The following is a 72,089-nucleotide window of genomic DNA, read 5'->3' on the forward strand; positions in this document are numbered from 1 at the left end:
AGTAGTGTGATACACAAAAAATTGACACAGCAGTTTTGCCGAAATTCTATAAACGTGCAAAAGCAGAATTTCATGAACATTGCCTTGTCTTGTTACTTTACTGTTAGCTTTCTAAGGATGCCTTATGCCGTTATTCATGTGCTATCATTGTGTACATGTTTTTATCAAAATGAAGCACACCTTTGTTGACGCCTCAATTTTTTTAATTTCTTTTTAGTCATGAGTGGTCATGGACATAACATCATATGTTGCCATCGTGTCATAACTATGTTACACTGCTGCTGTGAGGCTGCGGTTGCTGTGTCGCCGTTGCTATGCTCTTGGCACAAACCCACATACATCGCAGGATCTTGCTCAGGGTTTACCGTTCGGAATAGTGCTTTCACACTAATAATTAACTAATACTATGTGGAGTGCTTAGTTATGTTTACAGTCTTTCCGTTTCAAAATTTTGCGCCTGGAAAGTCGGAGAAGAAAGCAAAACTTGCTGCCATTTTGTAGCTTCTACAGGAAAGAAGGAATGTGCACCAAGGGTTTTTAAACGTTACCTGCACTGCCACCATTCCGGCTCGTATGAAGAGCTTCCTATAGAACAGCGCCAAAGGCAGGAAAAGGGGCAAGGAAGCTGCAAAATCTGCAAACACTGCTTTGCTACTCTAGAGGTCATGGAGAGAGACGGCAAGGTATATGTAGTGTTTCAAAAGAAACACTGCGGACACTTCAATGAGGCCTGCCACCAAAGGCTGTCCCAGGATGATGCCAGAGTGCTTGCAGGTTAGCCACTCCTCTTGTACAAAGCATTTGTGCATACTGTGTTGACTGTACTGGAATGTGAAAACGTTTAGAAGCTACACTCTACCAACCCTTCATAAATGGGAGACGAAAGTGCAATAGAAATGTATTTTAGGGGGAAGATATTGTTCATTGAACTCGAGTGATCATTTCAATAATTTTTATTCTCTTGCGATGCATCTATGGCACAAAAGAGGTGGGACGACACGAAAATGCCTATTGTAAAGTGGGAGAAGGCATGTCCCACAAAACGAGGGGGCGGAAGAAGTTATAGTAGGGCACAGCTTAAAGGGACACTGAGGTGAAATTGAAGTTGGCTTGTATCGACAGAATACCAGCTCCTGATTACAAAAACGCCACTCATACTGACAACAAAGCTCTTGTAACGTAGAAAAGAGCAAGAAACAAAATACAGGTATCGCCGCCACAGGCCAAACTCGCAAGTACAAGCGTCATGACGTCATAGGACAAAACAGTGTTGCTAGAACCAATGGTTCTAGCAACGCTAGGACACGAGAAGCACAAATCACTGAGGCGCAGCCAATGCATGAGCAAATCTCCTTGACGTCGCCAGATGGCACCACGTGCCCGGCAGCTACGCGCGCGCCTGAAGCATCGGGACCAATCAGCGCCTGCTTACCGGCGTTAGGCGGGCTCCCGGTATTCCGCTAGCGGTAACAAGGTACACGGTATGCTAAAGGTGTCTATTTGCGAGAACTTCGTTGACGACTTCGAGAACGAGATCCATCGTAACGCTGGCAAAACGCCGGTGCAAACGTAAGCGAAGCGACTGTAGCGACGGCCGCAATAGCCGATAGATGCCTTCAACGCGCGGCCGGCGGTAGCTTTCTTTTCGGCTGCTGCTAGGCCGCACTGCTAGCCACCAGAAATCACGGAGTCTGCGTCACGTCATGTTCACGTCACTTAGTCCTCTGTCGTCATAGGAGAATCCCAAGTTTGAATCAGAGCAGCGGGAAAAACTTTTTCAACTTCGAATCGAAATTTCTTAGAAATAAATGCATTTTTCGCTGCCGGCCAAGTGGCAACAAAGCCATTACATGCCGAACTATCGGATTTTGCTATAAAAAAATATTAATAGTGCTCTCGCCACTGTCAGCTTAAGGACCAAGCGGCCAATGCCCCTCAAAGGAAGCCTGCCATCCAATGGCGTCGACCAATTCTCATGATGTGGCAGATGAAAGGGATTAACTGATGAAAATCAGCTGACACCATTGACTGGAGGGTCTTCTTTGAGGGCCATCTGGCACTTCGTTCTTGAGTTGTATCTGACTGTAGTGCAATTCACTTGAGCTTCCTGTGTCGCATGGAAGGGTGAGAAACAATTGATCCACGGCACATTGCAGGCACAGCACAGTCTGTACGAACTTCATGTCGTTTAGTTTAGAGATGCTTTGTGGAAGGGGTCCAGTCTTTCGAACTGAACATAATTAGGAATGCCATCTAGCACTGAACTGCTCCAATGTCTGTTCTTATGTTTTTCTGCTGGTTTCATTGACTATCCTAGGTCCGTCACTCAATCGGCTGACGTTGAACTTCATCCGTAAGAAGTCGGCTTGAGCTCCATGAAGTGTGTCTTGAATGACAATCGCACTCGATACTAGCCTCTTTTTTGGGCTGCCTGTCAAAAGCGTAGGCATTTTGTTGCTGATAAAAGCAACGCCACCAGTCTAATGGTTGTATAAGGTGCATGTTTTTTCTCATAAGACAGGTTCGTCTGCAGTGAACGTTCATTAATTCGAATTATTTGGGTGTTTTGGCACTTCATCAGTAATGCTCGCAGGAACGGCTATGGTTTGAGTGTTCAGCTATGAGCCGGAGTACTCGGGTTAGAACCCGGCTGCAGCAGCAGAGTTTCGATGGAGGCAAAATGTAAGAGGTGCCCACGTGCTGTGCAGTGTCAGTGCCTAAAGATCCCCAGGTGGTCGAAATTATTCCGGAGCCCTCCACTACAGCACCTCTTTCTCTCTTGCTTCTTTCCTTCATGACATGGTTGAGGTGTCCGTGGAGAAAGCGAGGCAGTTACTGCACCATTTTCTTTCCTCAAAAACCTCTAATATAAAACACAAGCCAGCACAAGAGTTGAAATCACAAAAAAACGAACAAGCAGCACTTACATTTCAGTTTATGTATGACTGGCATGCCCTCCAATTGTCTCTGACTTAGCAGCAGTCATTCAGGTGTTGAAAATGAAACAGCTTGAGAAAAATATTCACTTAGAAATTATTCACCTGGCGTAAGTGAATTCTACATTGTGACTCGTGCACACTATTGTCTTGTGCACAAGTCCAAACAAACAAAGATTGCGTTCAAAAATTTGGTGTCTCTACTCCTTTTAAGGTTGCTGTCAGGCGCATCGGTGCATTTTTTGAATATGCAGAATGAAAGGGGACAGGATGAGAAGCACATGTTGTTATTCTTTTCTTGTCCACATTTTCAGTGCTGTCATATTCTATAACACGCTGCATATAACTTCCCTGTTTTGCATTGCAGTATGCAAGTTTAAACACTCAAGGTCATAAAAATAAAGTCCATCTGGCTTTGAAACAACCATTTTGTCGTGTGCTTTGAAGTGCCACAAAAGTGAAATGAAAGTAGATATGAAAGTAGATGAATTGTGTGTCACCTGTGAAAAGGAACAAAGTTGAAGACGAAGGAATCCGACCAGAAGTATTTGTCACCTTATTACATGGCTGTAGGCAGATGAACCAGAGATGTTAACAGTTTTTTTCTGCACAATTTTCAGGCTGGTTAGCAGAAGGAGTGCCAGCAAAAACCATTGTGCACAACATCCGAGCAGGTACAAGTGGATCAAGCCCACGGATGCAACTTGTGACCACTAAGGACATCCGTAACATTGCAGATAAGTTTAGGATTGGCAAAACAGAGCAGAGAGATCCAGACGATTTTAAGAGTGTTGAATTATGGGTCGAAGAAATGAGGGCAGAAAATGAGTCGCCACTGTTGTATTAAAGGAAGAAGGGTGACCCCAACAGTCATGATGGTGACTTTGAGCTAGCATTAATACGTTCCCACAGCGAGAGCTCCTTTATAATTTGGGGGCAGCGAAACTGTGCATTGACTCCACCCATGGCACAAAAAAGTACTAATTCCAACTGACAACCCTGCTCACAATTTCTTAAGATGGCTCTGGTATCCCGCGTGCCTACTTGATTTCAAAAAGGGTGAACATAGGCACCGTGGTGCGGTTTTTCGAGGCAATCAAAGAAAAAACACAATAGAGTGTCAGGCATTTATGTCTGATGATGCCCCTGTTTATGGCAATGCATGGGAGCAGGTGATGGGTCCCTTGAAGAGTCAACTGCTTTGCAGCTGGCATGTGCTACACAACTGGAGCACGCGCCTGAATAGTCACAAACAAGGACTGCAGGAGTACAATAAGGGACATGCTGCACACCCTGATGAAGTGGACAGATGAGGCTGAGTCTCAACAGTTGTTCCCTGCACTTCTTGGTATCCACTCCAAAGAGCAGCAGCTTAATCTTAATCGCCTTTCTCCAAAGGAGCACGAAGAGCTGGATGGCTTCGTCAGAAATTTTGAGAAAACATACGCAAAGAGGGCATGTCAGTGGGCTTACTGCTATCGGCAGTACATTGGATTAACAACAAATAATCAATTGGAGTCAATGCACAAGGCACTGAAGTACTCTCACTTTGGTGGCAAGGTAAATGGGTGATTGGATACATTGATCAAAGTACTCTTCAATTTCACATCCGAAAAGCTTTACAGCAGGTGTGAAAGGAGGAGCAGACCACTGCAAATCTGCCCTATTTAGGAAGCATAAAGTGAGGATTGAGTTTTCTTAGTCCAGTACTGAGAGAGTGGGAGATGGCCAGTGGTATGTAAAGCCACAAAGTTTGGTGAACTTCAAGCACACATAGCAAAGGACTAGCAAATCGTGCAGTGGCTGCGAGCTTCATGGTAAGCAGTGCGAGGCTTGCCACAACATGTACACATGCACGTGTTGACCATGCAACGCATGTGCACATGTGCAAGCACATGCATGCTGTTGCTATAATGGAGCTACACTCGTGCCAGATGCAGAGCAGCCAGGCCAGCTGCTCCAACTGTCCTTCCAAAGATGGCAGCCAAGACTATGCTATAATTGATGATGAAGGCTTCTTAATAGGCCAGTGCTCAACATATTATGCAGAGCATTCAGCAAGGCTCCCCACCAAAAATATCAGCAGAAAGAACTGAAATGCTGAAAGTGAAAGCTGGGTCTACTTTCCAAATGCTGATTAACCAGTAGATTAACCCGAGAACCATGGTGCCCTGAATTATAGTGAGCCTACCTTATTGTTCAAGTAGTGGCAACATCAGTGATCCTGAGTACAACTCCAATTAATGCTATGGGCTTGCAGGCTGCTGTCTTGAGCCATGGTAACATCTGGGTTGAGGTTGAGGAAAGCCAGCACCTCCACTAACCATTCTAATCCTAGGCATTGTTGATACATTTCAGGAATACATATTCCTTGTCAAGCTTGCATAGTAGGAAGCTTGCTGTATCTTTGTGCGCAGAGCAGAATTGGGTGCAGAACTTCATGTAAAGAACTAAACTTTTACACTGCACTAGCTTTGCAAATTTTAGGCTGAACCACACTGGTCACAGGGACAGGTGCTCGCTTGTCCTTGACTAGAGAAAATACAGCTTTTTTACAAGTTTTGTGTGCTTGCCTTGCTTGTGTACCGGTTTGTTTTTTTGCAGATCAGGGAAAATAATGAATGCAGAGAGTAGCATCTGACTGTGCTGGCGTTTGTAGGCCCTGTCAGCTGAAGATGGCAGATTTCAGGTGAGGGATTAGGATTATGCTATGAGCTAGTTGGCGGGCTATTTTGACAAAGTGCTTTAGCATAGCAAGCTCAAGACACAGCAGGGAAGAGGAGTGCCATTTGCTAATTTGCTTGAAGCCTGCATGGTCATGAGAAAGTAAAGGCGCCAAAAAACACACACACACACACAAGACAAGAGAACGGGACAGAGCGCCACTCACAACTGGCTTATTTTGCAGAACCCAGATACATATATACACTTAGCCAGCGCCTGCGCAAGGCTCAAAAAACTTTTTTTCCGCCTGATAGAGAGATACAGAAGTTTCGCTAACACACGCACTGCCTTTCTTGCTGATATAGAATGCTTCAATCAGTTCTCTGGCTTTGATATTGCTGCTTCTAGCAAGGATCCGCACGGATGAAAAGCATGTCTCACAAGAGCGTGGAGGGCAGGATCTGATATGTTTCGGCAAATTTGGGCCCTCTTTATTTTGTTCTATGGTTCGTTCATGTTCCCTGAACTTCTGTATCACTCTATCAGGCGGAAAAAAAGTTTTTTGAGCATTCGTTATCACACTGATGCGTAATTTTGTTCCTTGCGCAGGCACTGGCCTTGTGTACATATGTATCTGTGGTCTGCAAAATAAACTAGTTGTGAGTGGCGCTCTGTTCCGTTCTCTTGTCTTGTGTGTGTGGTCTTTGGCGCCTTTACTTTACAATGAATTACCAACTAGCCCAGCAAGAAGTTCTCTTAAGTCGAGAGAAAGGTACGCCATCATATTCCATATGCACTCCATGCTGCATTGCTCTTTGTTGCGTCGTGCTGTCCCAGTGCACCGCCCTTTAAGGACAGTTGACAATGTGTGGTCCTACAGTTCTGCAATGCATGTGAGAAGAAGTATTCTTGACAAAAGGCTAAGCCGTAGCTGTCATCTTGCACACTGAAAGCTGCAGCGCAAAACTACTATTCATCTTATTTTGCAACGAGAATACTGCTGCAACACAAAAACAGTATTGCTCATTTTTCAGAACATTGCTGGTGCAATGTGTGACACAAACTTATATTGCCATGGTAGAAACAGCCGTGAATAGCTTTCCCTCACATGATAAAGCACTTCATAAATGAACTTGCTCGGCTCTTACACAGTGTCTCCCCACCAGCCTCCCAAGCAATGAGCCTTCTGTTGTGTGATGAGAACACTGTGCTAACTTTGTTGCCTAGAAATTCTAAAATGCCCCTATTTGTCGAGAAGGCAGCTTAGATGAAACATATATTGGCCAGTTAATGTCATTTCCTTTTTACTCATTAATGAAAAATGCTTCAAAGGCCAACTGCAACGAAATTATAATTTTGTTGCAATGCCTGTTAATGTGCTGGGTGCGTCATAAAACTAATCGTAACAAAGTTTCATGCTTCTGAGAAAACTGACACTGTTGCTACAAGTGTTTAAAAAGCTGTGTAGCAGACAACGTGGCATGTCCATGTAGGCAGATACGGATACCTGAGTGCCGTACGGCCTCAAGTCTGGCCCATTGGGAATGAACAGATTAAGGACAGTGTAGAGTGAAAGGCTAGGGGCTAAAATGTGGCTTGGTAGTCATGGGTATGGTGCTGTGGCAAGGTTGTTAGGAATTTGTTTCAATCCTGCAGATGATTATTTCTGTTTCCATTCCAGGTTTTCATGCACCATATTTACTTAAATAATGGATGCATTTTCATAATAAATGCTTTCCCTACATCAGCCATCAAAATCTGGGCAAAGTTTAATTGACCACACCAAGTTTTACACCATGTAATAAATGCACCAAAATTACCATTCCAATTTTTTCCCACAAGAAACTGCATCCGTTATGCAAGTAACTGTGATATGACAGGTTACAGAATGAAGCACTGTCAGCCGTATTATGTGGCCGCAAGACTGCCTGGCGCCATGTGAACAGGAATGCTCCCAAGGCTCATCACATCACATTTACTCCAGTATCCAGATATGGCACCCATTTCATCCTGCACATCACATTCACCTCGGGCTCGTGATAGCCTGCCAGCTAGATTAGGAATGTCGCAAATAAAATGTCTACCCAACTGAAAACTGCGGTTGTATATATCGGAGATTTTTATTGACTTGTGGCAGTCTACCTGGACAGGTTATGGTAATGCAAGGCAGCCCATTATGCACAGCATATGAGTGCATAGGCGCCTCAACTTCGCATCTTTTCTAAGGGTTCATGTTTTGCGCTATTGGGTGTGACCCATTTTTCCACAATCCTTGCGCAATTAATTATAAAGTGCTCCTAATCCTTTTTTGGCTGCCAAAATGTCTTTTCCTAGGCATATTGGCAATCTGCAATTTGTATTTCTCCACGGATTTGGTACTTCTGAGAAGTTGGACGGTCATTTCATAAATGATGTATTTTTATTAAGCTAGCAGATACTATTCTTGATTTAAACATTTGCAGGCATATATACGCTGCCATATATACGCCCTACAAGCCCAGCTGTGGCTTCGGAAAGCTGCCCTTCCTTGGACTCTTGATGTTAAATACAACTTGTACTTGGCAAAGACTAATCTTACTGTGAGTGTAATGACAAAATTAAACAAATTCCATTAGACGCTGGTTTGATCCCAGCTGCCGCAGTTGTATTTCGATGGTGACATGCTACAGGCCCGGGTGCTGTGCAATGTCAGTGCATGTTAAAGACCACTGCTGGTCGAAATTACTGGATCCCTTCACTATGGCGTCCCTCATAGCCTTAGTCGCTTTAGGACGTTAAGCCTCATAAGCCAAAGTTAGCATTATGTTCCTGCTGGACCGAGCAGCCGCTGACAGGGTCAGACTGTACAAATGGGTCCCATCAATCACTACGTGACACCCTCACTCCACTCACCCAATGAAATCCATCAATCAGTGACACATCCATTCTCTCCACCCCTCGACTCTGATTTGCAACCGCTTGCCAACAGTCTCCTCCCGCCCTCTCTCCTTCCCTCTTCCCTGCAATTTCGTGAAGGTGGATTTCACTCCCTCCACTCTGTCACCTGAGGTTTCAGACGGACGGATTATTCCAACATGGGGGGTTCTGATGCTGATGCACTAAAATGATATTTTTGAAAGACAGCTAGAGTTTGTTACATGTTAAGGAGAAGAGTACTCGCAGCACCATGCAAAATGCGAGATCATTTTTTGGTGTGCACACACTGCATCACAAGGAAGTAAATTTGGCGCGTAAATTTAAATGTGCAGATTAGCGAGCAGTTAGCACCAGGTGCTGTACACAGACATGAGTATTACCAGGCCCCCTCTGTGCAGCATGTCAATGTGGCTGGTTGCAATCAGCAGTGCATGTGCACCCTCCCTATACATAGTGCAAAGACTGCTTTTGAAGCTAAGGTTGGTCACATTGCAAAGAAATAAAGGCAGCACGAACATGAGAACCGGACACACAGCACTGTCAGAAATCTCGATAGTCGGTGCTGTGTGTCTGGTTCCCGTGTCGTCCCTTTCTGCTTGGTGACCAACCTTAACTAGAACAAACAACTTGCCCAAACCCTTGCTTTTGAAGCATTGCACATTGCATGCAGTAAGTAGCACACAGTACAATGCACAGACTGAGCCATGTGTGTTATTGTATCAGCAGTAAGCCATGTGCAAAAAAAAATCGGCAGCCAATAACTACAGTCGGTAACGGAAAATTTGAGCGCAGCTCTTCACATATTTTAGTTTTGCAGTATGCTGAAGTAAAGAATTCCAGAGAGCCACCTGCACCGGCGAGAGGCAGTGATAGGTGACATTTCGCCCTGAGCACTTGGCTATCACATACTTCGCACACAAGTTCTGGTTTGGTTTATGGGGTTTAACGTCCCAAAGCGACTCAGGTTATGAGAGACACCGCAGTGAAGGGCTCCGGAAATTTCGACCACCTGGGGTTCTTTAACGTGCACTGACATCGCACAGTACACAGGCCTCTAGAATTTCTCCTCCAAAGAAATTCTAGCCGCCGCGTCCGGGATCGAACCCGCGTCTTTTGGGTCAGCAGCCGAGCACCATAACCACTGAGCCACCGCGGCGGCGCACACAAGTTCTGTCCCGCCTCATACGAACACCCAAACACTTTCTTGAATATCTTTTTCAATGAAGGCAAATACACTGGCTTACACAAACATCGAAATTACTTGCTATTACATCTTAATAAAGTGTTCAGTGTCACACTGTTACGATGCTATATATTAATTTATGCATGCCAGCACATCATCTCTGGCTGACAAAAATCTTGCTTTTTGACAGCATGTGGGCACAGAGTCATTGATTGCACAGACCAAATATGACTATTCCAACAGAACGTGAACTCAGAGGATTACCTTAGAACTCATGCGCCTTTAAAAAGATGCAGTGAACATGGAAACAATATTTTTAAGGTGCGCCGCCCGGCGTATGCACATGCGTTCAGTGCACTCTTTCTGCGCCATGAAGGACGACTGGGCCCCAAAAGCAGAAGTACACATTTCCAAAGCATTCCAGTATACTCAATTCAGATAGGTGCTACATGAGACGTAAGCAAAGTATCTAGCGTTCACACCGTGCAGCTTTATTGCTTCGCTCTGTCCCGAGCATTTTTCAGTCCACTGAGGTGGTTGCAAGCCACAGGTGGGTTAGTCTTGCGATTATTCCGCCGGCAATTGCTTCTCTCTGTGATCTAGCAGATCTACGCCACCTCGCACCCACAACAGTCGTCAACTGGTACTGTCGCCATTTGGTGTCCAGATCAGTGTCTTGAAGGATCGAAGGCGGGCTGGAAACGACATGCTGCAATGCTCTCCAACCCTTGCATCATGAGATAGTCAATGCGACGACATATCACAGCCCACACACTGCATCGTGATGATTATAACAAGAGTTATATCCACAGATATTTTCCAGAATCAGCTGGAAACACCCAGATCAGGGACGCCAGTACTTGACGGCGCGGGCTTGCGTCCTGGTCACTCACCTTTAGGGACGCATGGGAGGTTAACACGCATTCCATAGGCGGTCTACTGGTCACAAACAAAAAAGGGGCAAATTTAAAGAACTACACACGCCACAAACACGAGACACCGACGAATGCTTCACTCGCAACAACCGCCGACCGCGATTCGAACGTACGTAAACAACCGCCATGTTGTTTTTTTTTTTTGCTAACTGACTGTAGGGGGCGCTGCATGCTTACGGAGAAAAAAAAATGTGGAATGCTCACGCTTCTTGCGTGTCATTCGGGCGCAGACGATGCGCACAATTCAATTTGCACCCCTGCCACACGGGAGGAGGCTCTTCGACGTCATCGACATCATCATCGACACTGTATCATCACTGTTGATATAGAGCATGTGTACTCGAGGTACAAAGGCTCGCCCTTTCTTCGAGTATATATAGTCAGACCTGGAGAGCATCAAAGTGTAACAATGACAAGAGCTCTACATTAACACATTTTACCATTTTTAAGAGTATGATTCGGTTCTGATTAATTTAAGCCACATATGCCATTCTTTTTCACAGGCCTGTTAACTGAAATTTGTGATTACACATGTTACTATTAGTAGCTGCAGTTTTTGTGGTTCTGAAAATTGGAAAGGCAGTACTCTTACGACTTGTCGCACCCTCTGACGAACGCTACAACAACCAAGTTGTCCCGCGCGTGGCCGCCGCGATCTGCTCCGGCCGTCCCATTCGGTGGTGGTGGTGGTGAAAAACATTTATGGGAAATTAAGTTTTTTTACAGAAAGGTGATTGTTGTAGGACCCTATTGGCCTTTCCCCTTGCAATAGGTGGTATGCACTGGCGCACAGCCGCGCCGCGGCGCTGCGGTGCGCCCCCGCCTGGCGGCGGGAGGAGCGCGCGCATCGAGGCACCCTACCCCCGCCGGCCGCCATGATTGAAGTGCACGTAGCAGACGAACTCCTGCTCCCCAAGTATGTTTCCTTAGGGGGTCGCGTTCAGAACGCCGTTTGGAATCCGCGTGCATCGGAAATGCGGCCGGTAAGTCGCCGAGCGCTAGAGCCGCACGAAACTGGCACGCGCCATCAAAGGATGTATTGAAATGTTTAAGCACCGCCGGGCACAGTACAGTGTTAGTAAGAATTTTGATGAGGAGGCGCTCGTCAGCGCGATCCAGACCCTTACAAGGGGCCGGGTAGCGCCGGTGCTCCTCCTTGTAGTAATCGGTGATTTGTTTGAATGTAAAGGCCAGATTGCCTGATTGGGAGTACCCTTCCAAGGACAGGGAGATAGCCCGGGGAGAGAGTGCGCGGGCGGCCTGATCGGCCTGTTCGTTTCCCTGGAGCCCCTGGTGACCGGGGGCCCAAATCAGGTTGCGTGGAGTTGGATCTTCGCATCGACAGCTATATTCCAGTATGCGCCAGGCATGCGGGGGAGCCCAGCCCAACTCGTGGTTCCGACAGACCCCTCGTGAGTCGGTGATGATGTGATTTGACTTGGGATTCGTGAGAGCCAGAGCAATGGCAATCTCCTCCGCGTGTGTTGCGTTGTAGGCTTTGATTCGGCGCCTCGCCCAGCAGAAGAGTGTAATGCTGCTAGTTCCCTAAAACGCCGCGAGGTGGCGGTCTTAGCCTAAGCATCTAGAGTTACTGTATCGTGCGGCGCTCGCCCGGCCGGCACTGCCTGCTCTTTGAGCCGCTGCACCGGCTTTGTTGGCGCGCTTCGACGCTGAATGACTAGGAATACGCAGGCAGTTTTTTTCCGACTCTTTCCTGGAGTGACAAAGAAGTTGAGGTACATTGAAAAACAGTTGCGAATGTCTTCTCCATGCAGCTTTTGTGGTAATTTAAGAGTTGATGGGGGCAACACATGCTTTCACCGTGCGACATGTCGTCTAAATTGCTTGCCATCGCGCTGAGTTTTTCCTTCACATCCTTGAAAGCGATGCCTCGTGAGTGCCCACTCGTTCACCTACTCCACCCATCAAGTGCAAACAAAAAAGCGACCACTTTGCTTTATGTTAAGTCTATAATAACTGAGTGGCAATAATGCCATGATTTGAAACTTTTGCAATACATTGCAGAATGTCTAGGTCGGGATCATGGTCGGGAAACTTATATGGGCATTTTCTATTTCACTGCAGCGGCCGCCATCAGGATTCACAAATGCCAGCATTGCTTACATAGCAGGGTTCGTGGCGAGAGCTCTTGAAGAAGGTGCAGCTCCTGGCCTGCCCTCCACCAGTCGGATATGGGTCTAGTCAGTTGCTGGCTCATTAGCCTACAGTCAAGGGGGGGATTAACCTACCCAAAATCAGAGTTCGTCAGTGTTCTGGAGGCCACTAAGAAGGCTATTTATATTGCCCCGCCGCATATACAAATAAGCAACGTGCGGCAGCAGCTGGCTGCAGCTATTACTTTCGAGGATCCGGCAGTGCTCACTTTTTGTTTGCAAAGCAAGGGAGGACCACGCCGCAAGCACAGTATCTGTGGTGTTCGATAATTTCGTGAGGCCACTCTTATCTAACGTAGGAGCTACTGTCACAGACAGGGCAGCATATACCCCAAAAACAGCTCGCCAGAAAGCCGCTCCACAGGAAAGTGCTCCGTGTTTAGGATGAACGCTATGCGAGAAACATTATAGATCTGGTTTAATCTGTGTAAATAAAGCATTGCGTATCCTATGTATTTCCAAATAATTTTATTTGTCCTCCTTTTTGCTTGCAGCGCGCGAGAAAAAAAATGTAAATGCTCCTCGGTTCAGGCTATATGCGCCAAAAAACCTTATGCACTGCAGGCTGTTGTGCAAGGCCCTGCCCAAAATTCGACAGGGAAAAAGGAATTGAGTGATATCTACAAGCGCCGAAAGCAAACGTTTATTGGATGCATTAAAGTTCAAATCAAATACCATTGCTACACAAGAAAACCGACAGAACGCTAATCTCTATATATAATTTAAGGCTCTAAACTAACGTTTACGGGGATAGCAAAATAAAATTGACCAGGACAGAAGCTTGGGCATGTTGGTTATTCATTTGTGACGGAACAGCGCAAAACACCGGGACAAGAGACAAGCGCTGTCTATACAGCGCTTGTCTCTTGCCCCGTGTTTTGCGCTGTTTCGTCACAAATAAAATTGACCGCTGTGCTCAAATGTAAAGTAATTCATGTTTGGTGCCATATACAACTGCACAAATGAAAAACGCTCTTATGACGATCTGCTTCATCTCGGTCCTAAGTCTGCTTCCGAATTTAGGAAGAGATTATACCAGCAAGCTACCTTGTTCTTTGCCGGCGCTCCTGTGCGGTAATTTTCTAGCGCGCATCGCACACAGGCCTGCGACAACTGCGTTTTCGCCGTTTACGCACGACCGCCTCAGGGAAAGCGCGCATTAGAGTTACTGTATATGCTACCAAAGGTACCTTTGGTAGCATATACAGTAACTCTAGCGCGCATTAGAGTCACTGGAAAAACTTTCCAGTGACTCTAGCGCGCATGGGGTAAGCGCGCCACCGTGCGGCGAGAGGAGCGGTCACACCGTTCTCTCAAATTACGCTCTCTCCCCGTGCGAATGGGATGGCCGGAGCAAAAACGCGCTTCGATCGCGGAGGCCACGTCCCGCGCATGGCCTCCGAAAGGCCGATAGGTGATCTCAGAAGCCATGTCCCGCGGCGTTTCAAGATTTTTTGCGTTCGCATTGCGCTTGGTTTGCGCTTGTCTCGTTCATGTTACAATCCCTTCTCGTTAAGAGAATAGCATGGACACAGGATGCAAAAGAGGCACACAGCACGGGCTTTAGCTCTGTTGTGTGCCTGCTTTTACGTCCTGTGTCCGCTGACCTCGCCTTGCGAAAAAGGTAGTCGACCGCAGCACGTCACAGCCCTTTAAATTGACGTCATCCTATGAAAAAAAAAAATCAAGGCCGCTGCGTTTTTACATAGGTGGTGCGATCTGGGACTTCAAAGCACTAAAGAGGTCAAGAGAAAGTCATAGGCGCATAATTCTCACCGCCAAGAATATTAGACGCAGTGTCTAAAAGGTATGTTCGACGTACCAAGTTCATTGATCTCATTAGAAGTATGATGAACGTCGTCATTGGTCCATGTCTATATAATCACATCCAGCGTATGCGCATCATGTTTTTCCCCGCGAGGCGTAAGAAAGTTTTACACACGACATTGCGACTTAATTCAGAGGAGCTACATGAAGAAACGACAGATACCGCACATCCGTCTGCTCCGGCTCAGGTAGGGCAATTTTTATAGCCGCCGGTGACCGTTGCGGCAGCCAGCCATTGGAACGCTCCAATCAGGTCACGCCACTGGCCACCGTTACGAATGGTCGAGGAGCTCGGCCGTTGAAGGTTTGCAGCCTGGAAAGGGCTGCCGGCGAAGCGTCGTATGAGTCTCGAGCCGACGCTAGTCAGGAGGAGGAGGATGAAGGGTCTGCGCCGGCGAGCCAGGATATGCCCTGAAACCAGTGTTCGATTCTATTCACAATTATATAATTTCATTTGGTAGATTCCTCTGCTAGAATGTGAATTCACAACTTTTCTTTCTCCGTATTTTTTGTATTGTACAAATTCTAGCTCTGTGTCCCAAATTTTAGATTTAATTATACTCCATTCCCTGTACATGAGTGCGTTTGTATCCGCTATGCACCCTGGCCAATCCCCCGCCGTGGGTATGTGCCATTCAGCCCGAGGACATCATCATCATCATCATCATGACTCATGTTGCAAGCCGCGACATGTCGGCGAGTCCGGGCTTGCTTTGCGCAGTGACGGGCGCACGGCGCTGGTTTCCAGAGGCCAGCTGAATGCGTGCTCTTGCACTACAGCACCCCCGCCGCCAGACAATGCGCCACGAAGACGAGCTGCTTCCGTGTGGCTCGGATGCGGGGCGCGCTAGTACACCAGGCTGCTCCAAGTTCCCGTCTGGTGTTCAGCCGCAGGTGGCTCCAGGGTCCTTTCCGTGAATAGGCCCCGCTCATGAGGCCAGGATCACTGCTCTGCCGCCTTGTCACCCAGGTGTCTGGACCAGCTTCGCTCGGTCCTTCTGAAGAGCTTGCTTCTCAGCACCGGTCGCTGATCGTTCTGCATATTGCCAAGAACCGACCGACAACAGGCAACCCCCAACACAAGCAAGTGCCCTCTGTCACCCGTCAAAACACCAGACTTCAAGGTCACAAAACTCTGCTGGCTATATTTCTGACCCCCCCTTTTTTGTTCCCTCTACAACAAGACACACATGTGGGATACAAGAACGCTCAAAATCAGAACTCGAAATCAGAACTAGAACAAAAAGTGTCAAACGCGTGTAACGCACGGAATGAAATGAATGCAAATTAGGCCCCTTGAGATCCCTTGGGCAGGAAAACACTCAGCTGAGGCCGCAAATGAGGACATCAATTTTGCCCCAATCTACGGGCGAACTCGATGATTGTTCACGAAGTGACAAAACGCAATTCACGCGGAGGTCGAAGGTAGCCTTGCTTAGAACGCACATCTTAGTGCGTCTACGTCAGCGTTTAGCTCAGACCCGCTGCTGCGGAAGCTAATGTCTCTGCCTCTTTCACTGTAGCTGCGCTTTTCTCTCTCTCTCTGTACTTGTCCTTCCAGTTTCTACGGGCGGTGCAGTACGAGAACGATTTGCTTTCTCTTACTGAAGACTATCCCGTTCCTTACGCTTTGCGCGCCAGTCGCGACTTTCCAATGAGAGTGCGAAACTCCTCCGGTGGGGCCGTTCTTTCCTTTTCTTTGTTCGTGGTGGCAAGTGAGACCTTTCATGAGTCTTCAATTTCTCGCGCACCATATTGCCTTTCCGCTCGATGTGAGGTTCGCATCTATCCCGGCCCTTTGATTTTACGCCTACTGAATAGCGTTATCTTGACTCGCGGCTTTCCATCGCGATACCTGTACTTGGCCGAGCGCTTAGACTGTTTCTTCTTGCTAGTTATCTGGTTGCCTCTGTCATTGCGCTTCATGCCATACACGCGTTTTCTCTGCGCGCGCGCGCCGCTTTCTGTGGGACCGCGGTTTCTCCTGTGACTGCAGCGGAAAGTGAGAGCCTGCATGAGAGCACCTGCTTTTGCGCGTCATGCTCTCTGTGTACTGGCGGCAAGATTCACCCTCGTCCCGCTCCTTAATTTTTTGCCTCAGGGACAGCGCTCTCTTGAATCTCGGTTTCCTCCCTTGATACTCTTTCCCGCGTGAATGCTTGTACGATTTCTTTTTGCACTTTATCTTACTGCCCACAGCCATCTGCCTCGGCACACTTATGTGCTTCGCTGTTTGGTCAGATGGCGATGCATCGCACATTTCTTTTGCTCCGATTCTGACGCTAGTTTCAGAGCTGACAACGTGAGTGACTTTACTGAAGTCATTTTGACGGTGACGCTGGTGCTTCCGATGGTGGCTAGGGTCCCTAGAAATACTTGCAAGTATTTCTAGGGACCCTAATGGTGGCAACCCGTTTCCGCGCGCTTGGCCTTTCTCTCTTTTCGGCGGCACCACTCTTTCTTATGCCTGCCTTTCATCTTTCGGTGGCAACTATCTTTCTTGTGCTTGCCTTTCCCCTCCTTTCGGCGGCAGCACTGTTTCTCCTGTTTGTCTATCACCTTGTGGTGATAGCTCACTTTCCTGAACTGACTGTTACTTTCTTTCCGGTCGCAGCTTTCTATCTTGAGCTTTCCTTTCATTTTCTCCTGTGGAAGCGCATGCTGCTTCCGTTGCCTAGGTTGCTCCTCTCTGACAATCTCACTCCGATTGTCAGCCGTTTCACGTGCGCTACCTGGCTCAGGTCTGTCTTTGGCGCCCCAGTGAACCATAAATATCCATTCGACGTACCGGAAAGATCCAAACATCATGTCCTAAAAGGGACGTCCATTAGATGTGCATCATAAGGACCACCGGCACGTTTGGTCAAGCTAGACGTCTATAGGACGTCAATAATATGATTATTTTTTAAGTCTAGAGCACGTCCACGAAGCATGGACACTAGATGCCTAATATATGATCTCGTGCATGTCCACCAAGCGTGAACAATATATGTGCAAAGTATGTTAATGTCCACCAAACGCGGACATTGGACGCGCTATATATCTTCGGCGGTTTTAGTGCCACATTCGAACATGCAAGAAAAGCCTGAATCCTAAGATGTGCGCCATGGAATGAATTTATTAAAGTTTTCTTCTATCGGCGATTACTCAGAGCTTTTTAGCGATAATACAAAAGATTGATAATGCGAAACATTGCCATCGTTTGTGATGTAACCAAGACGTAGTGGCGGTTCTGTGATCTGTTGACCTTGAGCTACTTGAGCAGAGCGCGAGACGCATGCAGATTACACTCACGTACGTGCTACGCCTTCGATCTCGGCGCTCACGCACACTTTTCGTTTCCTAAACTTATCTACTCCTTAATTATCGGCTTCGGCAAAACATGCACATATTCATGTGGCTGAATATGCAGGAATGTGACGTGGCTTATAGTGCTACTGTGCTATAAAAGGGTCATCTGCCACTTCGTTATTAAGTTGTAACGAATACTGTGGTACTGGTTATTTTCTGCAAACCGGAATTTTAATTCTTGCGTATAGCCCAAACTGCTAGCGCATACGTCGATGCATTTCCTTGCAAACTGAGTCGTTCGAACTAGGAAGACTAGGCACACACAGCAAAAAAGAGTCACAGCATATTCTCATTTTCTTTATTATGACATTTTGTGGGAATCCAGGCTTTCCGCCGTCGCCTTTGCGCGGCTGCCGGCCACCCGCGTTGTTTCTCCTCTTTCCCTTGCTCCCGCCTCAGGGGGTGGAGTGGCGGCTGGGTGACTAATCACTGTCATTTAGCCACAGCTCCGCCCCGGCTCCCCAAGGGCCTTTGCCATTGGCGCCTTTTGGCGGGAATTCGGGACCCGTTTTGGGCGGCCGCGCGACCGTCCGAGCGGGGCCCAGAGAGAGAGATCCCTCCGAGACAGCGAAAGGTAGCGTACGTTACTGTTTGTCCCTGCCGGCCTTTGCCGCTCGGACCAGTGCTTACTCGAGCTCGCCCGCACGTGTCCTCTGACCTGCAGCGGCTCGAGCCTGTCCAGCGGGGTCCAGCGACCTCAGACAGGCGTACCTTGCGTTGATTGCCCACTCTCTCTCGCAACCGGCCCAACGGTCGACACGAGAGAGAGATCACAGCACTGCCGCGGGGACATTCTCCTGCAGCGGCGTGCTAGCGGCGCATATTGCTCGAGTCGCTTCGTGCGCGCAGCGGAGCCTTGCTCCTCGCGCGCCCCCGGGACGGGGTGACGATTGAGTGTGTGTGTACTGCTGAAGGACGACGTGAATAAACGTCTCCTTTGTGAACTTGGAGGCCTATTTCTTTGCGGCGAATCGCTCTCCTCCCAGCGGAGGTTGAGTGCACCGCATCGGTGTCCCAGTGTGTGTGTGGTGACGGCTGATCGGGGCCCTTGGCTCGCGCGAAGCTCGAACCCGCGGTGGGTGGTGGCCTGTGTCCACGTAGAAACCCACAATTTTTACCACCCTGTGCTAGATTTATTTGTTATAATTTTTCTCATGCATATATTCTAAATAAAAAACACTGATGCTAAGTAACTTGTCATTGTTTTTTAAAATGGTGCAGTTCTATTACAAAAGTCATTAATTTTTCCTTCCTTGCTTTAGTGCACACACTTGATTGCAAGCACCTGCTGAATTGTTGTAAGAGGGCTGTATTATGCTTCAGCAGCTCTCGATTGCTGCTCTGCAACGCTGGCTATGTAGCTTTTGTGGCCATCCAGTGGATGCGACAAATATCCAACTGCGAGGTCTAGTGCACATCCATTACTAGGGGTAACAAAGCACTTTTGGTGATCTATAGAATATCTTCAGTGTGTTCCAAGGACAAATTAGGATATCCATTAGAAGAACATTATATGATCATGGATATCCCTTGGATGCGTCAAATATCCAACCATTTGATCTAATGCACATCCTATGCTAGAGGTACCGATGCATTTCTGATGGTCTATGGAACATCTCCGGTGCATTCCGTGCTCTAATTGGGATGTCTATAAGAAGTACACAATATCCAGCACTAGGCATTCTTAGGATTTTCAAAGGACATAAGTGGTTATCTGGGGCCTTTACTAAATTCCTCAAACCTGCGCTTTTCCTCCTAAGAGTCTATGAGTGCACATTCGTTCTCATCTTTCCCGGAAGGAATGACGTCTACAGCCCGCATGTAATCTGGAAGGTTCTGTACTCCACTGTCGACCAGCGCATTAGCTTCTTCAGGCGCTGACGAACCAGTGTTTCCTCCTGACATTAGTGCTTGCACGCAGCTCTCGCCATGCCCCTGACGCGTTTCAGCCGATTGCGGATGACGGTCGGCCTAGCATAGCATAGTCCGAAGCATTTTGTCACCCTTCGTGACCTGCGACGGCACCACAACTTCGAGGAAGAAGTGGAGAATCTAGTCTTCGACTCTAATAAAAGTAAGAAACGAAGTCGATACTATTGCATGCACGCACGCAGTAATCAAAGCAACAAATGGTCAAAGCGGGATGCAGTCGCGCGCTTAGATTACCGATAAAAAAGTTGCAGTTTATTGACTTTTCGAGCGCGCATTTTAATTTTGTTAACACAAAGTGCGTTTTTTTTTTATTTACGGGCTTACACTCTCCAGGGGAAACTTGCACGTGGTTTTGTGGACAAAAACTTAGCGATGACATGCACGTTTTTTTAAAGGGACCATGAAATGATTTCAGTGGGCTTAGTCTAGTGCAACAGATATGCAGAGGTAGCCTTTGCGGGCATTCGAGTGAAATGTGAAACGTAACGTACTATAACCTTTGAAAGTCATGACTTGTCATAGTCATTTTGCAAAGTTTAGGTAGTCATAGTTTTGACTCGTAATCATCCGGAAGTGTAGCATGACTCACCACTTTATTAGTAAAGTGAGGTGTGCAGAGTTTGTACAAAGTGGCATAGTCATGCCTCGCACTCATGACTCGTCATTCTGCAACATAGCATGACTGTGCACTTTAATGCTTTGGCATTCTCGCTGGTAAGCAGTCTTATGTGCGTCTGCAGAATTTTTTTTTTTTTTTGGTGTCCTAGCTCCTCCATAAGCAAAGTGACAAGCAGCGCACTCTCTTTCATATTTAAAGTGACCACTGCAGGAAAAAAACTGGTCGTGCGGCCCGTCCTTGCAGCAGACTCGCTGCTACAGGCCTTGCTTATGCTTTGTTGCAGGCACCTGCAATGTCTCGGCAGAACTGCACTTCATATCTCCGTCGCAACTGATATGTGACGCAGGCACGCGCGGACAGGACACACAACATTGTCGCGGCATGCACTGGCTTAGCAGCGCTGAAGCCATGGCAGTCGCAACATGCAGAAGCGTGTAGGAAGAATGCCCAGCGTTGTTCTGCCTTTGGAAGTCAACAACGCTGCCCTGAATTTGTGGTCAAAGGACAGGGCCATGTAAAAGGTTGCGGTGCAGGAATGAGTTTTTGCAGAGGGTAGTAAAATTGAAATACTTCCACGTAACAGTTCGTGTAATCTTTAACCTGAACATAATAATTTTCTCCAAAAATTGTTCCCCTTGCGCTAGTAGCGGGAAAAAACAGTAAGCGAATGACTGATAAATTTTTAACAATAAAAAAGCTGGGAAATGCAGTTCTGCACTGCAGGCAAAAGGCTAAAATATTTGAAGCTAAATCTTTGATTGTCATGCGCACTTAGCAGAGGCAGAGCGCCAGTAGTAGTGCGAGAGTATTGCATGTGTGCCCACTCCATAGCACATGTATTTTTCATTAGTGTATGTAAAAAGTACAAACTTTAATTTGGCCTCGCATTTCAAAAAAATGAAAGTAGTGTGATACACAAAAAATTGACACAGCAGTTTTGCCGAAATTCTATAAACGTGCAAAAGCAGAATTTCATGAACATTGCCTTGTCTTGTTACTTTACTGTTAGCTTTCTAAGGATGCCTTATGCCGTTATTCATGTGCTATCATTGTGTACATGTTTTTATCAAAATGAAGCACACCTTTGTTGACGCCTCAATTTTTTTAACTTCTTTTTAGTCATGAGTGGTCATGGACTTATCATACGTTGGCATCGTGTCATAACTATGTTATAATGCTGCTGTGAGGCTGTGGTTGCTGTGTCGCCGTTGCTATGCTCTTGGCACGAACCCACGTACATCGCAGGATCTCGCTCGGGGTTTACCGTTCGGAATAGTGCTTTCACACTAATAATTAACTAATACTATGTGGAGTGCTTAGTTATGTTTACAGTTTTTCCGTTTCAAAATTTTGCGCCTGGAAAGACGGAGAAGAAAGCAAAACTTGCTGCCATTTTGTAGCTTCTACAGGAAAGAAGGAATGTGCACCAAGGGTTTTTAAACGTTACCTGCACTGCCACCGTTCCGGCTCGTATGAAGAGCTTCCTATAGAACAGCGCCAAAGGCAGGAAAAGGGGCAAGGAAGCTGCAAAATCTGCAAACACTGCTTTGCTACTCTAGAGGTCATGGAGAGAGACGGCAAGGTATATGTAGTGTTTCAAAAGAAACACTACGGACACTTCGATGAGGCCTGCCAGCAAAGGCTGACCCAGGATGATGCCAGAGTGCTTGCAGGTTAGCCACTCCTCTTGTACAAAGCATTTGTGCATGCTGTGTTGACTGTACTGGAATGTGATAACGTTTAGAAGCTACACTCTACCAACCCTTCATAAATGGGAGACGAAAGTGCAATAGAAATGTATTTTAGGGGGAAGATATTGTTCATTGAACTCGAGTGATCATTTCAATAATTTTTATTCTCCTGCGATGCATCTATGGCACAAAAGAGGTGGGACGACAGGAAAATGCCTATTGTAAAGTGGGAGAAGGCATGTCCCACAAAACGAGGGGGCGGAAGAAGTTATAGTAGGGCACAGCTTAAAGGGACACTGAGGTGAAATTGAAGTTGGCTTGTATCGACAGAATACCAGCTCCTGATTACAAAAACGCCACTCATACTGTCAACAAAGCTCTTGTAACGTAGAAAAGAGCAAGAAACAAAATACAGGTATCGCCGCCACAGGCCAAACTCGCAAGTACAAGCGTCATGACGTCATAGGACTAAACAGTGTTGGTTCTAGCAACGCTAGGACACGAGAAGCACAAATCACTGAGGTTCACCCAATGCATGAGCAAATCTCCTTGACGTCGCCAGATGGCGCCACGTGCCCGGCAGCTACGCGCGCGCCTGAAGCATCGGGACCAATCAGCGCCTGCTCACCGGCGTTAGGCGGGCTCCCGGTATTCCGCTAGCGGTAACAAGGTACACGGTATGCTAAAGGTGTCTATTTGCGAGAACTTCGTTGACGACTTCGAGAACGAGATCCATCGTAACGCTGGCAAAACGCCGGTGCAAACGTAAGCGAAGCGACTGTGGCGACGGCCGCAATAGCCGATAGATGCCTTCAACGTGCGGCCGGCGGTAGCTTTCTTTTCGGCTGCTGCTAGGCCGCACTGCTGGCCACCCGAAATCACGGAGTCTGCGTCACGTCATATTTCACGTCACTTAGTCCTCTGTCGTCATAGGAGAATCCCAAGTTTGAATCAGAGCGGCGGGAAAAACTTTTTCAACTTCGAATCGAAATTTCTTAGAAATAAATGCATTTTTCGCTGCCGGCCAAGTGGCAACAAAGCCATTACATGCCGAACTATCGGATTTTGCTATAAAAAAAATATTAATAGTGCTCTCGCCACTGTCAGCTTAAGGACCAAGCGGCCAATGCCCCTCAAAGGAAGCCTGCCATCCAATGGCGTCGACCAATTCTCATGATGTGGCAGATGAAAGGGGATTAACTGATGAAAATCAGCTGACACCATTGACTGGAGGGTCTTCTTTGAGGGCCATCTGCCACTTCGTTCTTGAGTTGTATCTGACTGTAGTGCAATTCACTTGAGCATACTTGGTCGCATGGAAGGGTGAGAAACAATTGATCCACGGCACATTGCAGGCACAGCACAGTCTGTACGAACTTCATGCCGTTTAGTTTAGAGATGCTTTGTGGAAGGGGTCCAGTCTTTCGAACTGAACATAATTAGGAATGCCATCTAGCACTGAACTACTCCAATGTCTGTTCTTTTGTTTTTCTGCTGGTTTCATTGACTATCCTAGGTCTGTCACTCAATCGGCTGACGTTGAACTTCATCCGTAAGAAGTCGGCTCGAGCTCCATGAAATGGGTCTTGAATGACAATCGCACTCGATGCTAGCCTCTTTTTTGGGCTGCCTGTCAAAAGCGTAGGTATTTTGTTGCTGATAAAAGCAACGCCACCAGTCTAATGGTTGTATAAGGTGCATGTTTTTTCTCATAAGACAGGTTCGTCTGCAGTGAACGTTCATTAATTCGAATTATTTGGGTGTTTTGGCACTTCATCAGTAATGCTCGCAGGAACGGCTATGGTTTGAGTGTTCAGCTATGAGCCGGAGTACTCGGGTTAGACACCGGCTGCAGCAGCCGAGTTTCGATGGAGGCAAAATGTAAGAGGTGCCCACGTGCTGTGCAGTGTCAGTGCCTAAAGATCCCCAGGTGGTCGAAATTATTCCGGAGCCCTCCACTACAGCACCTCTTTCTTTCTTGCTTCTTTCCTTCATGACATGGTTGAGGTGTCCGTGGAGAAAGCGAGGCAGTTACTGCACCATTTTCTTTCCTCAAAAACCTCTAATATAAAACACAAGCCAGCACAAGAGTTGAAATCACAAAAAAAGAACAAGCAGCACTTACATTTCAGTTTATGTATGACTGGCATGCCCTCCAATTGTCTCTGACTTAGCAGCAGTCATTCAGGTGTTGAAAATGAAACAGCTTGAGAAAAATATTCACTTAGAAATTATTCACCTGGCGTAAGTGAATTCTACATTGTGACTCGTGCACACTATTGTCTTGTGCACAAGTCCAAACAAGCAAAAATTGCGTTAAAAAATTTGGTGTCTCTACTCCGTTTAAGGTTGCTGTCAGGCGCATCGGTGCATTTTTTGAATATGCAGAATGAAAGGCGACAGGATGAGAAGCACATGTGGTTATTCTTTTCTTGTCCACATTTTCAGTGCTGTCATATTCTATAACACGCTGCATATAACTTCCCTGTTTTGCATTGCAGTATGCAAGTTTAAACACTCAAGGTGATAAAAATAAAGTCCATCTGGCTTTGAAACAACCATTTTGTCGTGTGCTTTGAAGTGCCACAAAAGTGAAATGAAAGTAGATATGAAAGTAGATGAATTGTGTGTCACCTGTGAAAAGGAACAAAGTTGAAGACGAAGGAATCCGACCAGAAGTATTTGTCACTTTATTACATGGCTGTAGGCAGATGAACCAGAGATGTTAACAGTTTTTTTCTGCACAATTTTCAGGCTGGTTAGCAGAAGGAGTGCCAGCAAAAACCATTGTGCACAACATCCGAGCAGGTACAAGTGGATCAAGCCCACAGATGCAACTTGTGACCACTAAGGACATCCGTAACATTGCAGATAAGTTTAGGATTGGCAAAACAGTGCAGAGAGATCCAGACGATTTTAAGAGTGTTGAATTATGGGTCGAAGAAATGAGGGCAGAAAATGAGTCGCCACTGTTGTATTAAAGGAAGAAGGGTGACCCCAACAGTCATGATGGTGACTTTGAGCTAGCATTAATACGTTCCCACAACGAGAGCTCCTTTATAAATTGGGGGCAGCGAAACTGTGCATTGACTCCACCCATGGCACAAAAAGTACTAATTCCAACTGACAACCCTGCTCACAATTTCTCAAGATGGCTCTGGTATCCCGCGTGCCTACTTGACTTCAAAAAGGGTGAACATAGGCACCGTGGTGCGGTTTTTCGAGGCCATCAAAGAAAAAACACAATAGAGTGTCAGGCATTTATGTCTGATGATGCCCCTGTTTATGGCAATGCATGGGAGCAGGTGATGGGTCCCTTGAAGAGTCAACTGCTTTGCAGCTGGCATGTGCTACACAACTGGAGCACGCGCCTGAATAGTCACAAACAAGGACTGCAGGAGTACAATAAGGGACATGCTGCACACCCTGATGAAGTGGACAGATGAGGCTGAGTCTCAACAGTTGTTCCCTGCACTGCTTGGTATCCACTCCAAAGAGCGGCAGCTTAATCTTAATCGCCTTTCTCCAAAGGAGCACGAAGAGCTGGATGGCTTCGTCAGAAATTTTGAGAAAACATACGCAAAGAGGGCATGTCAGTGGGCTTACTGCTATCGGCAGTACATTGGATTAACAACAAATAATCAATTGGAGTCAATGCACAAGGCACTGAAGTACTCTCACTTTGGTGGCAAGGTAAATGGGTGATTGGATACATTGATCAAAGTACTCTTCAATTTCACATCCGAAAAGCTTTACAGCAGGTGTGAAAGGAGGAGCAGACCACTGCAAATCTGCCCTATTTAGGAAGCATAAAGTGAGGATTGAGCTTTCTTAGTCCAGTACTGAGAGAGTGGGAGATGGCCAGTGGTATGTAAAGCCACAAAGTTTGGTGAACTTCAAGCACACATAGCAAAGGACTAGCAAATCGTGCAGTGGCTGCGAGCTTCATGGTAAGCAGTGCGAGGCTTGCCACAACATGTACACATGCACGTGTTGACCATGCAACGCATGTGCACATGTGCAAGCACATGCATGCTGTTGCTATAATGGAGCTACACTCGTGCCAGATGCAGAGCAGCCAGGCCAGCTGCTCCAACTGTCCTTCCAAAGATGGCAGCCAAGACTATGCTATAATTGATGATGAAGGCTTCTTAATAGGCCAGTGCTCAACATATTATGCAGAGCATTCAGCAAGGCTCCCCACCAAAAATATCAGCAGAAAGAACTGAAATGCTGAAAGTGAAAGCTGGGTCTACTTTCCAAATGCTGATTAACCAGTAGATTAACCCGAGAACCATGGTGCCCTGAATTATAGTGAGCCTACCTTATTGTGCAAGTAGTGGCAACATCAGTGATCCTGAGTACAACTCCAATTAATGCTATGGGCTTGCAGGCTGCTGTCTTGAGCCATGGTAACATTTGGGTTGAGGTTGAGGAAAGCCAGCACCTCCACTAACCATTCTAATCCTAGGCATTGTTGATACATTTCAGCAATACATATTCCTTGTCAAGCTTGCATAGTAGGAAGCTTGCTGTATCTTTGTGCGCAGAGCAGAATTGGGTGCAGAACTTCATGTAAAGAACTAAACTTTTACACTGCACTAGCTTTGCAAATTTTAGGCTGAACCACACTGGTCACAGGGACAGGTGCTCGCTTGTCCTTGACTAGAGAAAATACAGCTTTTTTACAAGTTTTGTGTGCTTGCCTTGCTTGTGTACCGGTTTGTTTTTTTGCAGATCAGGGAAAATAACGAATGCAGAGAGTAGCATCTGACTGTGCTGGCGTTTGTAGGCCCTGTCAGCTGAAGATGGCAGATTTCAGGTGAGGGATTAGGATTATGCTATGAGATAGTTGGCGGGCTATTTTGACAAAGTGCTTTAGCATAGCAAGCTCAAGACACAGCAGGGAAGAGGAGTGCCATTTGCTAATTTGCTTGAAGCCTGCATGGTCATGAGAAAGTAAAGGCGCCAAAAAACACACACACACACAAGACAAGAGAACGGGACAGAGCGCCACTCACAACTGGCTTATTTTGCAGAACCCAGATACATATATACACTTAGCCAGCGCCTGCGCAAGGCTCAAAAAACTTTTTTTCCGCCTGATAGAGAGATACAGAAGTTTCGCTAACACACGCACTGCCTTTCTTGCTGATATAGAATGCTTCAATCAGTTCTCTGGCTTTGATATTGCTGCTTCTAGCAAGGATCCGCACGGATGAAAAGCATGTCTCACAAGAGCGTGGAGGGCAGGATCTGATATGTTTCGGCAAATTTGGGCCCTCTTTATTTTGTTCTACGGTTCGTTCATGTTCCCTGAACTTCTGTATCACTCTATCAGGCGGAAAAAAAGTTTTTTGAGCATTCGTTATCACACTGATGCGTAATTTTGTTCCTTGCGCAGGCACTGGCCTTGTGTACATATGTATCTGTGGTCTGCAAAATAAACTAGTTGTGAGTGGCGCTCTGTTCCGTTCTCTTGTCTTGTGTGTGTGTGGTCTTTGGCGCCTTTACTTTACAATGAATTACCAACTAGCCCAGCAAGAAGTTCTCTTGAGTCGAGAGGAAGGTACGCCATCATATTCCATATGCACTCCATGCTGCATTCCTCTTCGTTGCGTCGTGCTGTCCCAGTGCACCGCCCTTTAAGGACAGTTGACAATGTGTGGTCCTACAGTTCTGCAATGCATGTGAGAAGAAGTATTCTTGACAAAAGGCTAAGCCGTAGCTGTCATCTTGCACACTGAAAGCTGCAGCGCAAAACTACTATTCATCTTATTTTGCAAAGAGAATACTGCTGCAACACAAAAACAGTATTGCTCATTTTTCAGAGCATTGCTGGTGCAATGTGTGACACAAACTTGTATTGCCATGGTAGAAACAGCCGTGAATAGCCTTCCCTCACATGATAAAGCACTTCATAAATGAACTTGCTCGGCTCTTACACAGTGTCTCCCCACCAGCCTTCCAAGCAATGAGCCTTCTGTTGTGTGATGAGAACACTGTGCTAACTTTGTTGCCTATAAATTCTAAAATGCCCCTATTTGTTGAGAAGGCAGCTTAGATGAAACATATATTGGCCAGTTAATGTCATTTCCTTTTTACTCATTAATGAAAAATGCTTCAAAGGCCAACTGCAACGAAATTATAATTTCGTTGCAATGCCTGTTAATGTGCTGGGTGCGTCATAAAACTAATCGTAACAAAGTTTCATGCTTCTGAGAAAACTGACACTGTTGCTACAAGTGTTTAAAAAGCTGTGTAGCAGACAACGTGGCATGTCCATGTAGGCAGATACGGATACCTGAGTGCCGTACGGCCTCAAGTCTGGCCCATTGGGAATGAACAGATTAAGGACAGTGTAGAGTGAAAGGCTAGGGGCTAAAATGTGGCTTGGAAGTCATGGGTATGGTGCTGTGGCAAGGTTGTTAGGAATTTGTTTCAATCCTGCAGATGCTTATTTCTGTTTCCATTCCAGGTTTTCATGCACCATATTTACTTAAATAATGGATGCATTTTCATAATAAATGCTTTCCCTACATCAGCCATCAAAATCTGGGGAATGTTTAATTGACGACACCAAGTTTTACACCATGTAATAAATGCACCAAAATTACCATTCCAATTTTTTTCCCACAAGAAACTGCATCCGTTATGCAAGTAACTGTGATATGACAGGTTACAGAATGAAGCACTGTCAGCCGTATTATGTGGCCGCAAGACTGTCTGGCGCCATGTGAACAGGAATGCTCCCAAGGCTCATCACATCACATTTACTCCAGTATCCAGATATGGCATCCGTTTCATCCTGCACATCACATTCACCTCGAGCTCGTGATAGCCTGCCAGCTAGATTAGGAATGTCGCAAATAAAATGTCTACCCAACTGAAAACTGCGGTTGTATATATCGGAGATTTTTATTGACTTGTGGCAGTCTACCTGGACAGGTTATGGTAATGCAAGGCAGCCCATTATGCACAGCATATGAGTGCATAGGCGCCACAACTTCGCATCTTTTCTAAGGGTTCATGTTTTGCACTATTGGGTGTGACCCATCTTTCCACAATCCTCGCGCAATTAATTATAAAGTGCTCCTAATCCTTTTTTGGCTGCCAAAATATCTTTTCCTAGGCATATTGGCAATCTGCAATTTGTATTTCTCCACGGATTTGGTACTTCTGAGAAGTTGGACGGTCATTTCATAAATGATATATCTTTATTAAGCTAGCAGATACTATTCTTGATTTAAACATTTGCAGGCATATATACGCTGCCATATATACGCCCTACAAGCCCAGCTGTGGCTTCGGAAAGCTGCCCTTCCTTGGACTCTTGATGTTAAATACAACTTGTACTTGGCAAAGACTAATCTTACTGTGAGTGTAATGACAAAATTAAACAAATTCCATTAGACGCTGGTTTGATCCCAGCTGCCGCAGTTGTATTTCGATGGTGACATGCTACAGGCCAAGGTGCTGTGCAATGTCAGTGCACGTTAAAGACCACTGCTGGTCGAAATTACTGGATCCCTTCACTATGGCGTCCCTCATAGCCTTAGTCGCTTTAGGATATTAAGCCTCATAAGCCAAAGTTAGCATTATGTTCCTGCTGGACCGAGCAGCCGCTGACAGGGTCAGACTGTACAAATGGGTCCCATCAATCACTACGTGACACCCTCACTCCACTCACCCAATGAAATCCATCAATCAGTGACACATCCATTCTCTCCACCCCTCGACTCTGATTTGCAACCGCTTGCCAACAGTCTCCTCCCGCCCTCTCTCCTTCCCTCTTCCCTGCAATTTCGTGAAGGTGGATTTCACTCCCTCCACTCTGTCACCTGAGGTTTCAGACGGACGGATTATTCCAACATGGGGGGTTCTGATGCTGATGCACTAAAATGATATTTTTGAAAGACAGCTAGAGTTTGTTACATGTTAAGGAGAAGAGTACTCGCAGCACCATGCAAAATGCGAGATCATTTTTTGGTGTGCACACACTGCATCACAAGGAAGTAAATTTGGCGCGTAAATTTAAATGTGCAGATTAGCGAGCAGTTAGCACCAGGTGCTGTACACAGACATGAGTATTACCAGGCCCCCTCTGTGCAGCATGTCAATGTGGCTGGTTGCAATCAGCAGTGCATGTGCACCCTCCCTATACATAGTGCAAAGACTGCTTTTGAAGCTAAGGTTGGTCACATTGCAAAGAAATAAAGGCAGCACGAACATGAGAACCGGACACACAGCACTGTCAGAAATCTCGATAGTCGGTGCTGTGTGTCTGGTTCCCGTGTCGTCCCTTTCTGCTTGGTGACCAACCTTAACTAGAACAAACAACTTGCCCAAACCCTTGCTTTTGAAGCATTGCACATTGCATGCAGTAAGTAGCACACAGTACAATGCACAGACTGAGCCATGTGTGTTATTGTATCAGCAGTAAGCCATGTGCAAAAAAAAATCGGCAGCCAATAACTACAGTCGGTAACGGAAAATTTGAGCGCAGCTCTTCACATATTTTAGTTTTGCAGTATGCTGAAGTAAAGAATTCCAGAGAGCCACCTGCACCGGCGAGAGGCAGTGATAGGTGACATTTCGCCCTGAGCACTTGGCTATCACATACTTCGCACACAAGTTCTGGTTTGGTTTATGGGGTTTAACGTCCCAAAGCGACTCAGGTTATGAGAGACACCGCAGTGAAGGGCTCCGGAAATTTCGACCACCTGGGGTTCTTTAACGTGCACTGACATCGCACAGTACACAGGCCTCTAGAATTTCTCCTCCAAAGAAATTCTAGCCGCCGCGTCCGGGATCGAACCCGCGTCTTTTGGGTCAGCAGCCGAGCACCATAACCACTGAGCCACCGCGGCGGCGCACACAAGTTCTGTCCCGCCTCATACGAACACCCAAACACTTTCTTGAATATCTTTTTCAATGAAGGCAAATACACTGGCTTACACAAACATCGAAATTACTTGCTATTACATCTTAATAAAGTGTTCAGTGTCACACTGTTACGATGCTATATATTAATTTATGCATGCCAGCACATCATCTCTGGCTGACAAAAATCTTGCTTTTTGACAGCATGTGGGCACAGAGTCATTGATTGCACAGACCAAATATGACTATTCCAACAGAACGTGAACTCAGAGGATTACCTTAGAACTCATGCGCCTTTAAAAAGATGCAGTGAACATGGAAACAATATTTTTAAGGTGCGCCGCCCGGCGTATGCACATGCGTTCAGTGCACTCTTTCTGCGCCATGAAGGACGACTGGGCCCCAAAAGCAGAAGTACACATTTCCAAAGCATTCCAGTATACTCAATTCAGATAGGTGCTACATGAGACGTAAGCAAAGTATCTAGCGTTCACACCGTGCAGCTTTATTGCTTCGCTCTGTCCCGAGCATTTTTCAGTCCACTGAGGTGGTTGCAAGCCACAGGTGGGTTAGTCTTGCGATTATTCCGCCGGCAATTGCTTCTCTCTGTGATCTAGCAGATCTACGCCACCTCGCACCCACAACAGTCGTCAACTGGTACTGTCGCCATTTGGTGTCCAGATCAGTGTCTTGAAGGATCGAAGGCGGGCTGGAAACGACATGCTGCAATGCTCTCCAACCCTTGCATCATGAGATAGTCAATGCGACGACATATCACAGCCCACACACTGCATCGTGATGATTATAACAAGAGTTATATCCACAGATATTTTCCAGAATCAGCTGGAAACACCCAGATCAGGGACGCCAGTACTTGACGGCGCGGGCTTGCGTCCTGGTCACTCACCTTTAGGGACGCATGGGAGGTTAACACGCATTCCATAGGCGGTCTACTGGTCACAAACAAAAAAGGGGCAAATTTAAAGAACTACACACGCCACAAACACGAGACACCGACGAATGCTTCACTCGCAACAACCGCCGACCGCGATTCGAACGTACGTAAACAACCGCCATGTTGTTTTTTTTTTTTGCTAACTGACTGTAGGGGGCGCTGCATGCTTACGGAGAAAAAAAAATGTGGAATGCTCACGCTTCTTGCGTGTCATTCGGGCGCAGACGATGCGCACAATTCAATTTGCACCCCTGCCACACGGGAGGAGGCTCTTCGACGTCATCGACATCATCATCGACACTGTATCATCACTGTTGATATAGAGCATGTGTACTCGAGGTACAAAGGCTCGCCCTTTCTTCGAGTATATATAGTCAGACCTGGAGAGCATCAAAGTGTAACAATGACAAGAGCTCTACATTAACACATTTTACCATTTTTAAGAGTATGATTCGGTTCTGATTAATTTAAGCCACATATGCCATTCTTTTTCACAGGCCTGTTAACTGAAATTTGTGATTACACATGTTACTATTAGTAGCTGCAGTTTTTGTGGTTCTGAAAATTGGAAAGGCAGTACTCTTACGACTTGTCGCACCCTCTGACGAACGCTACAACAACCAAGTTGTCCCGCGCGTGGCCGCCGCGATCTGCTCCGGCCGTCCCATTCGGTGGTGGTGGTGGTGAAAAACATTTATGGGAAATTAAGTTTTTTTACAGAAAGGTGATTGTTGTAGGACCCTATTGGCCTTTCCCCTTGCAATAGGTGGTATGCACTGGCGCACAGCCGCGCCGCGGCGCTGCGGTGCGCCCCCGCCTGGCGGCGGGAGGAGCGCGCGCATCGAGGCACCCTACCCCCGCCGGCCGCCATGATTGAAGTGCACGTAGCAGACGAACTCCTGCTCCCCAAGTATGTTTCCTTAGGGGGTCGCGTTCAGAACGCCGTTTGGAATCCGCGTGCATCGGAAATGCGGCCGGTAAGTCGCCGAGCGCTAGAGCCGCACGAAACTGGCACGCGCCATCAAAGGATGTATTGAAATGTTTAAGCACCGCCGGGCACAGTACAGTGTTAGTAAGAATTTTGATGAGGAGGCGCTCGTCAGCGCGATCCAGACCCTTACAAGGGGCCGGGTAGCGCCGGTGCTCCTCCTTGTAGTAATCGGTGATTTGTTTGAATGTAAAGGCCAGATTGCCTGATTGGGAGTACCCTTCCAAGGACAGGGAGATAGCCCGGGGAGAGAGTGCGCGGGCGGCCTGATCGGCCTGTTCGTTTCCCTGGAGCCCCTGGTGACCGGGGGCCCAAATCAGGTTGCGTGGAGTTGGATCTTCGCATCGACAGCTATATTCCAGTATGCGCCAGGCATGCGGGGGAGCCCAGCCCAACTCGTGGTTCCGACAGACCCCTCGTGAGTCGGTGATGATGTGATTTGACTTGGGATTCGTGAGAGCCAGAGCAATGGCAATCTCCTCCGCGTGTGTTGCGTTGTAGGCTTTGATTCGGCGCCTCGCCCAGCAGAAGAGTGTAATGCTGCTAGTTCCCTAAAACGCCGCGAGGTGGCGGTCTTAGCCTAAGCATCTAGAGTTACTGTATCGTGCGGCGCTCGCCCGGCCGGCACTGCCTGCTCTTTGAGCCGCTGCACCGGCTTTGTTGGCGCGCTTCGACGCTGAATGACTAGGAATACGCAGGCAGTTTTTTTCCGACTCTTTCCTGGAGTGACAAAGAAGTTGAGGTACATTGAAAAACAGTTGCGAATGTCTTCTCCATGCAGCTTTTGTGGTAATTTAAGAGTTGATGGGGGCAACACATGCTTTCACCGTGCGACATGTCGTCTAAATTGCTTGCCATCGCGCTGAGTTTTTCCTTCACATCCTTGAAAGCGATGCCTCGTGAGTGCCCACTCGTTCACCTACTCCACCCATCAAGTGCAAACAAAAAAGCGACCACTTTGCTTTATGTTAAGTCTATAATAACTGAGTGGCAATAATGCCATGATTTGAAACTTTTGCAATACATTGCAGAATGTCTAGGTCGGGATCATGGTCGGGAAACTTATATGGGCATTTTCTATTTCACTGCAGCGGCCGCCATCAGGATTCACAAATGCCAGCATTGCTTACATAGCAGGGTTCGTGGCGAGAGCTCTTGAAGAAGGTGCAGCTCCTGGCCTGCCCTCCACCAGTCGGATATGGGTCTAGTCAGTTGCTGGCTCATTAGCCTACAGTCAAGGGGGGGATTAACCTACCCAAAATCAGAGTTCGTCAGTGTTCTGGAGGCCACTAAGAAGGCTATTTATATTGCCCCGCCGCATATACAAATAAGCAACGTGCGGCAGCAGCTGGCTGCAGCTATTACTTTCGAGGATCCGGCAGTGCTCACTTTTTGTTTGCAAAGCAAGGGAGGACCACGCCGCAAGCACAGTATCTGTGGTGTTCGATAATTTCGTGAGGCCACTCTTATCTAACGTAGGAGCTACTGTCACAGACAGGGCAGCATATACCCCAAAAACAGCTCGCCAGAAAGCCGCTCCACAGGAAAGTGCTCCGTGTTTAGGATGAACGCTATGCGAGAAACATTATAGATCTGGTTTAATCTGTGTAAATAAAGCATTGCGTATCCTATGTATTTCCAAATAATTTTATTTGTCCTCCTTTTTGCTTGCAGCGCGCGAGAAAAAAAATGTAAATGCTCCTCGGTTCAGGCTATATGCGCCAAAAAACCTTATGCACTGCAGGCTGTTGTGCAAGGCCCTGCCCAAAATTCGACAGGGAAAAAGGAATTGAGTGATATCTACAAGCGCCGAAAGCAAACGTTTATTGGATGCATTAAAGTTCAAATCAAATACCATTGCTACACAAGAAAACCGACAGAACGCTAATCTCTATATATAATTTAAGGCTCTAAACTAACGTTTACGGGGATAGCAAAATAAAATTGACCAGGACAGAAGCTTGGGCATGTTGGTTATTCATTTGTGACGGAACAGCGCAAAACACCGGGACAAGAGACAAGCGCTGTCTATACAGCGCTTGTCTCTTGCCCCGTGTTTTGCGCTGTTTCGTCACAAATAAAATTGACCGCTGTGCTCAAATGTAAAGTAATTCATGTTTGGTGCCATATACAACTGCACAAATGAAAAACGCTCTTATGACGATCTGCTTCATCTCGGTCCTAAGTCTGCTTCCGAATTTAGGAAGAGATTATACCAGCAAGCTACCTTGTTCTTTGCCGGCGCTCCTGTGCGGTAATTTTCTAGCGCGCATCGCACACAGGCCTGCGACAACTGCGTTTTCGCCGTTTACGCACGACCGCCTCAGGGAAAGCGCGCATTAGAGTTACTGTATATGCTACCAAAGGTACCTTTGGTAGCATATACAGTAACTCTAGCGCGCATTAGAGTCACTGGAAAAACTTTCCAGTGACTCTAGCGCGCATGGGGTAAGCGCGCCACCGTGCGGCGAGAGGAGCGGTCACACCGTTCTCTCAAATTACGCTCTCTCCCCGTGCGAATGGGATGGCCGGAGCAAAAACGCGCTTCGATCGCGGAGGCCACGTCCCGCGCATGGCCTCCGAAAGGCCGATAGGTGATCTCAGAAGCCATGTCCCGCGGCGTTTCAAGATTTTTTGCGTTCGCATTGCGCTTGGTTTGCGCTTGTCTCGTTCATGTTACAATCCCTTCTCGTTAAGAGAATAGCATGGACACAGGATGCAAAAGAGGCACACAGCACGGGCTTTAGCTCTGTTGTGTGCCTGCTTTTACGTCCTGTGTCCGCTGACCTCGCCTTGCGAAAAAGGTAGTCGACCGCAGCACGTCACAGCCCTTTAAATTGACGTCATCCTATGAAAAAAAAAAATCAAGGCCGCTGCGTTTTTACATAGGTGGTGCGATCTGGGACTTCAAAGCACTAAAGAGGTCAAGAGAAAGTCATAGGCGCATAATTCTCACCGCCAAGAATATTAGACGCAGTGTCTAAAAGGTATGTTCGACGTACCAAGTTCATTGATCTCATTAGAAGTATGATGAACGTCGTCATTGGTCCATGTCTATATAATCACATCCAGCGTATGCGCATCATGTTTTTCCCCGCGAGGCGTAAGAAAGTTTTACACACGACATTGCGACTTAATTCAGAGGAGCTACATGAAGAAACGACAGATACCGCACATCCGTCTGCTCCGGCTCAGGTAGGGCAATTTTTATAGCCGCCGGTGACCGTTGCGGCAGCCAGCCATTGGAACGCTCCAATCAGGTCACGCCACTGGCCACCGTTACGAATGGTCGAGGAGCTCGGCCGTTGAAGGTTTGCAGCCTGGAAAGGGCTGCCGGCGAAGCGTCGTATGAGTCTCGAGCCGACGCTAGTCAGGAGGAGGAGGATGAAGGGTCTGCGCCGGCGAGCCAGGATATGCCCTGAAACCAGTGTTCGATTCTATTCACAATTATATAATTTCATTTGGTAGATTCCTCTGCTAGAATGTGAATTCACAACTTTTCTTTCTCCGTATTTTTTGTATTGTACAAATTCTAGCTCTGTGTCCCAAATTTTAGATTTAATTATACTCCATTCCCTGTACATGAGTGCGTTTGTATCCGCTATGCACCCTGGCCAATCCCCCGCCGTGGGTATGTGCCATTCAGCCCGAGGACATCATCATCATCATCATCATGACTCATGTTGCAAGCCGCGACATGTCGGCGAGTCCGGGCTTGCTTTGCGCAGTGACGGGCGCACGGCGCTGGTTTCCAGAGGCCAGCTGAATGCGTGCTCTTGCACTACAGCACCCCCGCCGCCAGACAATGCGCCACGAAGACGAGCTGCTTCCGTGTGGCTCGGATGCGGGGCGCGCTAGTACACCAGGCTGCTCCAAGTTCCCGTCTGGTGTTCAGCCGCAGGTGGCTCCAGGGTCCTTTCCGTGAATAGGCCCCGCTCATGAGGCCAGGATCACTGCTCTGCCGCCTTGTCACCCAGGTGTCTGGACCAGCTTCGCTCGGTCCTTCTGAAGAGCTTGCTTCTCAGCACCGGTCGCTGATCGTTCTGCATATTGCCAAGAACCGACCGACAACAGGCAACCCCCAACACAAGCAAGTGCCCTCTGTCACCCGTCAAAACACCAGACTTCAAGGTCACAAAACTCTGCTGGCTATATTTCTGACCCCCCCTTTTTTGTTCCCTCTACAACAAGACACACATGTGGGATACAAGAACGCTCAAAATCAGAACTCGAAATCAGAACTAGAACAAAAAGTGTCAAACGCGTGTAACGCACGGAATGAAATGAATGCAAATTAGGCCCCTTGAGATCCCTTGGGCAGGAAAACACTCAGCTGAGGCCGCAAATGAGGACATCAATTTTGCCCCAATCTACGGGCGAACTCGATGATTGTTCACGAAGTGACAAAACGCAATTCACGCGGAGGTCGAAGGTAGCCTTGCTTAGAACGCACATCTTAGTGCGTCTACGTCAGCGTTTAGCTCAGACCCGCTGCTGCGGAAGCTAATGTCTCTGCCTCTTTCACTGTAGCTGCGCTTTTCTCTCTCTCTCTGTACTTGTCCTTCCAGTTTCTACGGGCGGTGCAGTACGAGAACGATTTGCTTTCTCTTACTGAAGACTATCCCGTTCCTTACGCTTTGCGCGCCAGTCGCGACTTTCCAATGAGAGTGCGAAACTCCTCCGGTGGGGCCGTTCTTTCCTTTTCTTTGTTCGTGGTGGCAAGTGAGACCTTTCATGAGTCTTCAATTTCTCGCGCACCATATTGCCTTTCCGCTCGATGTGAGGTTCGCATCTATCCCGGCCCTTTGATTTTACGCCTACTGAATAGCGTTATCTTGACTCGCGGCTTTCCATCGCGATACCTGTACTTGGCCGAGCGCTTAGACTGTTTCTTCTTGCTAGTTATCTGGTTGCCTCTGTCATTGCGCTTCATGCCATACACGCGTTTTCTCTGCGCGCGCGCGCCGCTTTCTGTGGGACCGCGGTTTCTCCTGTGACTGCAGCGGAAAGTGAGAGCCTGCATGAGAGCACCTGCTTTTGCGCGTCATGCTCTCTGTGTACTGGCGGCAAGATTCACCCTCGTCCCGCTCCTTAATTTTTTGCCTCAGGGACAGCGCTCTCTTGAATCTCGGTTTCCTCCCTTGATACTCTTTCCCGCGTGAATGCTTGTACGATTTCTTTTTGCACTTTATCTTACTGCCCACAGCCATCTGCCTCGGCACACTTATGTGCTTCGCTGTTTGGTCAGATGGCGATGCATCGCACATTTCTTTTGCTCCGATTCTGACGCTAGTTTCAGAGCTGACAACGTGAGTGACTTTACTGAAGTCATTTTGACGGTGACGCTGGTGCTTCCGATGGTGGCTAGGGTCCCTAGAAATACTTGCAAGTATTTCTAGGGACCCTAATGGTGGCAACCCGTTTCCGCGCGCTTGGCCTTTCTCTCTTTTCGGCGGCACCACTCTTTCTTATGCCTGCCTTTCATCTTTCGGTGGCAACTATCTTTCTTGTGCTTGCCTTTCCCCTCCTTTCGGCGGCAGCACTGTTTCTCCTGTTTGTCTATCACCTTGTGGTGATAGCTCACTTTCCTGAACTGACTGTTACTTTCTTTCCGGTCGCAGCTTTCTATCTTGAGCTTTCCTTTCATTTTCTCCTGTGGAAGCGCATGCTGCTTCCGTTGCCTAGGTTGCTCCTCTCTGACAATCTCACTCCGATTGTCAGCCGTTTCACGTGCGCTACCTGGCTCAGGTCTGTCTTTGGCGCCCCAGTGAACCATAAATATCCATTCGACGTACCGGAAAGATCCAAACATCATGTCCTAAAAGGGACGTCCATTAGATGTGCATCATAAGGACCACCGGCACGTTTGGTCAAGCTAGACGTCTATAGGACGTCAATAATATGATTATTTTTTAAGTCTAGAGCACGTCCACGAAGCATGGACACTAGATGCCTAATATATGATCTCGTGCATGTCCACCAAGCGTGAACAATATATGTGCAAAGTATGTTAATGTCCACCAAACGCGGACATTGGACGCGCTATATATCTTCGGCGGTTTTAGTGCCACATTCGAACATGCAAGAAAAGCCTGAATCCTAAGATGTGCGCCATGGAATGAATTTATTAAAGTTTTCTTCTATCGGCGATTACTCAGAGCTTTTTAGCGATAATACAAAAGATTGATAATGCGAAACATTGCCATCGTTTGTGATGTAACCAAGACGTAGTGGCGGTTCTGTGATCTGTTGACCTTGAGCTACTTGAGCAGAGCGCGAGACGCATGCAGATTACACTCACGTACGTGCTACGCCTTCGATCTCGGCGCTCACGCACACTTTTCGTTTCCTAAACTTATCTACTCCTTAATTATCGGCTTCGGCAAAACATGCACATATTCATGTGGCTGAATATGCAGGAATGTGACGTGGCTTATAGTGCTACTGTGCTATAAAAGGGTCATCTGCCACTTCGTTATTAAGTTGTAACGAATACTGTGGTACTGGTTATTTTCTGCAAACCGGAATTTTAATTCTTGCGTATAGCCCAAACTGCTAGCGCATACGTCGATGCATTTCCTTGCAAACTGAGTCGTTCGAACTAGGAAGACTAGGCACACACAGCAAAAAAGAGTCACAGCATATTCTCATTTTCTTTATTATGACATTTTGTGGGAATCCAGGCTTTCCGCCGTCGCCTTTGCGCGGCTGCCGGCCACCCGCGTTGTTTCTCCTCTTTCCCTTGCTCCCGCCTCAGGGGGTGGAGTGGCGGCTGGGTGACTAATCACTGTCATTTAGCCACAGCTCCGCCCCGGCTCCCCAAGGGCCTTTGCCATTGGCGCCTTTTGGCGGGAATTCGGGACCCGTTTTGGGCGGCCGCGCGACCGTCCGAGCGGGGCCCAGAGAGAGAGATCCCTCCGAGACAGCGAAAGGTAGCGTACGTTACTGTTTGTCCCTGCCGGCCTTTGCCGCTCGGACCAGTGCTTACTCGAGCTCGCCCGCACGTGTCCTCTGACCTGCAGCGGCTCGAGCCTGTCCAGCGGGGTCCAGCGACCTCAGACAGGCGTACCTTGCGTTGATTGCCCACTCTCTCTCGCAACCGGCCCAACGGTCGACACGAGAGAGAGATCACAGCACTGCCGCGGGGACATTCTCCTGCAGCGGCGTGCTAGCGGCGCATATTGCTCGAGTCGCTTCGTGCGCGCAGCGGAGCCTTGCTCCTCGCGCGCCCCCGGGACGGGGTGACGATTGAGTGTGTGTGTACTGCTGAAGGACGACGTGAATAAACGTCTCCTTTGTGAACTTGGAGGCCTATTTCTTTGCGGCGAATCGCTCTCCTCCCAGCGGAGGTTGAGTGCACCGCATCGGTGTCCCAGTGTGTGTGTGGTGACGGCTGATCGGGGCCCTTGGCTCGCGCGAAGCTCGAACCCGCGGTGGGTGGTGGCCTGTGTCCACGTAGAAACCCACAATTTTTACCACCCTGTGCTAGATTTATTTGTTATAATTTTTCTCATGCATATATTCTAAATAAAAAACACTGATGCTAAGTAACTTGTCATTGTTTTTTAAAATGGTGCAGTTCTATTACAAAAGTCATTAATTTTTCCTTCCTTGCTTTAGTGCACACACTTGATTGCAAGCACCTGCTGAATTGTTGTAAGAGGGCTGTATTATGCTTCAGCAGCTCTCGATTGCTGCTCTGCAACGCTGGCTATGTAGCTTTTGTGGCCATCCAGTGGATGCGACAAATATCCAACTGCGAGGTCTAGTGCACATCCATTACTAGGGGTAACAAAGCACTTTTGGTGATCTATAGAATATCTTCAGTGTGTTCCAAGGACAAATTAGGATATCCATTAGAAGAACATTATATGATCATGGATATCCCTTGGATGCGTCAAATATCCAACCATTTGATCTAATGCACATCCTATGCTAGAGGTACCGATGCATTTCTGATGGTCTATGGAACATCTCCGGTGCATTCCGTGCTCTAATTGGGATGTCTATAAGAAGTACACAATATCCAGCACTAGGCATTCTTAGGATTTTCAAAGGACATAAGTGGTTATCTGGGGCCTTTACTAAATTCCTCAAACCTGCGCTTTTCCTCCTAAGAGTCTATGAGTGCACATTCGTTCTCATCTTTCCCGGAAGGAATGACGTCTACAGCCCGCATGTAATCTGGAAGGTTCTGTACTCCACTGTCGACCAGCGCATTAGCTTCTTCAGGCGCTGACGAACCAGTGTTTCCTCCTGACATTAGTGCTTGCACGCAGCTCTCGCCATGCCCCTGACGCGTTTCAGCCGATTGCGGATGACGGTCGGCCTAGCATAGCATAGTCCGAAGCATTTTGTCACCCTTCGTGACCTGCGACGGCACCACAACTTCGAGGAAGAAGTGGAGAATCTAGTCTTCGACTCTAATAAAAGTAAGAAACGAAGTCGATACTATTGCATGCACGCACGCAGTAATCAAAGCAACAAATGGTCAAAGCGGGATGCAGTCGCGCGCTTAGATTACCGATAAAAAAGTTGCAGTTTATTGACTTTTCGAGCGCGCATTTTAATTTTGTTAACACAAAGTGCGTTTTTTTTTTATTTACGGGCTTACACTCTCCAGGGGAAACTTGCACGTGGTTTTGTGGACAAAAACTTAGCGATGACATGCACGTTTTTTTAAAGGGACCATGAAATGATTTCAGTGGGCTTAGTCTAGTGCAACAGATATGCAGAGGTAGCCTTTGCGGGCATTCGAGTGAAATGTGAAACGTAACGTACTATAACCTTTGAAAGTCATGACTTGTCATAGTCATTTTGCAAAGTTTAGGTAGTCATAGTTTTGACTCGTAATCATCCGGAAGTGTAGCATGACTCACCACTTTATTAGTAAAGTGAGGTGTGCAGAGTTTGTACAAAGTGGCATAGTCATGCCTCGCACTCATGACTCGTCATTCTGCAACATAGCATGACTGTGCACTTTAATGCTTTGGCATTCTCGCTGGTAAGCAGTCTTATGTGCGTCTGCAGAATTTTTTTTTTTTTTTGGTGTCCTAGCTCCTCCATAAGCAAAGTGACAAGCAGCGCACTCTCTTTCATATTTAAAGTGACCACTGCAGGAAAAAAACTGGTCGTGCGGCCCGTCCTTGCAGCAGACTCGCTGCTACAGGCCTTGCTTATGCTTTGTTGCAGGCACCTGCAATGTCTCGGCAGAACTGCACTTCATATCTCCGTCGCAACTGATATGTGACGCAGGCACGCGCGGACAGGACACACAACATTGTCGCGGCATGCACTGGCTTAGCAGCGCTGAAGCCATGGCAGTCGCAACATGCAGAAGCGTGTAGGAAGAATGCCCAGCGTTGTTCTGCCTTTGGAAGTCAACAACGCTGCCCTGAATTTGTGGTCAAAGGACAGGGCCATGTAAAAGGTTGCGGTGCAGGAATGAGTTTTTGCAGAGGGTAGTAAAATTGAAATACTTCCACGTAACAGTTCGTGTAATCTTTAACCTGAACATAATAATTTTCTCCAAAAATTGTTCCCCTTGCGCTAGTAGCGGGAAAAAACAGTAAGCGAATGACTGATAAATTTTTAACAATAAAAAAGCTGGGAAATGCAGTTCTGCACTGCAGGCAAAAGGCTAAAATATTTGAAGCTAAATCTTTGATTGTCATGCGCACTTAGCAGAGGCAGAGCGCCAGTAGTAGTGCGAGAGTATTGCATGTGTGCCCACTCCATAGCACATGTATTTTTCATTAGTGTATGTAAAAAGTACAAACTTTAATTTGGCCTCGCATTTCAAAAAAATGAAAGTAGTGTGATACACAAAAAATTGACACAGCAGTTTTGCCGAAATTCTATAAACGTGCAAAAGCAGAATTTCATGAACATTGCCTTGTCTTGTTACTTTACTGTTAGCTTTCTAAGGATGCCTTATGCCGTTATTCATGTGCTATCATTGTGTACATGTTTTTATCAAAATGAAGCACACCTTTGTTGACGCCTCAATTTTTTTAACTTCTTTTTAGTCATGAGTGGTCATGGACTTATCATACGTTGGCATCGTGTCATAACTATGTTATAATGCTGCTGTGAGGCTGTGGTTGCTGTGTCGCCGTTGCTATGCTCTTGGCACGAACCCACGTACATCGCAGGATCTCGCTCGGGGTTTACCGTTCGGAATAGTGCTTTCACACTAATAATTAACTAATACTATGTGGAGTGCTTAGTTATGTTTACAGTTTTTCCGTTTCAAAATTTTGCGCCTGGAAAGACGGAGAAGAAAGCAAAACTTGCTGCCATTTTGTAGCTTCTACAGGAAAGAAGGAATGTGCACCAAGGGTTTTTAAACGTTACCTGCACTGCCACCGTTCCGGCTCGTATGAAGAGCTTCCTATAGAACAGCGCCAAAGGCAGGAAAAGGGGCAAGGAAGCTGCAAAATCTGCAAACACTGCTTTGCTACTCTAGAGGTCATGGAGAGAGACGGCAAGGTATATGTAGTGTTTCAAAAGAAACACTACGGACACTTCGATGAGGCCTGCCAGCAAAGGCTGACCCAGGATGATGCCAGAGTGCTTGCAGGTTAGCCACTCCTCTTGTACAAAGCATTTGTGCATGCTGTGTTGACTGTACTGGAATGTGATAACGTTTAGAAGCTACACTCTACCAACCCTTCATAAATGGGAGACGAAAGTGCAATAGAAATGTATTTTAGGGGGAAGATATTGTTCATTGAACTCGAGTGATCATTTCAATAATTTTTATTCTCCTGCGATGCATCTATGGCACAAAAGAGGTGGGACGACAGGAAAATGCCTATTGTAAAGTGGGAGAAGGCATGTCCCACAAAACGAGGGGGCGGAAGAAGTTATAGTAGGGCACAGCTTAAAGGGACACTGAGGTGAAATTGAAGTTGGCTTGTATCGACAGAATACCAGCTCCTGATTACAAAAACGCCACTCATACTGTCAACAAAGCTCTTGTAACGTAGAAAAGAGCAAGAAACAAAATACAGGTATCGCCGCCACAGGCCAAACTCGCAAGTACAAGCGTCATGACGTCATAGGACTAAACAGTGTTGGTTCTAGCAACGCTAGGACACGAGAAGCACAAATCACTGAGGTTCACCCAATGCATGAGCAAATCTCCTTGACGTCGCCAGATGGCGCCACGTGCCCGGCAGCTACGCGCGCGCCTGAAGCATCGGGACCAATCAGCGCCTGCTCACCGGCGTTAGGCGGGCTCCCGGTATTCCGCTAGCGGTAACAAGGTACACGGTATGCTAAAGGTGTCTATTTGCGAGAACTTCGTTGACGACTTCGAGAACGAGATCCATCGTAACGCTGGCAAAACGCCGGTGCAAACGTAAGCGAAGCGACTGTGGCGACGGCCGCAATAGCCGATAGATGCCTTCAACGTGCGGCCGGCGGTAGCTTTCTTTTCGGCTGCTGCTAGGCCGCACTGCTGGCCACCCGAAATCACGGAGTCTGCGTCACGTCATATTTCACGTCACTTAGTCCTCTGTCGTCATAGGAGAATCCCAAGTTTGAATCAGAGCGGCGGGAAAAACTTTTTCAACTTCGAATCGAAATTTCTTAGAAATAAATGCATTTTTCGCTGCCGGCCAAGTGGCAACAAAGCCATTACATGCCGAACTATCGGATTTTGCTATAAAAAAAATATTAATAGTGCTCTCGCCACTGTCAGCTTAAGGACCAAGCGGCCAATGCCCCTCAAAGGAAGCCTGCCATCCAATGGCGTCGACCAATTCTCATGATGTGGCAGATGAAAGGGGATTAACTGATGAAAATCAGCTGACACCATTGACTGGAGGGTCTTCTTTGAGGGCCATCTGCCACTTCGTTCTTGAGTTGTATCTGACTGTAGTGCAATTCACTTGAGCATACTTGGTCGCATGGAAGGGTGAGAAACAATTGATCCACGGCACATTGCAGGCACAGCACAGTCTGTACGAACTTCATGCCGTTTAGTTTAGAGATGCTTTGTGGAAGGGGTCCAGTCTTTCGAACTGAACATAATTAGGAATGCCATCTAGCACTGAACTACTCCAATGTCTGTTCTTTTGTTTTTCTGCTGGTTTCATTGACTATCCTAGGTCTGTCACTCAATCGGCTGACGTTGAACTTCATCCGTAAGAAGTCGGCTCGAGCTCCATGAAATGGGTCTTGAATGACAATCGCACTCGATGCTAGCCTCTTTTTTGGGCTGCCTGTCAAAAGCGTAGGTATTTTGTTGCTGATAAAAGCAACGCCACCAGTCTAATGGTTGTATAAGGTGCATGTTTTTTCTCATAAGACAGGTTCGTCTGCAGTGAACGTTCATTAATTCGAATTATTTGGGTGTTTTGGCACTTCATCAGTAATGCTCGCAGGAACGGCTATGGTTTGAGTGTTCAGCTATGAGCCGGAGTACTCGGGTTAGACACCGGCTGCAGCAGCCGAGTTTCGATGGAGGCAAAATGTAAGAGGTGCCCACGTGCTGTGCAGTGTCAGTGCCTAAAGATCCCCAGGTGGTCGAAATTATTCCGGAGCCCTCCACTACAGCACCTCTTTCTTTCTTGCTTCTTTCCTTCATGACATGGTTGAGGTGTCCGTGGAGAAAGCGAGGCAGTTACTGCACCATTTTCTTTCCTCAAAAACCTCTAATATAAAACACAAGCCAGCACAAGAGTTGAAATCACAAAAAAAGAACAAGCAGCACTTACATTTCAGTTTATGTATGACTGGCATGCCCTCCAATTGTCTCTGACTTAGCAGCAGTCATTCAGGTGTTGAAAATGAAACAGCTTGAGAAAAATATTCACTTAGAAATTATTCACCTGGCGTAAGTGAATTCTACATTGTGACTCGTGCACACTATTGTCTTGTGCACAAGTCCAAACAAGCAAAAATTGCGTTAAAAAATTTGGTGTCTCTACTCCGTTTAAGGTTGCTGTCAGGCGCATCGGTGCATTTTTTGAATATGCAGAATGAAAGGCGACAGGATGAGAAGCACATGTGGTTATTCTTTTCTTGTCCACATTTTCAGTGCTGTCATATTCTATAACACGCTGCATATAACTTCCCTGTTTTGCATTGCAGTATGCAAGTTTAAACACTCAAGGTGATAAAAATAAAGTCCATCTGGCTTTGAAACAACCATTTTGTCGTGTGCTTTGAAGTGCCACAAAAGTGAAATGAAAGTAGATATGAAAGTAGATGAATTGTGTGTCACCTGTGAAAAGGAACAAAGTTGAAGACGAAGGAATCCGACCAGAAGTATTTGTCACTTTATTACATGGCTGTAGGCAGATGAACCAGAGATGTTAACAGTTTTTTTCTGCACAATTTTCAGGCTGGTTAGCAGAAGGAGTGCCAGCAAAAACCATTGTGCACAACATCCGAGCAGGTACAAGTGGATCAAGCCCACAGATGCAACTTGTGACCACTAAGGACATCCGTAACATTGCAGATAAGTTTAGGATTGGCAAAACAGTGCAGAGAGATCCAGACGATTTTAAGAGTGTTGAATTATGGGTCGAAGAAATGAGGGCAGAAAATGAGTCGCCACTGTTGTATTAAAGGAAGAAGGGTGACCCCAACAGTCATGATGGTGACTTTGAGCTAGCATTAATACGTTCCCACAACGAGAGCTCCTTTATAAATTGGGGGCAGCGAAACTGTGCATTGACTCCACCCATGGCACAAAAAGTACTAATTCCAACTGACAACCCTGCTCACAATTTCTCAAGATGGCTCTGGTATCCCGCGTGCCTACTTGACTTCAAAAAGGGTGAACATAGGCACCGTGGTGCGGTTTTTCGAGGCCATCAAAGAAAAAACACAATAGAGTGTCAGGCATTTATGTCTGATGATGCCCCTGTTTATGGCAATGCATGGGAGCAGGTGATGGGTCCCTTGAAGAGTCAACTGCTTTGCAGCTGGCATGTGCTACACAACTGGAGCACGCGCCTGAATAGTCACAAACAAGGACTGCAGGAGTACAATAAGGGACATGCTGCACACCCTGATGAAGTGGACAGATGAGGCTGAGTCTCAACAGTTGTTCCCTGCACTGCTTGGTATCCACTCCAAAGAGCGGCAGCTTAATCTTAATCGCCTTTCTCCAAAGGAGCACGAAGAGCTGGATGGCTTCGTCAGAAATTTTGAGAAAACATACGCAAAGAGGGCATGTCAGTGGGCTTACTGCTATCGGCAGTACATTGGATTAACAACAAATAATCAATTGGAGTCAATGCACAAGGCACTGAAGTACTCTCACTTTGGTGGCAAGGTAAATGGGTGATTGGATACATTGATCAAAGTACTCTTCAATTTCACATCCGAAAAGCTTTACAGCAGGTGTGAAAGGAGGAGCAGACCACTGCAAATCTGCCCTATTTAGGAAGCATAAAGTGAGGATTGAGCTTTCTTAGTCCAGTACTGAGAGAGTGGGAGATGGCCAGTGGTATGTAAAGCCACAAAGTTTGGTGAACTTCAAGCACACATAGCAAAGGACTAGCAAATCGTGCAGTGGCTGCGAGCTTCATGGTAAGCAGTGCGAGGCTTGCCACAACATGTACACATGCACGTGTTGACCATGCAACGCATGTGCACATGTGCAAGCACATGCATGCTGTTGCTATAATGGAGCTACACTCGTGCCAGATGCAGAGCAGCCAGGCCAGCTGCTCCAACTGTCCTTCCAAAGATGGCAGCCAAGACTATGCTATAATTGATGATGAAGGCTTCTTAATAGGCCAGTGCTCAACATATTATGCAGAGCATTCAGCAAGGCTCCCCACCAAAAATATCAGCAGAAAGAACTGAAATGCTGAAAGTGAAAGCTGGGTCTACTTTCCAAATGCTGATTAACCAGTAGATTAACCCGAGAACCATGGTGCCCTGAATTATAGTGAGCCTACCTTATTGTGCAAGTAGTGGCAACATCAGTGATCCTGAGTACAACTCCAATTAATGCTATGGGCTTGCAGGCTGCTGTCTTGAGCCATGGTAACATTTGGGTTGAGGTTGAGGAAAGCCAGCACCTCCACTAACCATTCTAATCCTAGGCATTGTTGATACATTTCAGCAATACATATTCCTTGTCAAGCTTGCATAGTAGGAAGCTTGCTGTATCTTTGTGCGCAGAGCAGAATTGGGTGCAGAACTTCATGTAAAGAACTAAACTTTTACACTGCACTAGCTTTGCAAATTTTAGGCTGAACCACACTGGTCACAGGGACAGGTGCTCGCTTGTCCTTGACTAGAGAAAATACAGCTTTTTTACAAGTTTTGTGTGCTTGCCTTGCTTGTGTACCGGTTTGTTTTTTTGCAGATCAGGGAAAATAACGAATGCAGAGAGTAGCATCTGACTGTGCTGGCGTTTGTAGGCCCTGTCAGCTGAAGATGGCAGATTTCAGGTGAGGGATTAGGATTATGCTATGAGATAGTTGGCGGGCTATTTTGACAAAGTGCTTTAGCATAGCAAGCTCAAGACACAGCAGGGAAGAGGAGTGCCATTTGCTAATTTGCTTGAAGCCTGCATGGTCATGAGAAAGTAAAGGCGCCAAAAAACACACACACACACAAGACAAGAGAACGGGACAGAGCGCCACTCACAACTGGCTTATTTTGCAGAACCCAGATACATATATACACTTAGCCAGCGCCTGCGCAAGGCTCAAAAAACTTTTTTTCCGCCTGATAGAGAGATACAGAAGTTTCGCTAACACACGCACTGCCTTTCTTGCTGATATAGAATGCTTCAATCAGTTCTCTGGCTTTGATATTGCTGCTTCTAGCAAGGATCCGCACGGATGAAAAGCATGTCTCACAAGAGCGTGGAGGGCAGGATCTGATATGTTTCGGCAAATTTGGGCCCTCTTTATTTTGTTCTACGGTTCGTTCATGTTCCCTGAACTTCTGTATCACTCTATCAGGCGGAAAAAAAGTTTTTTGAGCATTCGTTATCACACTGATGCGTAATTTTGTTCCTTGCGCAGGCACTGGCCTTGTGTACATATGTATCTGTGGTCTGCAAAATAAACTAGTTGTGAGTGGCGCTCTGTTCCGTTCTCTTGTCTTGTGTGTGTGTGGTCTTTGGCGCCTTTACTTTACAATGAATTACCAACTAGCCCAGCAAGAAGTTCTCTTGAGTCGAGAGGAAGGTACGCCATCATATTCCATATGCACTCCATGCTGCATTCCTCTTCGTTGCGTCGTGCTGTCCCAGTGCACCGCCCTTTAAGGACAGTTGACAATGTGTGGTCCTACAGTTCTGCAATGCATGTGAGAAGAAGTATTCTTGACAAAAGGCTAAGCCGTAGCTGTCATCTTGCACACTGAAAGCTGCAGCGCAAAACTACTATTCATCTTATTTTGCAAAGAGAATACTGCTGCAACACAAAAACAGTATTGCTCATTTTTCAGAGCATTGCTGGTGCAATGTGTGACACAAACTTGTATTGCCATGGTAGAAACAGCCGTGAATAGCCTTCCCTCACATGATAAAGCACTTCATAAATGAACTTGCTCGGCTCTTACACAGTGTCTCCCCACCAGCCTTCCAAGCAATGAGCCTTCTGTTGTGTGATGAGAACACTGTGCTAACTTTGTTGCCTATAAATTCTAAAATGCCCCTATTTGTTGAGAAGGCAGCTTAGATGAAACATATATTGGCCAGTTAATGTCATTTCCTTTTTACTCATTAATGAAAAATGCTTCAAAGGCCAACTGCAACGAAATTATAATTTCGTTGCAATGCCTGTTAATGTGCTGGGTGCGTCATAAAACTAATCGTAACAAAGTTTCATGCTTCTGAGAAAACTGACACTGTTGCTACAAGTGTTTAAAAAGCTGTGTAGCAGACAACGTGGCATGTCCATGTAGGCAGATACGGATACCTGAGTGCCGTACGGCCTCAAGTCTGGCCCATTGGGAATGAACAGATTAAGGACAGTGTAGAGTGAAAGGCTAGGGGCTAAAATGTGGCTTGGAAGTCATGGGTATGGTGCTGTGGCAAGGTTGTTAGGAATTTGTTTCAATCCTGCAGATGCTTATTTCTGTTTCCATTCCAGGTTTTCATGCACCATATTTACTTAAATAATGGATGCATTTTCATAATAAATGCTTTCCCTACATCAGCCATCAAAATCTGGGGAATGTTTAATTGACGACACCAAGTTTTACACCATGTAATAAATGCACCAAAATTACCATTCCAATTTTTTTCCCACAAGAAACTGCATCCGTTATGCAAGTAACTGTGATATGACAGGTTACAGAATGAAGCACTGTCAGCCGTATTATGTGGCCGCAAGACTGTCTGGCGCCATGTGAACAGGAATGCTCCCAAGGCTCATCACATCACATTTACTCCAGTATCCAGATATGGCATCCGTTTCATCCTGCACATCACATTCACCTCGAGCTCGTGATAGCCTGCCAGCTAGATTAGGAATGTCGCAAATAAAATGTCTACCCAACTGAAAACTGCGGTTGTATATATCGGAGATTTTTATTGACTTGTGGCAGTCTACCTGGACAGGTTATGGTAATGCAAGGCAGCCCATTATGCACAGCATATGAGTGCATAGGCGCCACAACTTCGCATCTTTTCTAAGGGTTCATGTTTTGCACTATTGGGTGTGACCCATCTTTCCACAATCCTCGCGCAATTAATTATAAAGTGCTCCTAATCCTTTTTTGGCTGCCAAAATATCTTTTCCTAGGCATATTGGCAATCTGCAATTTGTATTTCTCCACGGATTTGGTACTTCTGAGAAGTTGGACGGTCATTTCATAAATGATATATCTTTATTAAGCTAGCAGATACTATTCTTGATTTAAACATTTGCAGGCATATATACGCTGCCATATATACGCCCTACAAGCCCAGCTGTGGCTTCGGAAAGCTGCCCTTCCTTGGACTCTTGATGTTAAATACAACTTGTACTTGGCAAAGACTAATCTTACTGTGAGTGTAATGACAAAATTAAACAAATTCCATTAGACGCTGGTTTGATCCCAGCTGCCGCAGTTGTATTTCGATGGTGACATGCTACAGGCCAAGGTGCTGTGCAATGTCAGTGCACGTTAAAGACCACTGCTGGTCGAAATTACTGGATCCCTTCACTATGGCGTCCCTCATAGCCTTAGTCGCTTTAGGATATTAAGCCTCATAAGCCAAAGTTAGCATTATGTTCCTGCTGGACCGAGCAGCCGCTGACAGGGTCAGACTGTACAAATGGGTCCCATCAATCACTACGTGACACCCTCACTCCACTCACCCAATGAAATCCATCAATCAGTGACACATCCATTCTCTCCACCCCTCGACTCTGATTTGCAACCGCTTGCCAACAGTCTCCTCCCGCCCTCTCTCCTTCCCTCTTCCCTGCAATTTCGTGAAGGTGGATTTCACTCCCTCCACTCTGTCACCTGAGGCTTCAGACGGACGGATTATTCCAACATGGGGGTTCTGATGCTCATGCACTAAAATGATATTTTTGAAAGACAGCTAGAGTTTGTTACATGTTAAGGAGAAGAGTACTCGCAGCACCATGCAAAATGCGAGATCATTTTTTGGTGTGCACACACTGCATCACAAGGAAGTAAATTTGGCGCGTAAATTTAAATGTGCAGATTAGCGAGCAGTTAGCACCAGGTGCTGTACACATACATGAGTATTACCAGGCCCCCTCTGTGCAGCATGTCAATGTGGCTGGTTGCAATCAGCAGTGCATGTGCACCCTCCCTATACATAGTGCAAAGACTACTTTTGAAGCTAAGGTTGGTCACATTGCAAAGAAATAAAGACAGCACGAACATGAGAACCGGACACACAGCACTGTCAGAAATCTCGATAGTCGGTGCTGTGTGTCTGGTTCCCGTGTCGTCCCTTTCTGCTTGGTGACCAACCTTAACTAGAACAAACAACTTGCCCAAACCCTTGCTTTTGAAGCATTGCACATTGCATGCAGTAAGTAGCACACAGTACAATGCACAGACTGAGCCATGTGTGTTATTGTATCAGCAGTAAGCCATGTGCAAAAAAAAATCGGCAGCCAATAACTACAGTCGGTAACGGAAAATTTGAGCGCAGCTCTTCACATATTTTAGTTTTGCAGTATGCTGAAGTAAAGAATTCCAGAGAGCCACCTGCACCGGCGAGAGGCAGTGATAGGTGACATTTCGCCCTGAGCACTTGGCTATCACATACTTCGCACACAAGTTCTGGTTTGGTTTATGGGGTTTAACGTCCCAAAGCGACTCAGGTTATGAGAGACGCCGTAGTGAAGGGCTCCGGAAATTTTGACCACCTGGGGTTCTTTAACGTGCACTGACATCGCACAGTACACACAGGCCTCTAGAATTTCTCCTCCAAAGAAATTCTAGCCGCCGCGTCCGGGATCGAACCCGCGTCTTTTGGGTCAGCAGCCGAGCACCATAACCACTGAGCCACCGCGGCGGCGCACACAAGTTCTGTCCCGCCTCATACGAACACCCAAACACTTTCTTGAATATCTTTTTCAATGAAGGCAAATACACTGGCTTACACAAACATCGAAATTACTTGCTATTACATCTTAATAAAGTGTTCAGTGTCACACTGTTACGATGCTATATATTAATTTATGCATGCCAGCACATCATCTCTGGCTGACAAAAATCTTGCTTTTTGACAGCATGTGGGCACAGAGTCATTGATTGCACAGACCAAATATGACTATTCCAACAGAACGTGAACTCAGAGGATTACCTTAGAACTCATGCGCCTTTAAAAAGATGCAGTGAACATGGAAACAATTTTATTTTTAATGTGCGCCGCCCGGCGTATGCACATGCGTTCAGTGCACTCTTTCTGCGCCATGAAGGACGACTGGGCCCCAAAAGCAGAAGTACACATTTCCAAAGCATTCCAGTATACTCAATTCAGATAGGTGCTACATGAGACGTAAGCAAAGTATCTAGCGTTCACACCGTGCAGCTTTATTGCTTCGCTCTGTCCCGAGCATTTTTCAGTCCACTGAGGTGGTTGCAAGCCACAGGTGGGTTAGTCTTGCGATTATTCCGCCGGCAATTGCTTCTCTCTGTGATCTAGCAGATCTACGCCACCTCGCACCCACAACAGTCGTCAACTGGTACTGTCGCCATTTGGTGTCCAGATCAGTGTCTTGAAGGATCGAAGGCGGGCTGGAAACGACATGCTGCAATGCTCTCCAACCCTTGCATCATGAGATAGTCAATGCGACGACATATCACAGCCTACACACTGCATCGTGATGATTATAACAAGAGTTATATGCACAGATATTTTCCAGAATGAGCTGGAAACACCCAGATCAGGGACGCCAGTACTTGACGGCGCGGGCTTGCGTCCTGGTCACTCACCTTTAGGGACGCATGGGAGGTTAACACGCATTCCATAGGCGGTCTACTGGTCACAAACAAAAAAGGGGCAAATTTAAAGAACTACACACGCCACAAACACGAGACACCGACGAATGCTTCACTCGCAACAACCGCCGACCGCGATTCGAACGTACGTAAACAACCGCCATGTTGTTTTTTTTTTTTTGCTAACTGACTGTAGGGGGCGCTGCATGCTTACGGAGAAAAAAAAATGTGGAATGCTCACGCTTCTTGCGTGTCATTCGGGCGCAGACGATGCGCACAATTCAATTTGCACCCCTGCCACACGGGAGGAGGCTCTTTGACGTCATCGACATCATCATCGACACTGTATCACCACTGTTGATATAGAGCATGTGTACTCGAGGTACAAAGGCCCGCCCTTTCTTCGAGTATATATAGTCAGACCTGGAGAGCATCAAAGTGTAACAATGACAAGAGCTCTACATTAACACATTTTACCATTTTTAAGAGTATGATTCGGTTCTGATTAATTTAAGCCACTTATGCTATCCTTTTTCACAGGCCTGTTAACTGAAATTTGTAATTACACATGTTACTATTAGTAGCTGCAGTTTTTGTGGTTCTGAAAATTGCAAAGGCAGTACTCTTACGACTTGTCGCGCCCTCTGACGAACGCTAGAACAACCAAGTTGTCCCGCGCGTGGCCGCCGCGATCTGCTCCGGCCGTCCCATTCGGTGGTGGTGGTGGTGAAAAACATTTATGGGAAATTAAGTTTTTTTACAGAAAGGTGATTGTTGTAGGACCCTATTGGCCTTTCCCCTTGCAATAGGTGGTATGCACTGGCGCACAGCCGCGCCGCGGCGCTGCGGTGCGCCCCCGCCGGCCGCCATGATTGAAGTGCACGTAGCAGACGAACTCCTGCTCCCCAAGTATGTTTCCTTAGGGGGTCGCGTTCAGAACGCCGTTTGGATTCCGCGTGCATCGGAAATGCGGCCGGTAAGTCGCCGAGCGCTAGAGCCGCACGAAACTGGCACGCGCCATCAAAGGATGTATTGAAATGTTTAAGCACCGCCGGGCACAGTACAGTGTTAGTAAGAATTTTGATGAGGAGGCGCTCGTCAGCGCGATCCAGACCCTTACAAGGGGCCGGGTAGCGCCGGTGCTCCTCCTTGTAGTAATCGGTGATTTGTTTGAATGTAAGGGCCAGATTGTCTGATTGGGAGTACCCTTCCAAGGACAGGTAGATAGCCCGGGGAGAGAGTGCGCGGGCGGCCTGATCGGCCTGTTCGTTTCCCTGGAGCCCCTGGTGACCGGGGGCCCAAATCAGGTTGCGTGGAGTTGGATCTTCGCATCGACAGCTATATTCCAGTATGCGCCAGGCATGCGGGGGAGCCCAGCCCAACTCGTGGTTCCGACAGGCCCCTCGTGAGTCGGTGATGATGTGATTTGACTTGGGATTCGTGAGAGCCAGAGCAATGGCAATCTCCTCCGCGTGTGTTGCGTTGTAGGCTTTGATTCGGCGCCTCGCCCAGCAGAAGAGTGTAATGCTGCTAGTTCCCTAAAACGCCGCGAGGTGGCGGTCTTAGCCTAAGCATCTAGAGTTACTGTATCGAGCGGCGCTCGCCCGGCCGGCACTGCCTGCTCTTTGAGCCGCTGCACCAGCTTTGTTGGCGCGCTTCGACGCTGAATGACTAGGAATACGCAGGCAGTTTTTTTCCGACTCTTTCCTGGAGTGACAAAGAAGTTGAGGTACATTGAAAAACAGTTGCGAATGTCTTCTCCATGCAGCTTTTCTGGTAATTTAAGAGTTGATGGGGGCAACACATGCTTTCACCGTGCGACATGTCCAAGGGCGTCCGCAGAATTTTTTGCAGGGGGGGCCCCCGTTGGTGCCCCGGGGGGGGGGGGGGGGGGGGGGGGGTATGTTCGTAGCAAAAAGGCGCTATTTGCGGAGTAAATTTATTTATTTATATATAAATAAAAATTAAACAAAATGCACACATGAAAGAAAAATTACAAACAGCAAATTAAAGCGCGGCTAGGAGAGGTACATTGGAGTTTATCAACGAAGAAACAACTAAAATTAATAAAAAATGCAAAAAGATGCTATATCACTTCGTGGAGAAGAGTGCTCAGTCTTCCTGCATACGGGTTCTCGACTCACCCGGATTGATGACCAGCACACAGCACAATATGTTCGCAAACACGCAACTACAGTCACTCAGTCAGTCTTCCTTGAACAGCAACTGTAGGCGCCTCGGATTTTTCTGGGCGAATTGCGTAATTACACGTGTGATAAATTCACTTCTGTGCTTCATTACACGCTCTCGGTGCACACTCATCATACACATTGATTGGAAAAACTGTTGAACGCGTACGTCGAAAACAAAAGATGACTATATATACAACGAAAACTTATTTACAAGATAAATGCACGCTCGCAGCTTCATACACCTCGCTCCATCTTGCTTGCGCATCCGCACAGTCGAGCAACCCCACACACACTGCTCGCCGCTCGTCGTTTTCTCGTCCGCTGTCTTGGTTGTTCTCAGCTTCGCTGACAACCGGCCACTAAAAACACCCAAGCACAAACACAGAGGCGCGCACACGTGCGAGGGCTTACTTGCCGCAGTATCCCCGAATGCGCACTTTGGGGGTGAAAGGAACGCCGCGCAACTTCCGAGGGGAAGGGACACTCGCCACTCCGGTCGGAAAATTTGTTTTTGTGTTTTTATGGGGTTCAGAGCCCCAAAACGACTCAGGCTATGAGGGATGGAGTAGTACAGAGTTCCGGGTAATGTCGACCACGGGTCTCTTTACCATGCACTGACACGCACAGTACATGGGCGCTGTTGTGATTTGAGGCCCAGCCAGAGGTGACAGGCGAGCCAGGCAGGCGCCATCGGGCTGCGTTGACCAAAGGCGCTGGTTTTCACAGAAGACGCAAAGAACGCTGGTGTGGGGGCGCCTCGGGAGACTGCGTCGCCGTGAACAAAAGCCCCTTTGCCGGAGATTCTGAAAGCGGCGCTTCTACCGAACTGCGCTACACGTGGATCGGAGGAGGCGAGCGGCGGCGGCGCCAACTCATCGCCCGCTTGCCCCTGAGCAGCCCGACAAAGCGGGGGTGGACACGGCTGATTTGTCCTTCCCTCCTTAAGAATTCATCGGTGACCGGCGTAACGACATAGGCGAAAACAAGATGCCCCGTGCACTGTCTGCCTCCGTGTCGCTATCTCTCTAGAGATCAAAGAAACAGACACCCATCTCAAGGCGGCTCGAAACACATGCTCGCCGGTGCCGCTGTATGTCTGGAACAGGTCGCCCTTCAGTAGAGCTAACGATGGCGTGGTTTGAAAACGGCGGAACGACGCACGCCCGGACGCGGCATTTCGCAGATGTGACCATGCGGGGCTGCTTTTACCCTTTTGACTGAGCGCACCACCGCCCCTGGTGTACGGCCATCACTCACGGTTCGAGTGAGTGATTTTCCAGGGGGGTGCAACCGCCCCCCCTTGCCCCCCCCCCCCCCCCTCCGGACGCCCATGGACATGTCGTCTAAATTGCTTGCCATCGCGCTCAGTTTTTCCTTCACATCCTTGAAAGCGATGCCTCATGAGTGCCCACTCGTTCACCTACTCCACCCATCAAGTGCAAACAAAAAAGCGACCACTTTGCTTTATGTTAAGTCTATAATAACTGAGTGGCAATAATGCCATGATTTGAAACTTTTGCAATACATTGCAGAATGTCTAGGTCGGGATCATGGTCGGGAAACTTATATGGGCATTTTCTATTTCACTGCAGCGGCCGCCATCAGGATTCACAAATGCCAGCATTGCTTACATAGCAGGGTTCGTGGCGAGAGCTCTTGAAGAAGGTGCAGCTCCTGGCCTGCCCTCCACCAGTCGGATATGGGTCTAGTCAGTTGCTGGCTCATTAGTCTACAGTCAAGGGGGGGATTAACCTACCCAAAATCAGAGTTCGTCAGTGTTCTGGAGGCCACTAAGAAGGCTATTTATATTGCCCCGCCGCATATACAAATAAGCAACGTGCGGCAGCAGCTGGCTGCAGCCAGCTGCAGCCGGCAGCTGGCTGCAGCTGCCGAGGACTTTCGAGGATCCGGCAGTGCTCACTTTTTGTTTGCAAAGCAAGGGAGGACCACGCCGCAAGCACAGTATCTGTGGTGTTCGATAATTTCGTGAGGCCACTCTTATCTAACGTAGGAGCTACTCTCACAGACAGGGCAGCATATACCCCAAAAACAGCTCGCCAGAAAGCCGCTCCACAGGAAAGTGCTCCGTGTTTAGGATGAACGCTATGCGAGAAACATTATAGATCTGGTTTAATCTGTGTAAATAAAGCATTGCGTATCCTATGTATTTCCAAATAATTTTATTTGTCCTCCTTTTTGCTTGCAGCGCGCGAGAAAAAAAATGTAAATGCTCCTCGGTTCAGGCTATATGCGCCAAAAAACCTTATGCACTGCAGGCTGTTGTTCAAAGCCCTGCCCAACATTCGACAGGGAAAAAGGAATTTAGTGATATCTACAAGCGCCGAAAGCAAACGTTTATTGGATGCATTAAAGTTCAAATCAAATAGCATTGCTACACAAGAAAACAGACAGAACGCTAATCTCTATATATAATTTAAGGCTCTAAACTAACGTTTACGGGGATAGCAAAATTAAAATTGGCCAGGACAGCAGCTTGGGCATGTTGGTTATTCATTTGTGACGGAACAGCGCAAAACACCGGGACAAGAGACAAGCGCTGTCTATACAGCGCTTGTCTCTTGCCCCGTGTTTTGCGCTGTTTCGTCACAAATAAAATTGACCGCTGTGCTCAAATGTAAAGTAATTCATGTTTGGTGCCATATACAACTGCAGAAATGAAAAACGCTCTTGTGACGATCTGCTTCATCTCGGTCCTAAGTCTGCTTCCGAATTTAGGAAGAGATTATACCAGCAAGCTACCTTGTTCTTTGCCGGCGCTCCTGTGCGGTAATTTTCTAGCGCGCATCGCACACAGGCCTGCGACAACTGCGTTTTCGCCGTTTACGCACGACCGCCTCAGGGAAAGCGCGCATTAGAGTTACTGTATATGCTACCAAAGGTACCTTTGGTAGCATATACAGTAACTCTAGCGCGCATGGGGTAAGCGCGCCACCGTTCGGCGAGAGGAGCGGTCACACCGTTCTCTCAAATTACGCTCTCTCCCCGTGCGAATGGGATGGCCGGAGCAAAAACGCGCTTCGATCGCGGAGGCCACGTCCCGCGCATGGCCTCCGAAAGGCCGATAGGTGATCTCAGAAGCCATGTCCCGCGGCGTTTCAAGATTTTTTGCGTTCGCATTGCGCTTGGTTTGCGCTTGTCTCGTTCATGTTACAATCCCTTCTCGTTAAGAGAATAGCATGGACACAGGATGCAAAAGAGGCACACAGCACGGGCTTTAGCTCTGTTGTGTGCCTGCTTTTACGTCCTTTGTCCGCTGACCTCGCCTTGCGAAAAAGGTAGTCGACCGCAGCACGTCACAGCCCTTTAAATTGACGTCATCCTATGAAAAAAAAAATCAAGGCCGCTGCGTTTTTACATAGGTGGTGCGATCTGGGACTTCAAAGCACTAAAGAGGTCAAGAGAAAGTTATAGGCGCATAATTCTCACCGCCAAGAATATTAGACGCAGTGTCTAAAAGGTATGTTCGACGTACCAAGTTCATTGATCTCATTAGAAGTATGATGAACGTCGTCATGGGTCCATGTCTATATAATCACATCCAGCGTATGCGCATCATGTTTTTCCCCGCGAGGCGTAAGAAAGTTTTACACACGACATTGCGACTTAATTCAGAGGAGCTACATGAAGAAACGACAGATACCGCACATCCGTCTGCTCCGGCTCAGGTAGGGCAATTTTTATAGCCGCCGGTGACCGTTGCGGCAGCCAGCCATTGGAACGCTCCAATCAGGTCACGCCACTGGCCACCGTTACGAATGGTCGAGGAGCTCGGCCGTTGAAGGTTTGCAGCCTGGAAAGGGCTGCCGGCGAAGCGTCGTATGAGTCTCGAGCCGACGCTAGTGAGGAGGAGGAGGATGAAGGGTCTGCGCCGGCGAGCCAGGATGACTCATGTTGCAAGCCGCGACATGTCGGCGAGTCCGGGCTTGCTTTGCGCAATGACGGGCGCACGGCGCTGGTTTCCAGAGGCCAGCTGAATGCGTGCTCTAGCACTACAGCACCCCCGCCGCCAGACAATGCGCCACGAAGACGAGCTGCTTTCGTGTGGCTCGGATGCGGGGCGCGCTAGTACACCAGGCTGCTCCAAGTTCCCGTCTGGTGTTCAGCCGCAGGTGTCTCCAGGGTCGTTTCCGTGAATAGGCCTCGCTCATGAGGCCAGGATCACTGCTCTGCCGCCTTGTCACCCAGGTGTCTGGACCAGCTTCGCTCGGTCCTTCTGAAGAGCTTGCTTCTCAGCACCGGTCGCTGATCGTTCTGCATATTGCCAAGAACCGACCGACAACAGGCAACACCCAACACAAGCAAGTGCCCTCTGTCACCCGTCAAAACACCAAACTTCAAGGTCACAAAACTCTGCTGGCTATATTTCTGACCCCCCCCCCCCCCTTTTTTGTTCCCTCTACAAAAACACACATATGTGGGATACAAGAACGCTCAAAATCAGAACTCGAAATCAGAACTAGAACAAAAAGTGTCAAACGCGTGTAACGCACGGAATGAAATGAATGCAAATTAGGCCCCTTGAGATCCCTTGGGCAGGAAAACACTCAGCTGAGGCCGCAAATGAGGACATAAATTTTGCCCCAATCTACGGGCGAACTCGATGATTGTTCGCGAAGTGACAAAACGCAATTCACGCGGAGGTCGAAGTTAGCCTTGCTTAGAACGCACATCTCAGTGCGTCTACGTCAGCGTTTAGCTCAGACCCGCTGCTGCGGAAGCTAATGTCTCTGCCTCTTTCACTGTAGCTGCGCTTTTCTCTCTCTCTCTGTACTTTTCCTTCCAGTTTCTACGGGCGGTGCAGTACGAGAACGATTTGCTTTCTCTTACTGAAGACTATCCCGTTCCTTACGCTTTGCGCGCCAGTCGCGACTTTCCAATGAGAGTGCGAAACTCCTCCGGTGGGGCCGTTCTTTCTTTTTTCTTTGTTCATGGTGGCAAGTGAGACCTTTCACGAGTCTTCAATTTCTCGCGCACCATATTGCCTTTCCGCTCGATGTGAGGTTCGCATCTATCCCGGCCCTTTGATTTTACGCCTACTGAATAGCGTTATCTTGACTCGCGGCTTTGCATCGCGATACCTGTACTTGGCCGAGCGCTTAGACTGTTTCTTCTTGCTAGTTATCTGGTTGCCTCTGTCATTGCGCTTCATGCCATACACGCGTTTTCTCTGCGCGCGCGCGCCGCTTTCTGTGGGACCGCGGTTTCTCCTGTGACTGCAGCGGAAAGTGAGAGCCTGCATGAGAGCACCTGCTTTTGCGCGTCTTGCTCTCTGTGTACTGGCGGCAAGATTCACCCTCGTCCCGCTCCTTAATTTTTTGCCTCAGGGACAGCGCTCTCTTGAATCTCGGTTTCCTCCCTTGATACTCTTTCCCGCGTGAATGCTTGTACGATTTCTTTTTGCACTTTATCTTACTGCCCACAGCCATCTGCCTCGGCACACTTATGTGCTTCGCTGTTTGGTCAGATGGCGATGCATCGCACATTTCTTTTGCTCCGATTCTGACGCTAGTTTCAGAGCTGACAACGTGACTGACTTTACTGAAGTCATTTTGACGGTGACGCTGGTGCTTCCGATGGTGGCTAGGGTCCCTAGAAATACTTGCAAGTATTTCTAGGGACCCTAATGGTGGCAACCCGTTTCCGCGCGCTTGGCCTTTCTCTCTTTTCGGCGGCACCACTCTTTCTTATGCCTGCCTTTCATCTTTCGGTGGCAACTATCTTTCTTGTGCTTGCCTTTCCCCTCCTTTCGGCGGCAGCACTGTTTCTCCTGTTTGTCTATCACCTTGTGGTGATAGCTCACTTTCCTGAACTGACTGTTACTTTCTTTCCGGTCGCAGCTTTCTATCTTGAGCTTTCCTTTCATTTTCTCCTGTGGAAGCGCATGCTGCTTCCGTTGCCTAGGTTGCTCCTCTCTGACAATCTCACTCCGATTGTCAGCCGTTTCACGTGCGCTACCTGGCTCAGGTCTGTCTTTGGCGCCCCAGTGAACCACAAATATCCATTCGACGTACCGGAAAGATCCAAACATCATGTCCTAAAAGGGACGTCCATTAGATGTGCATCATAAGGACCACCGGCACGTTTGGACAAGCTAGACGTCTATAGGACGTCAATAATATGATTATTTTTTAAGTCTAGAGCACGTCCACGAAGCATGGACACTAGATGCCTAATATATGATCTCGTGCATGTCCACCAAGCGTGAACAATATATGTGCAAAGTATGTTAATGTCCACCAAACGCGGACATTGGACGCGCTATATATCTTCGGCGGCTTTAGTGCCACATTCGAACATGCAAGAAAAGCCTGAATCCTAAGATGTGCGCCATGGAATGAATTTATTAAAGTTTTCTTCTATCGGCAATTACTCAGAGCTTTTTAGCGATAATACAAAAGATTGATAATGCGAAACATTGCCATCGTTTGTGATGTAACCAAGACGTAGTGGCGGTTCTGTGATCTGTTGACCTTGAGCTACTTGAGCAGAGCGCGAGACGCATGCAGATTACACTCACGTACGTGCTACGCCTTCGATCTCGGCGCTCACGCACACTTTTCGTTTCCTAAACTTATCTACTCCTTAATTATCGGCTTCGGCAAAACATGCACATATTAATGTGGCTGAATATGCAGGAATGTGACGTGGCTTATAGTGCTACTGTGCTATAAAAGGGTCATCTGCCACTTCGTTATTAAGTTGTAACGAATACTGTGGTACTGGGTATTTTCTGCAAACCGGAATTTTAATTCTTGCGTATAGCCGAAACTGCTAGCGCATACGTCGATGCATTTCCTTGCAAACTGAGTCGTTCGAACTAGGAAGACTAGGCACACACAGCAAAAAAGAGTCACAGCATATTCTCATTTTCTTTATTATGACATTTTTACCACCCTGTGCTAGATTTATTTGTTATAATTTTTCTCATGCATATATTCTAAATAAAAAACACTGATGCTAAGTAACTTGTCATTGTTTTTTAAAATGGTGCAGTTCTATTACAAAAGTCATTAATTTTTCCTTCCTTGCTTTAGTGCACACACTTGATTGCAAGCACCTGCTTTAGCAGCTCTCGATTGCTGCATGCTCTGCAACGCTGGCTATGTAGCTTTTGTGGCCATCCAGTGGATGCGACAAATATCCAACTGCGAGGTCTAGTGCACATCCATTACTAGGGGTAACGAAGCACTTTTGGTGATCTATAGAATATCTTCAGTGTGTTCCATGGACAAATTAGGATATCCATTAGAAGAACATTATATGATCATGGATATCCCTTGGATGCGTCAAATATCCAACCATTTGATCTAGTGCACATCCTATGCTAGAGGTACCGATGCATTTCTGATGGTCTATGGACCATCTCCGGTGCATTCCGTGCTCTAATTGGGATGTCTATAAGAAGTACACAATATCCAGCACTAGGCATTCTTAGGATTTTCAAAGGACATAAGTGGTTATCTGGGGCCTTTACTAAATTCCTCAAACCTGCGCTCTTCCTCCTAAGAGTCTATGAGTGCACATTCGTTCTCATCTTTCCCGGAAGGAATGACGTCTACAGCCCGCATGTAATCTGGAAGGTTCTGTACTCCACTGTCGACCAGCGCCTTAGCTTCTTCAGGCGCTGACGAACCAGTGTTTTCTCCTGACATTAGTGCTGGCACGCAGCTCTCGCCATGCCCCTGACGCGTTTCAGCCGATTGCGGAGGACGGTCGGCCTAGCATAGCACTCAGTTGCGGTGTTCCCGCTACTGCAGCTGCTTTCTGGAATATGACTAAGCTCAGAGCAGTGCGAAAGCACGAGACTCGTTTCCATCGCTCGCCGCAAGCACTAACGTCCTACTCAGCGTCCGCAAACTCGATATGCGTGGGCATCCGTTGACCGAAAGTGTCGGGATTCTGCATTTCTGCCGAACGAGATGCACAACACGGTGTGTCATCCCCTTTGACTTCGATTGCTTTGGCACAGGCGTTAATGGCCGGACGGACATCCTCTCTGCCATGCTCTGCAACTGCTGCTTTTGACCATGGGCGTCCGGAAGGAAGGCAAGGGAGGGGGGGGGGGGGGGCGGCCCCCCCCCCACCTTCCTGGAATTACGGATATTATTTATGCACTAGTTCCTTTTTGGTGCTAACCTGCCGCCGTCCCCATCCCCGGACATCGGGTGACCCCCCTCCGGAAAAGTTATGCGGACGCCCTTGCTTTTGACACGCTAATTAAGAGATGCAATTTCCGATAACTCCGCTCCAATCTCAATGGGCGAGACCTCTGTAAGTGCATCGTCCGATGTTGTTGCTACCTTATCCGAAGATAGAGAGGTTTCCTCAGTTCGCGAATGCGGGGCACCTTGCACTGTTACAGTAGCAGTTACATTTGCCACGTAAGGACTACCTTCTTCTGTTCCGCACTGGCAGGGCTGCCCACAGCGACGCACTCTACCTCTCTGTCACGATCGTCCGAACCTTCCGCATTTTCCAGCCATTCTAAAATGTCGGCTCTGAACTGGTAGAGAAAATCGAAAAACGATTGGGCGCTATTTTGCTCGCGCTGGTTCCTTTGGCGAATGTCCACCCGTGACAAGTTATATCTCATCAGTAAAAAGCTTTTCAGCTCATCGTAGTCTGCCAAGCCACCGTCAAAAAAGCGCTTGACAACGTCATAGGCTTCGCTGGAAAGGGGGACTACCAACTTCTGTGCCCAACCATCCCGCTCAATGCTCTTTCTCTCGCAGACGCGCTCGAACTCCGCCAAATATTTCGCCATATCCCCGGCGATCACGAAGGGCCGCGGCCTGTCTGTAGGCTGCCAACCGCTGCTCTCATGCAGAATGGATGTTTTATTTCTCTCGAAATTCATCCGATGCGCTTCAAGCTTCAGGTCCATCAGTTTCCTTAAAAGAGTACGCCGTTTTATCTCAAGCTGCTTCCGTTTTTATTGCGAAAGCAATACTACTCGCACTTTCAAGCCTTCGCGTGACTCGGCCGCAGTTACGCTTGACCTCGGCGTGAATATGGGCGACCAACTCGCTCCTTCAGATAGCCCGGCTGCAGTTACGCCGCGCCGCGCACCTGTGGCGCTACTGCCGCTGTGACGTCATACCAGCTGTAGATTATCGGCGACCAACAGCTCCCTCAGAGAGCCCGGCTGCAGTTACGATGTGTGTTTGCCGCGCTGCGCACCTGTGGCGCTACTGCCGCTGTGACGTCATACCAGCTGTAGATTATGTTTTCTTTCTCTCAGTCGCAACAACATCAAAAAGAAAATATAAAAAAAATTACCGAAGACGCTTTGAGTCGTCGCGCATTGGCGGCCGGTAGCCACGCGTGACCTGTATACTATAGACGCGGCGCACTGCGTTCCTTCAGTTGGAGGCGCTGCGCTTTTGCTTTCGCAACATACCAGGCTTAACCAAAGCTAAGCCCCCGCCAATTTTTTTTAACTCTTCGCGCCAACGGCTTTCTTTGGCCCCGCTTTCCTTCGTCGTTTCCTTTCTTTAAAACCAATTTCTTTTCATTTTCCTTCCCTTACAGCGCGGTTCGGGTGTCCACCGTGACGTCACGCAGTTCGCGCATGCGCACCTGTCGCTTTTTCTGACGACGGGGCCCACGCTAGCCTCGGTGTTGACTAGCCTACTTTTCGCTTCAATAAACATGTAGCGTCTTCTGTCAGATAGCTTCCTTTCTTGCGAGTGTACGGAAAGGCGCTTTAGCTCACTCTCGGTGCACACCTTAATCGCGCGCCGAAGCAATGCCTGGAGGGGAGACTGCATGGTTGTGAAAAAATTAGCTTCGGTTGAAAGTGCGTAGAGGCGAAAGCGTATTCCGCGCCACTTTGACTGCCTCTATGGCACTGGTAACGTCACCACTGAATGAAGTCACAAATAATTAATGAATAATTTCTAAGTAATGACAAATTAGTAATTAATGGCAAATCACTATTTAATAACTACATACTAATTAATTACTAATCAATGACGCTTGAGCTTTGCCTTTAGGAGTGGAACGCGACAGCGTGTTGCAGCGCTGCCAGGGAGCCCACGGAACGCCACCACCCGTTCGGCGCGATGCCTTGCCCTTGGAACGCAACGCTTTTTGAGGAAAGGAAATGGCGCAGTAATTCTCTGTCATCTCGGTGGACACCTGAATAGCACCTTACAGGAAGGGAGGAAGTGGGAGTGGAAGAAAAAAGAGAAAGAGGGGCCGTAATGAAGAAAATGAAAATTGTATTTTAGGAAAGGAAATTACGCAGTAATAGTCTCGAAACAGAAAAGCGTGACCCCTCTGCTGACAAGCCTCTGCTGACAACCTTTTGTCGACAACGATGAGGCAATAAAGGCTTTCGCTTTAAAAATTAGCTGCGGTTCAGCTACTGCATAACCTGGTTAGACAGCGAAAGCTATGGCGTATCGGGCAAATACGAACGGCTTGGAATCTGCAACATTGAGTGCGTTCCGGACTTTATATAGGCAGCGCAGCCACCGTGGCAGGTGGCAGTCAATGCAGCCCATACCTCTCTCTCATCACTCCACGGGTTTTTTGCATGAGCAATATCTGGGCATTTCTAGAATGAATTCAGTAGCGAGATCCATAGTATGGTGGCCTGGCATTGATGACGCTTTCGAGAGAATTGTGCGGAATTGTCAGATATGCCATTTAGTTCTCTCCTCCGCTCAGCCCGTACCTTTGACACCCTGCAGCAAATGTGTGAAAACCCAGTGTAACGGGTACATTTCTACTTCGCAGAAGAAAAAGGGAAATTGTTCCTTGTCGCGATTGATGCTTATTCCAAATGGTTGGAGGTCAAGGTAATAACAGTGACAACTGCGGCTAAAACGGTAGACTGTGCTCGTTCGTGGTTTGCATCACATGGACTGCCTGTGGAAGTAGTAACCGATAACGGTCCGCAGTTTCGAGCAGCTCAATTTCAAGATTTTCTTAAATCAAATGGAGTTAAGAACACGCTCACGCCACCCTACCATCCTCAGTCGATTGGAGCGGCAGAGCGTGCGGTGCAAACAGTCAAGAAAGCATTGCTTAAGCAGCTGCTGGAAGACGAAGAAAGAGGCACTTCTAGGTCGGTGCAGCCCAGAATTGATAACTTCGTCTTCTCTTAGCGAACCACACCTCATAATTTCACAGGAAGAACACCCGCTGAATTATTTCTGCGAAGGAAACTGCGGACTCGCCTATGGTTACTGAGGCAAAACACGGCGGGGGCATTGAGTGCGAAGGCTGTCAAAATTAAAACATCTGCTGATAAAAGCAGAGGTGCGCAGCGAGTGCTTGCTATTGGTGATCGTGTGTGGGTTCGCTCTGTGCGTGATAATGTGGTGAAATGGTGCCCTGGAAAAGTTACCCGAGTGAAGTCCCCGTCAACATACTTGGCGTGTGTGAGAGACAGAGTGCGGTTTGTGCACGAGGACTACCTGCGACAATTCGGCATCGCATCGAGTGCACGATAGAGCATTAACCCATACGTGGAGAAGAACTCTAGTTTGGGCTAGTTGGTTCATGATTCAACAGGAAAATGGCGCAAAAGACGTGGACAAAAGAGACAAACACGACAGGACCAGGATGGCGCTGGTCCTGTCGTGTTTGTCTCTTTTGTCCACGTCTTTTGCGCCATTTTCCTGTTGAACCATACGTGGAACTTCCGCATGCATCAGACATGGTGCCCCATTCACCCGGTACGAGCCATCCCAGTCCACCCAACCAGCAAAGCGCGCAAGCGGCGAGCAACCGCTTTACGAAAGAGCACCAGGGAGCGGCGTCCACCTGATCGTTTGACTCATGCTTGTTTTTAGAACAGTAAATCGGAGGAAGTGCCGTATCGTATGGCGATGTCTGCTCGTTTGTTGCGTTCGCCATGCCTTGCTGCGCATGCGCCGGCGTCTCACCAAATGTATTTAACCCAGTGCGGACGCCTTGCACGGTTGTCGTTGGTTCGAAGTTGCTAGTGAGCACCTCGTAATAAAGCATCCCGTTCCCTGGCCGGCGTCTGGTTACTCGGTGTCTGGTTACAACATTGTCAAACGCTTCCCCTGTTGCTGGTGTATGACAAGGCGAACGAACACTAATTACGAAGAAAAGAAAGGCGCAGCAACTTGATCACTCTACGTGGACACCTCAATCGCGCCTTTGAATTCCTTAAGGAGAGATTGATGGTGGGGGTGGCGAAGAACATTTTTTTGCCCCCCCCCCTGTATGAAAGGGGGGGGGGGGCGCTCAGTTTAGGGCTCCTACGGCCCTAGGTATTAGCTGGAGAGGCTATATACGAAAGTGGTAGGCATTGGTTTGATGTAGTTTCCATGCTACCGCCTCCTCGCTGCCGCGTGGTGATAGCGTGGCAGGGTGGCACGTGTGTCGGTTGAGCCGGTGGTGTTGAAGGATTGTGCTGTCCTGTTCGAGCATCGGTTCTGACGATCTGGAGCCGTCGTGCGGGGCCTCGGATAGCCTAAGCTCGGGCGATAGCGTGCACGCTGATTTCTGCAGTGGGATTGGTGAAAAGGTGTGGAAAAAACACATCGGGTACTTGGTGTTCTCTGGTGGATATTCTTCACCTGCCGTGATTTCGCCAGACAGGTTGGCAGTCACTGAGGATGTAGCTTTGTTTCTTCCTCGGCACTGGAGACTACTGCGAGTGCCTCCACAGTGCTGGTGGTGCATATGGTGGTGGTGCTTTATGCCTGCAGTGTATGATCAACTACACTTGTGTTCGATGCTGACCACGATGCACAATCTGGCCTGACAGTATATCTGACGTTGGGTATGTTTCCGCACTGTCGTTGCAGAAGCACTTGTCGCGCACGTCTCCGGCTCGCGTCGTGCTCTGGCGCAGGTCTCGAGATATGGGGCTGTCTTTGATGTTTGTGAGGCTTATTAAAAGAATAAAAATCAAGGCGTCCCGGCCTGGATCAATTATATATAACAGGATTAAACTAATGTAAAAAAAGGAATAAGTATAAATAAAAACAACACGGCATTTTTCACATGAAGTCGCAGCTTATGAAATGGGCCTAAGTCTGGAATGACGTCTCATGCATTTCGACGGAATCGTACCACTGTGGCATGCAATTCAAGCACTCGTAAGGCTTGACGAGCTCAATTGATCAGTGTTTCAGTTTTAAAATATGCAGCGACTCCCTCGTTTTTTCACCACAAACAGAGTATATAGCGGAGATCCAGCTGCTCGTAGCAAGTGGGCAAGGAAGGAAAGGCGACGCCTCCACTCAAACGAGGCCGCCGAGCGCTGTGTGACAAAGCAGCTTCGCGCGCCACCTCCCCTACTCCCTCCAGCGTCACGAAATTTTACAGAGCACTGGATTATGCGCACGAGAACCACGAAGGAAGGATTGAACAAAATTTGGGGGACGCTTAAGCTTCGCCTTTAAGAGTGGAACGCGACGGCGTCTTGCTGAGTTGCCAGGGGGCCCACGGAACGCCATCGCCCGTTCGGCGCTACCCCTTGCCCGTTGGACGAATCGAATTTTTTTTTTTAGGAAGGTAAACAACACAGTAACAGTCTCACTTGCTTTGGTTGACACCTGAACGCAATCGCCTGTTCGGCGGGACGCCTTGCCCGTTGGACAAATCAAAAATTGTTTTTTTTTTTTTTAGAAAGGTAACCACGCAGTAAGTCTCACATGCTTTGGTTGACACCTGAACGCCATCGCCCGTTCGGCGGGACGCCTTGCTCGTTGGACAAATCGAAAAATGTTTTTGAAGCGAAAAGCTTCACTAGGCTAGTCAACACCGAGGCTAGCGTGGGCCCCGTCGTCGGAAAAAGCCACAGGTGCGCATGCGCGAACTGCGTGACGACACGGTGAACACCCGAACCGCGCCGTAAAGGAAGGAAAATGAAAAGAAAATTGGTTTTAAGGAAAGGAAACGACGCCTGTCTCTCTCATATCTCGGTGGATACCTTGAACCGCGCCATAAGGGCCTTAAGGAAAATGAAATGAAAATTGGTTTTAAGGAAAATAAATGCCTGTCTCTGATATCTTGGTGTACACCCGAAAGGAGGGACGTCACACGCTGCACAAATAAAAAGTAAAGAAAAGACAATCAGTGCGTGAGGAACCTCTCATATCTCGGTGGACACCGGAACCGCGCCGTAAGGAAAGAAAAATGAAAAGAGAATCGGTTTTAAGGAACGGAGACGACTCCTGCCTCTCTCATATCTCGGTGGATACCCCAACCGCGCCGTAAGGGCCTTAAGGAAAATGAAATGAAGTGAAAATAGCTTTTAGGGAAAGCAAATGCCTGTCTCTCATATTTTGGTGCACACCCGAGAGGAATGCACGCCACAGTACATGTCTCTAAAGCAACCTTCTAAGACAGCACCGTATTCACTACACGCGCGGCTCCTCCTCCGCCTTGCCGCAGCTTTTCGCTTCGAGGTATCCAGGCTTAACCTTAGCTAAGCCACAGCCATTTTTTTTTTAGAAAGGTAAACCACGCAGTAACAGTCTCACTTGCTTTGGTGGACACCTGAACGCCATCGCCCGTTCGGCTGGACGCCTTGCCCGTTGGACAAATCGAAAACAGATTTTTTTTTTTTTTGAGGAAAGGTAATGGCACAGAAACAGTCTTACTTGTCTTGGTGGACACCCGAACCGCGCATGATACAATTTTTTTTTTGCGCAGCTCTCGATTATAAGTCGCCGGTTCCCCCGATTGTACGTCGCGGTTCAAATCCCTGCCGCAATCTAGGCTCTAACTTAACTAGGAAGTTTATGGTGCACGAAACGCTAAATCACATGACACCATCCGGAACATTTTGCGGCAAACGCTTGGGATGATACGATTTTTCCGATGCGCGGTGTCGACAACTACAACTATGATACCGACGGCTTTTCGACGGAACGAGCTGCATGCGCTGTCGCGCCACTGAGGTGGCTCAGTGGTTATGGCGCGCGGCTGCTGACCCGAAAGACGCGGGTCAGCGGGTCTGGTTCGGACGTTACGTTGTGAAAGCAAGCATAGGTACTTTAAAAAAATGCACGAGGAATTGTCAAAATTTCGACAACTTCACATCTACACTCGTACAACGCCAACAGCTTTATCAACCCCACACAAAAAAGAAAGCGATGTGAAAGTGATTACTTGAATAATACTTCTACTTTCGTGAATGAGCCTAACAGTCCTGACATACAAAGAGTAGTTTTTGAGGCTGTTTCCCATGAGGAGCCAGTAATCTTTTCGTGCCAAGCAACAATTCGTGGCATCCTATATTAAGAAGCCATTGTGTTGGCATTGTCTCAAAATGATGGATCTGTCGCCTTTGGTGAAATGTTGCGAATCATCTTCAAAAGCAAGGTATACAATTTTTCTTGAAACTGTTCGTGCCTCATATTAGCCTGCAATGCAGTACTACAACACTGAAAACAATGATGGTCCCTTGAAATGTATTATGTATGTCAAACATCCAGATCATGTGACGCTAAATCAATACAAACTTACCCTTATTGACCATCCTGTGGCAGTGTGAAAAACGTCTTGCTCGATGCTGTTTAATTTTGTTGTCCTAGACAGGTCCTAGACAGATGTCATGGACTTGGAAACGTTAATCATAAGCCTGGTACCAGGTGTAAAACACGCGACCGTACAGTTGACAGCTGACAGACTACGAGAGTGCGGCGCACAAGCGCAGGAACATCTGGGGTACACAGTGAAAGGAGACTTGACGTTCCTTAGTCTTGTATCCCGAAGAATGCTGCTGGAAACGTTTCAGACCATAACGGTCCCCCCCCCCCTCCTTCGGAACCCTCTCACCAACGTACAGCAAGCCCTCTACAAGTGTACTGTACAAAAGCATGACTGTGCCCTGGGGCGAATTTCCGGCTCAGCTTTTGAATGCTTAAAAGAAAAGAGTGAGACCGAGAAAGCAAGATGGTGCAAATCTTCAGCAACAAAGTACTGTCAGTAACCAAGAAGCCAAGGTGAAGCTTTTGCGCACTCTCGCCGGAGACATTGTTTGCAGGCATCGGACTCTCTTATTGTCAATAGCGAAGACACCCTGCTTTGGAAACCGGAAAGCTGTGTGAGCAGCATGCTGCAGGTTCCATCGAAGGACCTGTCATTGTAAACCCCTGGTGATGAAGACTTGAACTTAAAGAAACAAAAAAAGAACAAAAGGACTGGTATGGGTGTGTAGCAGGGCAGCTTGAACTGCCTACCGATGAGACAGCTGAAGAACAAAGAAAAAAAACACTATTAGCTGGATTCCGGTTCGCTTCCCGCAACGGTGAACTAGCGACACGTCTCATGTCAGGGACGTACTTACATACTCTTCGCAACGTGAGCTTAAAGGGGCCTCTGCTTGGCGCATGATGGCGTTTGTCTATGTGCCATTAAACCCTACACAGCACCACTTAAGGGACCATGAAATGGTACATGCTGATGTTAGTAAAAGCACATGAG

At 47.6% G+C, this 72,089-nt stretch overlaps 5 pseudogenes across 1 annotated transcript; all 5 read left to right on the forward strand.

The window, feature by feature from the left end:
• The first annotated feature begins 3,491 nt into the window (after positions 1-3,491).
• On the forward strand, positions 3,492-7,689 carry LOC149353671 (uncharacterized; annotated as a pseudogene). The gene is made up of 2 exons (XR_016291023.1): positions 3,492-5,625; positions 7,282-7,689. The product of XR_016291023.1 is annotated as an uncharacterized LOC149353671 (transcript).
• A 3,972-nt stretch (positions 7,690-11,661) lies between these two features.
• On the forward strand, positions 11,662-13,591 carry LOC149353672 (uncharacterized; annotated as a pseudogene).
• A 5,167-nt stretch (positions 13,592-18,758) lies between these two features.
• On the forward strand, positions 18,759-29,102 carry LOC149353673 (uncharacterized; annotated as a pseudogene).
• Positions 29,103-33,087: 3,985 nt separating this feature from the next.
• On the forward strand, positions 33,088-35,017 carry LOC149353674 (uncharacterized; annotated as a pseudogene).
• A 5,167-nt stretch (positions 35,018-40,184) lies between these two features.
• LOC149353675 (uncharacterized) lies at positions 40,185-50,528 on the forward strand (annotated as a pseudogene).
• Positions 50,529-72,089: the final 21,561 nt, after the last annotated feature.

This window comes from Amblyomma mixtum, chromosome 3 (genome assembly GCF_055824585.1).
Source record: "Amblyomma mixtum isolate Tamu chromosome 3, ASM5582458v1, whole genome shotgun sequence".
NCBI classification, from domain to species: domain Eukaryota; kingdom Metazoa; phylum Arthropoda; class Arachnida; order Ixodida; family Ixodidae; genus Amblyomma; species Amblyomma mixtum.